This window comes from Astyanax mexicanus, chromosome 2 (genome assembly GCF_023375975.1).
Source record: "Astyanax mexicanus isolate ESR-SI-001 chromosome 2, AstMex3_surface, whole genome shotgun sequence".
Taxonomy (NCBI): Eukaryota; Metazoa; Chordata; class Actinopteri; order Characiformes; family Acestrorhamphidae; genus Astyanax; species Astyanax mexicanus.
Window position 1 is genome coordinate 50,107,768 of NC_064409.1, and position 72,089 is coordinate 50,179,856.

General features: G+C 36.5%; 1 protein-coding gene across 2 annotated transcripts; it reads right to left on the reverse strand.

Moving 5' to 3' along the window:
• Positions 1-33,662: 33,662 nt before the first annotated feature.
• coro2bb (coronin, actin binding protein, 2Bb) lies at positions 33,663-60,282 on the reverse strand. 2 transcript variants are annotated; one of them, XM_022672447.2, is made up of 13 exons: positions 60,110-60,280; positions 58,769-58,902; positions 56,945-57,145; positions 50,946-51,062; positions 50,606-50,755; positions 44,886-45,050; positions 43,481-43,597; positions 42,262-42,366; positions 41,943-42,039; positions 39,651-39,763; positions 39,364-39,454; positions 39,148-39,287; positions 33,663-34,360 (listed from the first exon to the last, which is right to left on the reverse strand). In XM_022672447.2, the coding sequence occupies exons 2-13, from the start codon at positions 58,781-58,783 to the stop codon at positions 34,235-34,237; spliced, it is 1,437 nt and encodes a 478-aa protein (XP_022528168.2). In that variant the 5' UTR covers positions 58,784-58,902; positions 60,110-60,280; the 3' UTR covers positions 33,663-34,234. The 2 variants fall into 2 exon arrangements, with proteins under 2 accessions (XP_022528168.2, XP_049330454.1); XM_049474497.1 differs by lacking the exon at positions 33,663-34,360 and adding an exon at positions 38,483-38,704 and having other exon boundaries at positions 60,110-60,282.
• Positions 60,283-72,089: the final 11,807 nt, after the last annotated feature.

Consider the following 72,089-nt stretch of genomic DNA (forward strand, 5'->3'; position numbering starts at 1 on the left):
ACTAGATTGTTGAAAGATGAGACTAGTAGTGAAAAGTTGTGTTTTTTTTACTTGAGGGGTAAAAAGGCAAAGGGTCATTGTGGAAAATGTCACTGGTGCCGTGTCACCATCTCACACGGAAGGCCTCCAGAGATTCAGCCTGCCAACTGAAGCGAAAACCACTTTATATTTTACTTTCTGTGACTGTCTCAATAAAATGATTATAGAGATGAATGTGTTTTAATAGGTGCTAAATATTAGAATCCACTGATAAATTGTCTGTATTTTAAATATAATGTAGGTACTGTGATGTAATATGAAGGACTGGCAGAAGTAGCTGTATTTTAACCAACACAATTAACTGTGTGTCGTGTTGCTATACTGCTGTCCGGAGAGATGATTTATATATTTTAAATATGGCAGATCAGATTGCCAGGGAGCGTGTCTGTTTTTTGCCTTAGTGAGCATGAGAGACAGCTCTGGTTGAGCCCAGGGGAAAGTAAACACCAAGTTTAGAGGATTTGGAACAGATTAAAATCTGGTTTAACTCTTAACTGGTTATCAGGCAGTTCATTATCAAACAAATACTGGGATTGAAAAAAAATGCAAGAAAGTGAGAGTGCAAAAAAATCAACACCTGACTCACTTCTAACCATCTAAACATTTTATATGCTTTTACCTTATATTATTTATATTTTTTTGAATTTATGTCATAATTAATTTAGAGAATTTTTTGTTGGTTTGATGTGTAAATGTCAGGGCAAGAAGGGGGCATGGAGAGCGGACGCAAATGAGAGTAGATTTATTGAATAATAAACAAATAAACAAACAACTGAAGCAAAACAAAACACAGGACTATGAAAACAAATAAACACGAGAACCTGACTGACGTAAAAACGCACAGACCAGTGAGACAGAAACGAAGGGAACTATTTATACACACAGAAAGAGAAAGGAAACAAGAAACACTTAATGACAGGTAACAAGGGGGCGGAGCTACAAGTGAACACAGAAAGAGCACATTAGACAGAGACAGGCAGGGAATGCAGAAAGGACATGACAGTAAAGTGATACAATGCAGATGAATTCAGAAATAGAGACATTATGGTTCACACTTAACAATGACTATTATCTTGTTTGATTGTTTGTTTATTAAATCTTATTATGCATACTTATTACGTCTTGTTACATGCGCTCTCTCATTCGTCACCAACAGTCACAACTTCAGACTAAGCAAAAAAAAAAAAACTTTCCAACTTAATCACTTTTTTTATTGTATTTTTTTTTCATGTGTCCATCCAGTACTGACAGGCTGCACACAGGGTGGACACAATGACAGCATGGACTATTTTTTACAAAAAATGGCATTTTATTAAAAAACGTGGTTGATCTACAATTGCACACTTGTTAAATTGGCTGTGTTGACCTTGTTCTGTGGAAAAGATACATTGATTGTCTGCAATTTTATTGAACATAAAACAGTATGAAAGGTGTGATGTCACTAATGTCAAAGGTTGCTTCCTTAAAGGGACATTTATCACAAGATGACAGGGTGGACATCTAGACGTATGGAGTTTAAATGCAGCATAAAAAGGCACTGTTTGCCACTATTGTCCTATTGATATTTTGTTTTTGAGAATCAGTACAGTATCACGAATGGGATTGAAAAAAAAAATGTCAGAAAGTGATTGTGTTACAAACAAACTAACGCCTGACTCACTTCTAACCATCTTAATAATTTATATGCATTTACTTTATATTATTTATATTTATATTTATTTATGTCATTTATTATTAATTCAAATCATTTCTATTGTTTTGATGTGTAAAGTGATACAACGCAGACGAATGATAAAGTAGTACCTTATGGTTCACAATAAAAAAAAAATAATAAAAAAAAAATATATATATATATATTATCTTGTAGATATTTAACAAATGTAATCTTTTAACTGTAAAAAAAAAAATAAAGATATATATATATATATATATATATATATATATATATATATATATATAATTTTGAGGGAAAATACCACAGTTAATTAGATATTTTCTTGCTTATTCAACTTTCAACTCAAACTGTATTGTTGCTCAGCCTTTTCTATTAAAGCTTTTTGATAATAAAAAAAACTTAAGTAAGTGGAATTCTTTTTATAATCTACCATTATTAATGGGAGAAAGTGAAAAGTGTGTGAACCAGTGTTTAAAATTGTAACCAGTGGGAACTCTGTTGTTGGCTATATCCCTTTGATTTGTCTTTCCTGGGTGGCCTGTTTCAGTTCACACAATATGATTCCAGTGGGAGGACATTAAGGAAAGAACCCTGACCTGAATTTTCTATAATAAGGAATTCCTTCAGCTTGAACCACAGCTATGTTTTCATGTTGACCCAGCCTCATTTGCATGTACAATACTCGTCCAACAAAAAGCTTATTTTTGTTTATAAGCAGTCATTATTATTATTCTTTCATTTCTCAATAGTGCAGTGGTGGATCCATAATGACAGATCTAATCGAGAGATGCCTGTTATTTGTGTTGCATTAAGGTTCTTTTAACTTCTTTAAGCTTTCTTTGGTGAGCCCAGACTCTTCACTCACAATTTGATAATCTTTAACATTATATCCTGAGATTTGCAGCACTGTGGTCTTTTACACTTTCACATTGGACACATTGAAATAACGTAATAGCTAATGGAGGTATAAAAAAAGAACATTTAAAAAATAGATTATTTTTAAAAACTGATATTTAACCACTTAAATTTTATTATTATTTTAGGAAAACTGTTACAGTATAAAAAGATTGAAAGAGCTATAATATGAAAATCTGCACATGCATTTCTTTTATTCAGAACAGTCCTATATATATATATATATATATATATATATATATATATATATATATATATATATATATATATATATATAGGACATGTCGGTTTTATTGAATTCATGGCTAATATGTATTTTTTGAATTTCTCTGATATAACAGCTCAATTCTAGGTTAAAGGTGCTTCCTCCTTTAAACAGCTATATCATGTATTTGTTTCAGGCTACAAACAGGGCTGCTTCATGAATTAATGCAATGCAACTCTGTCTTAAAAGTATTTGACACTGTTTTACTCTTATTCAGTGTGGGCATACCTTTTGCTAATATTACTTTTATATTTGTTACACTTACTTTTTAAGTTAACTGATCATTTATCAGTTTTAAAATCTGTTATTTCACTTGTTTTAGTGCTTTTTAAAACATGTTGATCCACAGCATAGAGGCTACAAAACTCAAACTATGCAGCCTTTCAACACACCTTTAAGCCAAATATCTAAAATAAAATGATGTAGCCTAAAATATACACTTGCTGCTCATCCAACACATCTCATTCTTCACCGTTTGCTGTTGTATATATATATATAATATTATGCTTTAATTTTACAGAATGAGCCCAAACTTGAGCTCTGTACACAAGCTGTTTAAACATGTTTAAAGCGGAATCATTTGCTGTATGATTTATTACAATAATAACCTTTTGCAAAAATGTATATATTTGTAATTCTTTTAAACATTTATCATATTTGTATAAGACTTATTTTATATCTTATTTTATATCACACCTCAGCCCTTGTCTGTCTTGTTTTTATCCTTTCTTTGTCCATCCTGTTTCTGTCTTGCTTTCCTGCCTGTCTGTTTCTGTCATTTCTACAGTCTGTCTGTATATAGATCCTCTTTGTTTCAGTGTTCTTAGTCTGGTCTTTTGTGTTCTGTGTGTTCTTGTCTCTCTGTGTGTGTTTGTTTGTGAGCTTTGCCGGGTTCTTTTGTTTACTTAGTAATGCTAAATCTGTCTTAATTTTCATAATTTTGTTATCTTTAATTTTGTCTTTGTAGTTTAGTTTTCTTAGTGTTGTTTATTTGGTTTTATGTTACCCTGCCCATGTTTGCTTTGTGTTTTGCTTTTGGATTACTCTAATTTGTTTGTTTGTTTAATAAATCTTATTACACGCCCTCTCATACCTCACCAGCCATGACAACTTCAGACTATGTAAAAACAAATCAGCTTAATCATTTTTTATTTTAATGTATTTTTTCCTGTGATGCATGTGTCCACCCTGTACTGGCAAGCTGCACACAGGGTAGACACAATGACCACATGGACTAGTTTTGCAAAAATTGACCTTTGATGAAATCGTGGTTGATTGAACGTGATTAGAATTGTACACTTATTGAACACGTGTGATAAGGGACAGGACATTCACATTGGACACATTTAAATAACCTAATAACAAGTCTTGTTTGTTAAAAAGTGGTTAAAGAATGTTATTTTTTAAATGTGTTATTTAACCATTTAAAATGAGGGCTGTGTATTGGTAAGAACCTAGCAATACAATATGCATCACAATATGACATAAAGTCAAACACGTCTGATGTTTACACAGGAGTGGGGGAGTCTACCAGACAGTGACAGAGTAAAAAAGTGACATCTTGACATCTGGAGTTTAAATGCAGCGCCACTGTTTGCCACAAATCACCCATCAATATTTCGTTTTTTGAGAATCAGCACAGTATCACATAAAATTGTGATATTTAAGTGTATGGATGTTTTTTTTACTCGCCTTACTAAAATATGTATTGTTATACTAATTATCGGAGTTTTTTGGCTTTATCGTTTGTTAATCGCCCTCTGATTTTTTTTTTCTTTTGATGCGACTCCTGTCTGTTTCTCCTCATATTTGTTTTTTGTGGCCCGCCGGTTAATATTTCCATCAAGTGCTGCAGCGCAAACACTTGACTCTCCCACCTCCTGCCTTCTTAAGGAATGGACGACCTGAGGTGCCAACCCACAGTAAATAGCCCACGGCCATAATATATGTTTTCTCACTGACATCACTTCCACCAGCTCTCCCTCACGTCCTTGGACTCAACTCACAGAACAGACGATATACTGCTCTCCTGCCAATAATTGGTTTTCCAAAGCCTAATTTCAGTGCTGTGACTGAGCATGTGAAGAAATGCTGCACAGCTCCATAATTTAGAGTGTGGACTCTTCTGCATTTTGCAATTTGTCTTTTACTATTGGACTAAGCAGATTCCAGACTTCTGATTTAATATGAATTACTAACCATTTTAAATATTTCACCATTCATTTTGGGCACAGTTTTGTTTTTTAAATTAAAAATGTATTTTATCAAAAAAGGGCATGTTTTACATGTATTCTTCCAGAAGGTTCATAAAAAATAGAAAATAATAATAATAATAATAATAATAATAATAATAATAATAATAATAATAATAATAATAATAATAATAACTTTTTTTAAATTTCAGAAAAAACACATTATTTCTATTAAGCAAAACTGAAATGTTCTTTATTTACATGTACATGTCTACCTTCATGAAGGCACTTCAAACAATACATAATGCAACATTATTTGTTGGGTTTGATTATGAAAGGCTTAAAATAAACAAATACTTTTTCAAAAACTGTTAATAAATAATATTTAAATACGGAATGCTGCTAATATAAATAAATAATGATTAAAATAAATCAAACACAAAACAAGGGGGGTTGAGGCTGCTTAAAACTTGTGGAATACTAGGCCTGTCCAAAAAATCCCAAACTAAAAAAACTGAGAACAAAAAAACAAAGCTCACAAAATCAGGAAACACACACACAAAAAAATCAAATGCTTATAAGAATTAGTCAATATTTTTTTTATAAGCAGCAGGTGTACTAATTCAGTCTAAATATGTTTTTTTATTTCTTGATTCATCCCTTCTTGAAAGCAATTGATATGTGTATCGTGTATTGTGAGATGTGTATTGAATTAATCCTGGATTTTTGAAAACAGTGTATGAATTTTTTTAATTAAAAATAATAGTAATCAGTAATGGTGTCTTCTGTTATCTTTTTGTGTTCAATTTTTTTTTAATTAATTCTTGTAAAATGAACTTAAATTAAGGGTAAAGAGTAAAGAAATCTACCCTCACTTATATACACTTATGTACACCTAAGATCATTTGATTTGAACTTCATTTGAGGACGGTTATTCTAAAAGTCCAAATTTGTGTAGGAAAATGAATCTGATTTTCACTCTGGTATGTAAATGTCCTCACAGTAGCATGATGCACATCCTGGAACATTTCTTCACAAGGATGAACCTCTGTTGGGGGTGGGGGTTGGGGTGATTGTGGGTTAATGCCCTGAGGTTCTTTAACTCCTGCCATTCTAACCTACATAATGGAAAAACCTACATGTGTACTGTCAAAATGTCTTGGTTGAAAGGTATTAAGTGTATAGCCCTCACATGATGTGAAGTGTTTCTTAATTACTTTTGCAGACAAGCTTCCAGTTTGGCAGAGAATTTTAGATGTTTCCACAGCCAGACAGAGCTGATGTGAAAACAGCACATCTTGAAGAATTCCAGATACAAGCACAGAGGAATACATGTGGCCAAAGCACTCTGCACTGTAAGTCTGGATAAACTGAATTAACTTAAATTAATTTAGATTATTTAAGGGGGCCGGTTGCCTTAAAGTTGTTAAATAAAGTTTACTAAAAACATGAGTTATTAAAAACTTTAGGTTAATTTAATGTATGTTTTTTGTTATATTAAGTTGCACATAAATTATTCTTCAAGTGTTATGGCCAGGTGAATAAAATAGATTCGATTTTTTTTTCATTTAAGTAAAATATTTATAAGATAATGTATAGAAATAAGATAATGTATGGAAATAAATATTTTTTTAATCATTTAATATTTTTTTTGTTTATTTATTACTTTTATTTTTTTATTTTGTATTTCATTTTAATGTTTTATATTTTCATTCTTGTTTTTAGTTCTATTATTCTTTTAATCACTTATCATTTTAACATTTTACTTTACTTTTACTATTATCTATTTACTTATTTTATATTTTATAATTTGTTTACTTTTTATATTTCAAATTTGTTTTTGTTTATGGTATTTTAGAATATTCTGTTCTACATATATATTTTTATTAAATGTTGATTTAAAATTAGACTTCTTTTGTTTTTTATTATTTTTTACTATTTTATTTCTTATTATTTCTAAATTATTAATAAATGTGTTCAATCCCTTTGATGTTATAAAGGCTCGGCAACACTGTAAATGAGGGTCACCCTCAATGTTTTAGGTGAAAATAAAGGTTGATTGATTGATTAAGGTTTGAACCCCCGCTCATGCAGCTTTGCCATCAAGCTGCCGGCGCTCAGAGGGAGCATAATTGGCCCTGCTCCCTCTGGGTGGGTAGATGGCGCTCTCCCCACATCACTCCTAGAGTGATGTCCGCAGCACAGGGCGTCTGTGAGCTGAAGCATTGGAACCATATCGCTGTGCTTTCCTCCAAGTGTGCTGGCTGCTCGGCAATGCTGCATCAGCAGCAGCTCGAAAAGAAGCGGTGGCTGTTAGTCTTCACCCTCCTGGTGTGTTGGGGCTTTACTAGTGGAGTCCTAATCAGTGGGCTGGGCAATTGGCTGTGTAAATTGGGGAGAAAATGGGAAAAATTAGAAGTAAAAATATTTAAAAAATACATAAAAAAAGTCAAAAATTAATTGAGCAGACAACGAGGTCTATGACAACAACTTTTACTTCAAATCAAATTACTTTTTTTCTGAAATTGTTTCTTAGCAAATTGTAATAATTTTGTTCTAAAATTAAATGTCTGTTTGTTTAAATGTTTGTATACCTGCTTCTGGTGTCTTCTGTTAGAACTCTTCACTAGGAACACCAATCAACCGGTTTCATCAAACAGACTCTAGAACACAGAGACTCTCTTTGTGGATTTGTCTTTCATATTTCACCATTTAACTAACAATACAGTCTGTCCTTATTCTGTCATTTCTACATATTTTTATTTCTATCTTAAAATCTGGATGGAAATACAAGGTGAGTCATCCTGCATACATTTATATACAGTTGTGGTCAAAAGTTTACATACACTTGTAAAAAAACATAATGTTATGGCTGTCTTGAGTTTTCAATAAGTTCTACAACTCTTATTTTTCTGTGATAGAGTGATCGGAACACATACATGTTTGTCACAAAAAACAGTCATAAAATTTGGTTCTTTCATAAATTTATTATGGGTCTGCTGAAAATGTCACCAAATCTGCTGGGTCAAAAATATACATACAGCAACAAAATTTGTCAATTTTGGTGATGTAGCGAGTTGTGTCAATCAAATTAGCTTCATGTCATGGCCTCTTCACTTCTTGTAAGTGATTCTGATTGACTACAGCTGTTGACTTCTCATGAGCCCATTTAAATAGGGCTCATTTGACCCAGTGATTAGACTCAGCTACAAAAGCTACAATGGGAAAGTCAAAGGAACTCAGTGTGGATCTGAAAAAGCGAATGATTGACTTGAACAAGTCAGGGAAGTCACTTGGAGCCATTTCAAAGCAGCTACAGGTCCCAAGAGCAACTGTGCAGACAATTATACGCAAGTATAAAGTGCATGGAACAGTTGTGTCACTGCCACGATCAGGAAGAAAACGCAAGCTATCACATGCTGCCGAGAGGAGATTGGTCAGGATGGTCAAGAGTCAACCAAGAATCACCAAGAAGCAGGTCTGCAAGGATTTGGAAGCTGATGGAACACAGGTGTCAGTCTCCACAGTCAAGCGTGTTTTACATCGCCATGGACTGAGAGGCTGCCGTGCAAGAAAGAAGCCCTTGCTCCAGAAAAGGCACCTTAAGACTCGGCTGAAGTTTGCTGCTGATCACATGGACAAAGATAAAACCTTCTGGAGGAAAGTTCTCTGGTCAGACGAAACAAAAATTGAGCTGTTTGGCCACAACACCCAGCAATATGTTTGGAGGAGAAAAGGTGAGGCCTTTAATCCCAGGAACACCATGCCTACTGTCAAGCATGGTGGTGGTAGTATTATGCTCTGGGGATGTTTTGCTGCCAGTGGAACTGGTTCTTTGCAGAAAGTAAATGGGATAATGAAGAAGGAGGATTACCTCCAAATTCTGCAGGAAAACTTAAAACCATCAGCCCGAAGGTTGGGTCTTGGGCGCAGTTGGGTGTTCCAACAAGACAATGACCCAAAACACACATCAAAAGTGGTAAAGGAATGGCTAAACCAGGCTAGAATTAAGGTTTTAGAATGGCCTTCCCAAAGTCCTGACTTAAACCCCATTGAGAACATGTGGACAGTGCTAAAGAAACGGGTTCATGCAAGAAAACCATCACATTTAGCTGAACTGCACCAATTCTGTCAAGAAGAGTGGTCAAACATTCGACCTGAAGCTTGCCAGGAGCTTGTGGATGGCTACCAAAAGCGCCTAGTTGCCGTGAAAATGGCCAAGGGACATGTAACCAAATACTAATGTTGCTGTATGTATATTTTTGACCCAGCAGATTTGGTGACATTTTCAGCAGACCCATAATAAATTTATGAAAGAACCAAATTTTATGACTGTTTTTTGTGACAAACATGTATGTGTTCCGATCACTCTATCACAGAAAAATAAGAGTTGTAGAACTTATTGAAAACTCAAGACAGCCATAACATTATGTTTTTTTACAAGTGTATGTAAACTTTTGACCACAACTGTATATTTTTTTTTATCTGTGTACTGCACACCATTGGACCATAGTATACAATATTGCTACAAAGAGAGAGACAGCCCCTACAAGCAGAGAAGGTGTGTAAGGCTACGTCTTATAAAGACATCTAGAAGCTGGTGATTGGTTAAGATTGGTCGAGTGATGTGCAAATAAGGTTCCTGGTAAAAGTAGCACTAAATCTTTTAGTTCTTAGCATAATGTAACAGTAGAATCCTGTAGAATACATAGGTATGGTTTTGCAAAAAAAAAAAAAATCAAATCAAATTAAATGGTTGTAATATTTTCTTCATGTTGCTACTGTAAAGCCAGGCGGACACTGTGCGATTTTAGCCCGATTTTAAGCCCGATCTGGTCGGATGCGACTGAATTTCATGATCGGGCCGAATTTTAGCTTGATCATGCGTCGTTTGTCGTGCAGTGTGAGAGGGGAAGCGATGTCCGATTAATTGCCCATACGAGCTGCGAATGAGCAGTCGGACGCGACCAGGGATTTCTGACATGCCAGAAATTTTGGTCGCTTGTCTCACAGTGTGAGCTATTTTGCGGGCCGATTTCTTAACGTCACGACCTGTTTTCCCAAAAATCTGCACAGTAACTATAAATAATTATTAGTCATATTTATTTCTGTCAGTTATAAGGATTTATATTTATGTTCGGTACACAGACTTATAGCTTAATATAGCAGCCACAGGCATTCTGCTGTTTAATAATTTCAACAGATGCTTATTCTCAGTCAATAGCTGGAGTTTTTGAAAAGATAAATTAAAAGAGAAAATAACTTTGACAAACATAAATTTATTTTATTTCACTTTGCTATTATATCTGAAAAATAAAGCACATTGTCAGCGTCTGGTGCTGCCCGTCAATTATATAAAACTTAAAACATGCACAGAAATATAAAGCTATATTTTATAATTCGTTTCTTTTCGCCAGGACAAATTTATTAAAATTATAAATATATTAATTTATTAATTAAAATCTCGTCCAGTGCTCCAGAATATTAGCCACGCAAAGCCAGCTTAGCGCAGCGCGTGGCATTGCGCGCGGCATTGCACACAGAATAACCTCTGTCTTCTAAAATAAACGTTTTAATAAATAAGGTCGGAGAAGTGTAGTAAAATTAATGCTATTAAACTTACTAAAGCTAATAAATGTACTGATAATTAATCAAGATAAATCGGACAAAATGCGCTGCGCCTCTCTCTCGCTCTCTTTCGCAGCGCGGAGCTGAATTCAGCGCGAGGCTACAGATAATATAAAACTCAGTTCAGTTGAATAAAAATAAGTAAGGGCCTGTAAGTACAAGCAAAGGACCTGTAAGTAAATATTGTCAAATATAAAGAATAGTTTGAGGTTTTGGTGAGCTGTTTTCATGATTTGAAACTGAAACTAACTGAAACTTTGATTATTCTGCAGAAAGCCTGGGTTATTTTAAACGAATTTTTAATGAGTTTATATTTTATATTTTTTATTTATTCATTTTAATTATTTTTCTTCTTTTATTAATCAAATCATTAAATATATATCTTCATAAGATATACATTTTTTACCTTATGTCAATTATTATGATCTTTTTAAAAGGTCCTATTTTTCCTTTTTTACGTATATATTTTATTCGTCTATAATAAATGTCAGTTTTTATTTCTTTTTTTTAATAATTTTTTTTAATCCCTTTTAAACTGTTAATGCTCAGCGGCACTGTAAATGAGGGTCCCTATCCAGTGTGAATAACCGATTGCTTGTTTAATATTCAGTGTTGCAAAACCAGTTTTTACATAAACAATAAACAGAATAAAAAATAAAATTATTTTATTTTATTTAAGCTGCTGGTGTTTCTTTCGCAGCCACAGTTTCGCAGTCATTTTTCTATGCACTCTCCTTCTGTAAAACGGACAACCCGTAGAGTCCACGTCGCCTCAGCCACCTGCGAGTCCATGTACGTCTCTTCCGTGGACTTTCAGCTCACAACAGGGCACAAATAAGCAAAGCTAAGCGCTTTCTTTTGCAAGGCGACATGTTGTGTTGAAGCGAGAGTTTGTACGCAAAGAAAGCTCCGCCTACGGGCTGCGTTTAGATGTGCAGTGTAAGCTCCCCCGTCGCAGCAGGTCAGTCGGACCGTACAGTGTGTGCAGATGAATCGCAGGCGTTGTTCATACACGACAAACGATTCAAACGTGCAGTGTGAGCTCTCCAGAACGCATCCGATTACAAAAATCGCACAGTGTCCGCCTGGCTTAACTGACATGGTTCCTCTTTATATGTGTTTTTTCAGGTATATGGAGATTAACTTATTTTACTAATTTAACAAGAATGGGAATTTTGCATTTCTCCCAGTAATAATATTCTGATTATTCAAGCTATTAAAACAGTGTTTGCCACAGTGTGTAATCAATGTGCTCTACTTATAGCTAAAATGTGAACAAATTGAGTCTTGCTATCTTGCTATTTGTATGTTATTAGATTAGCTGTTCTGCCAAATTAGAGTTTGTCACATATTTTGCATATGCTCATTAGAACTGATTACCTATTTTTTTTATTATTTTATAGCTCTATCTGCTGTTTGTAAAAGAGACAAAAGGTTGGGTCAGAGTGAATGCTTTACTCACAGATTGAGAGCATTAGCAGAAAAGGAAGAACAGAAACTGTGAGTCAGAAACAGGCACGCAGAAGGCCAATGTCAGCTTCGTTAGATGTGTGCACTCAAGTGTGTAGGTGGTGGGTATTAATGATGTGTTGAGAATTGTTTAAAGATGTCAAAAGTACTGTAGATTTTATTTCTAACATAGGAGGTTAATATTTGAAACAAAATTTCTGTTACGCTTGTATGATTGAATAGTTTTGTATTGAAAAAAGTTGTAGACTTAAGTAATAATACACTCGAGGTTTGTGCTATAACGTGTAATATTGGCACTGCTGTGATGCCATACACGGCCTGCGGTCTCATGCCTACGAGCGCAGCACAGCAGTGCCAATATTACACATTATAGCACGAACCTCAAGTGTATTATTGTGATTATATCACAGTTTCATGCTTGCTGTTTATTGAAAGATTTTGATCTAAAGAGGACGAGAAAATACGATCTGTTTGGTTAAAAAACACTCCACGAGTTGCTGCTCTGTTTGTAGCTGTGCTGTTTGGCTTGTAAGCGCTGCATCGTTACTAGGTCACCTGTATGTGGCGGAGTAATACATAGAGAGCTTCGGTTAACAGTGCATTACCGGCTGATAATGGCACTCAAAGAACACCTCTCAGCCACTTACATTGCAGGGTCGGAACTAACTGTGGTATAATATTAATTTTGAATGACTACAAAAAGTTTTAATGTTCTTTGACAGATGATAAACTCTATATAAGCAAACCAGCAAAAGAAGCACAGTTCTAAATCACGATTTTCACATTTAAGGCTGCTTAATTTTTAAAGAAAGCAGACAGTCTGATGGCTACATTAAAGAACTGTAGATATGGGGTGTTACTCTATAACTCGAATTCATTTTTCAGTTGTAAATAGGGGTATATTGCTCCCTGGAAAAGTTTTTTTTATTCCATTGTGAATTCATTTCAAATCATTTGGCATTTCTAAAGGTCCAGCTATCAATACATTCTGCAAACATAAATACCTGTCAGATGCACACCATGCCTGCAAGATCTTTTATATTCTTTTTTTAAACTACAATAACATGTACATGTAAGGACGTAAGTCCAAATATGTTCTGGGGCCACATTCAAATGCAGTGTTTTGCTAGTATTTATCATTTATCTACAATGATCTGAGCATCTGTGAAGAGTTACATTTTACGCAGATATATCATGCAGACAGTTTGGTGCAGACATGCTGCTAAACGAACAGAAAACCTGCTATTACACTGCATTCCCTCATTTAAAGTGGACCACTGTGGGGGAAAACCAGTAGAAAATCTGACTCACTGGCCTCACTGGCCTGTGTTACATCTTGCAATTAAAACGTACACTGTTGTGTAACCTTATGACTGACTTCGATCTGTTCCCATTTTGGACGTGAGGAATCAAAGCGGCATGAATTAAAGTAATGAGATGTCAGGAAAGTAATGAGATGTCAGAATGCTTCAGGTGATTATGCTGTTGAACTATATAAACAGCTGCTTCTTTACTCTCTGCGTCTTCAGTTCATTACGAAAACAGAGCCGCAGTCAGGTCTGTACTTGATAATGATGTTTGTTTCCAAGTGAGCTGTGATGTATGTACTCACACATTCAAATTAGCCTACGATTATTATTGATTGATTAACGAAACTATTGGGACTTTCACAGAACCTGACAACCACTTGGATGAATTATAATTCCTTGAAAACAGTCATAACGATGTCAGTATACGTAAAACATTACAGCTGATTTTGCTGGTGTAAATCTCTGAGGTTTAGAAAGTTGCAATACTTGGTATCACATTTTATTAATCTTGACATCTGTTTTATTGCAACATCAAATATCCAGTAGCACTGTGCTGTTCTCACATTTGTTTCTGCAAAACAGTTTTATAAGGATAACCTGATAAAATACAAAACTGATATCTGTGAACACTAGGTGAGCATACAGATGCATCAAATATACAACATATTTAGAGCTAACCCTTTAGACCCTGCATCCATTACAGTGCACATAATGCAATCTTATAATCTTGATTCTCAGAGTCTTTATTTGCACATTCACCAAATAAAGGTAGAATTAGAACTGAAAAGAGCTGACAAACTTAGAGAGTTAGAGTTAAAAAAGTTAATATCAAATGAAATATTAAACATACTCCAAATGCTATGGCCATTAAAAAAAACAATTACAAAATTTAGGTAATTAAATTTCTAATTTATATAGATTTCATATATAGTTCATATTATCAGAATATTAGACTCTTGTTTTGTGTGCATTGCAGACAGAAAATACCATTATTTTTCCAGCAATAATAATTCATGTCCGACAGGGTTAAATTACCACTTTGAGCTTTAACCACTTTTGAGATTTAACACTGCTGTATATGTTAGAACATTTACAGTTTACAGTTAATGTAGAATGAAATTAAGGATTCCTGCAGATCTATTAGAAATACATATAAGCACCAATTTAACATTTTTACCACATATAAATGTTTAGATTTAAACGTTGATCCCCTGGTTCTTGTTTTAACTGGTGTGTTTTTCTACAACTAATAATTTCAAATCAAACAATTGTTTTATGCAGAAATAAAAAGGGATTCCGCCTATTAAAAAGGTTAACAGATTTGTACATTCCTCAAGATTTTAAACGATAATTCTTAAATGAAGTATTTTCAATTATTTTACAAAAAGGAATCTACTCTAAGCTTAGTTCAATTTTAGGCATTTATATTTAGTAGAATCTGTACTGCTCCCAACCTGCTTACTCAAGTTGACTTTGCTGAGCCCTCTAGTAATTCTTGAGTCATAAATGAACAAAAATAAAAAATACATTTAAGGCAGATTGCAAGCTTTCACAGACAGTAAATGACTTGAATTGAATTGAATTGCAACTGCAATGTGAAGCATGTATTAAAGCCTCAGAAACAAATAGCAAAATAAATCAAGAAATGGCCTCTGAATTAAATCATCTGTATTATTAAAAATGGAGCTAATTTGAGGGCAATGCCTCTAGTTCTTCTGGTCATGACCAGCTGTACGGTTTATTTTTCCGTTAGACAAGCTGCTTTAATTTGGGCACTCTGGAACTGTCTCTGTAATTGATTTTTTTTTCTCTCTGTGGGTAAACCATTGTTTAAATAAAAGTTTAAACCATTTTTGGTTGTTTGGCTTAAACTAGCCAGGAACATGTATTTTTATATTATGCAAGAATGTCTTATCTTTAACAACAAAAAGCTTTTTTTTAAGAAAGACACATTTGATCTTTTATTTTGATCGTTCAAGTTTCCACTGCCTGTTCCCACCCATTATCTGCGTCTCCCAGCATTTGATGATTATATTTTAGATTTCTGTTTGTTTTTCATTGTAATCAATTGCATCAGTCTACCTGTAATGTAAATAGTAGCTTTTGTTTCTGCAATCTTTGCATTGTCTTCAAAAGGCCTAGTAAAAATCAAGATGCTGCTGCTGGAAAACACTGGCTCAAAGTTTATGTAGCAGCTTAGTGAAGCTGACATCCTCTCTTCGGAGACCCGTTAAATCTAATCTTGTTCAAGGCAACTGTGTAGCCTCTGTGTCAACATTCTGCAGCACAGACGCGGAATTTCCATCTTCATGTCAAAACACAACTAACATTAATAAAATGATCATTTATAATAAGTGGAGGCATACTGAGGTCCATTGCAAATTGTATTAAATGGTAAACTGAGCTTTTTGCTACTTACAGTGAGGAGCTGGATTTAAACTTTGCTTAAAAGAGTCTTACATCATATATAATTAATTATAATAAGTCCAGTGCAGCGCAGCTGTTCAGTAGTGCACATTGTGAGTTGTTACACAGTATCATACTACTCTAATAATTAACTATTAAATATGTTCTTACACATAATGAGTGTTAATCAGATAAATAAGATCATTTAAGGTTGATTTTGGGGGCACTGAGGACATTGTTCTACAAAGCTCATTAAGGAACATTTAAAAGTTATATAATAAGAGTATTGGTAACTAAAAAAGATAAAGATGGTGTTCTTAGCCACCAGTGTGCCTAAATTCAAAATATCAATGTACAATTTTGTATTATTTGAACAGTAAATATTATGTGGAAGAGCTTCCAGAGTACGCTAAAAACGTGATTCTCTGTATTTTGGTCATATTTAGGGTGTTTTACATCTGAATGTCGAGAGCAAAGTCTGAACCAAGAAAAAAACAACATAGATAATCCCTACTCGAGTCACTTTTTCTTGTTATTGGGGCTTTATGTTTATTAAGCAGGGCTGTGCAAAATTCAGAATTTCAGAATTTAATTCTATTCAATGAATTAATTTGAATTTGAACTGGATCTTGAATTGAATTTGACTTGCAATTACAGAAAGTGGAATTGAACTCATTCTTATCACATATCAGTAAGAATGGGATAGTTTTAAAATAATTATTTTTTCAAATGGAAGTACAGACATTAACATTAAGCATATATTCCCTTACTGTATAATGATTATCAATATCTATCAATATCAATATCTTTAAAGTAATCAAATAATATTTTGGTAAATGCAATTATCATTTATGAAAGTTCTTAACAGGGTAACGTTGTTGCATCTAATGGTCAACAGTCCTTCAAATGTCCTAAAAAAGGTATTCTGGGAAATTAAATGCTGTCCTATCATTTTTTGCAATTTGAAAATTATTATAATTTTAATAATTTCTATTGTTAATTTATGGTCCATACAATAATATTTTTATGAAATTCATGTTGTAATAATGTATAATAATATAATGTAAAGCTTTGTTGTTAAATACACCTTTATTATGTATTATGAATTTCTTTGAATTACTTTTAATTTTACTCAAATTTGATTTGCAATTCTGCTTCCTGTTTGCGATTTCGATTCAAATAAAAAATCAAGAATTTAAATGGAATTTAGGGGTCATTCTTAATTCAATTATAAATTTTGTACAACCCTGCTATTAAAGACTAAACTCTATTTATTGTTCTAGCTGTACTTTCTAAGAAAAATGAAATTAAAATAATTATATCTGTAAGAAAAATTAGTCTTTGAACCAATGGTCATCAGTCTGCCTATAAACAGGAAGTTGAGAAGCTGGTGCCCTGCTGGAGCAACCACTGCCTGCTTCTGACAACACAAGTAACCATAGAGATGATAGTGAACAGATGCACACACACACCTCCCAAATACCCGCCACCATCACTACCACCACCACCACCATCAATATCTTTGTGTTTTCCATTGTGGAGTCAATCAAATTCCTAATGGCACCAAATTCAAGGACCTAAAGTGGCAGAATATGATGGCTTTTATAGCGCAGAGAGCACAGCAGGGGTCGTTCTTCTTTAATCTGCTTCAGGCCCTGAAGATCCAGTTCTGCACAGCAGTCCTTGCATCATCTTTATCCATCTGGTTTGGGTTGTTCAACTCAAAAGGAGGAGCCAAAATCTGGTGCATAACCAGGACACTGGGGTTCCCTGCCAAGGCTTCAGGACATTTACAACAGCAGGGTAATAAAGAGTCTAAGAAAGATTAAATCTGACCTCTTTTCACCTCCATCACCTCCTCAACACTTCCCCCTGGTAACAGACTGAGAGCTCTCAAAGCCAGCAAAACTAGACGTGCTGATAGATTCCCCCCCAGAAATATGGAACAGATCAACTGCAGTGGACACTGCAGAATTTTACAACCACCTTTTCTGTGGCCCAGAATTTATGGATAATAAATGCATGTTTTCATTGCTGCAAAATTTTTTTAATTTATCATCCAGTAACAATATTTTAATTCCCCAATAAAAAAATGTGCATACAATGTAAAGAAATGTAAATATAAAAATATCAAAACAGTATAAAACCCATATCAGATGTTAAAAGTAGCCCATGGCTGCTTGTTTATGCAGTCCTGCCTGAGGGCCTGAAGATCCCCAGCATCAAATATTGACTGGGGGCCCTGCCCCTTGCTCAGAGAGATTCCTCTGGATTTTCTGAATCTTTTGATTATATTATGTGCTTTAGATGGTTTGTTGCCCTGTTAATTTTTTAAAGTTAAATGAGTTAAATGTTTTTTTTTTATTTAATGGTAAAATGTCTCATTTGATGTGTGTTGTTTGTTCTTTTGTGCTTAACATATGGATTTTTGAGATTTGCTTGGCATTTACATTTTATTCTGAATTATTTACATTTCACACAGTCTCCTTACTTTGTTTGAATAGGTGTTCTTCGATCTGCATTTGTATATATTCACACATTCTATTTTAATATCTTCCACTCTTTTTGTTTATTACATTGTTCATTTTGTTATATGGCATGTGCAAACCTATCAAGACAAATCCCTCTTTTGTGCTGCATTCTTGACGAAAAGTGATCCTGATTTTTCTTATTTTGAAAATGAATAAATAAATAAATGGGTAACAAGTTTGAAAAATGGTAACAAAAATAATAATAATAAATAATAAGGACCGAGACATTAGTTTTATTTTTAATTGTTGTAATGATTATTAATGTCTGAATTAGTGTAAATTAATAATTTGCATCATTGTAGATTCAACAAGTAAAATGAATTAGTAATGGTTGTAACATGACATAATGCTAATTCCACAACTCACTGCATATCTCAGACATTCCTCATGAATGAAATACAATGTGGATGTAGATTTCTCATCAGATATAGTGATCGTAATTAAAGAAACACATTCTAAATCAGCACTCTGTTCACACTAATTAGATTTATTTTTGTTGGTCTCTATTTCAGCTTATTCTGCTCTTTTTTTCATCATATTTCCTCTTCCGGTGATTTCATCTAATAGCCAACACAATATCAGAATATTTGTACATATATGACTAAAAATGTAGTCTGAGAAATGTGTACATATATAGACAAATATAGACCTAAGAAATATGGCTCTGCCTTTCAGAGCATGTAGAATGTGAAGGAGAAAAAAACAGCATCTTGAAGTTTAGGTTTAGGTTAAGGTGTAGTTTAAGTTTAGGTTGAGATGTAGGTTTGTAGATGTAGTTTTGATATTAGTTTGAGGTGTTGGTCATGTTTAGGTGTAGGTTAAGTTTAGGTGTAGGTCGAGGTTAATGTTCAGTTTAGGTTTAGATTGAAATGTAGTTACATTTACATTTAGATTAAGGCGTAGATTAAAGTTAAATTGTGCTTCAGAATAAGATGTAGATTAATATTTGTTTGTTTAGATTGAGGTGTAGATTAAAGTTAAGTTTAGGTTTAGATTGAGGTGTAGATTTAGGTTAAAATCTGCTTCAAATTAAGATGTAGATTATAAGTTTACTTTAGGTTTAGATTGAGGTTTAGATTAATGTTACATTTTGGTTTAGATTGAGACTTAGATTAAAGTTTAATTTAGGTTAAGACTGAGGTTTGGATTAAAGTTAAATTTAGGTTTAGATTGAGGTTTAGATTAATGTTACATTTTGGTTTAGATTGAGGTTTAGATTAAAGTTAAATTTACATGTGGTTTAAGGTGTAGATTAAAGTTAAATTTTGATTTAGATTAAAGTTAAATTTAGGTTTAGATTGAGCTTTAGATTAAAGATAAATTTAGATGTGGTTTGAGGTGAAGATTAAAGTAAAAATTAAGTTTAGATTGAGGTGTAGATTAAAGTTAAATTTTGATTTAGATTGAGGTATAAATTAAAGTTAAATTTAGATTTAGATTAAGGTTTAGATTAAAGGTAAATTTAGGTTTAGATTGAGGTGTAGATTAAAGTTAAATTTAGGTTTAGTTTGAGGTGTAGATTAAAGTTAGTTTAGATTGAGGTGTAGATTAAAGTTAGTTTAGATTGAGGTGTAGATTAAAGTTAGTTTAGATTGAGGTGTAGATTAAAGTTAGTTTAGATTGAGTTGTAGATTAAAGTTTACTTTAGGTTTAGATTGAGGTTTAGATTAAAGTTTAATTTAGGTTAAGATTGAGGTTTAGATTAAGGTTTAATTTAGGTTAAGATTGAGGTTTGGATTAATGTTACATTTTGGTTTAGATTGAGGTTTAGATTAAAGTTAAATTTAGATGTGGTTTAAGGTGTAGATTAAAGTTAAATTTTGTTTTAGATTAAAGTTAAATTTAGGTTTAGATTGAGGTGTAGATTCAAGTTAAATTTAGGTTTAGATTGAGCTTTAGATTAAAGATAAATTTAGATGTGGTTTGAGGTGTAGATTAAAGTTAAATTTAGGTTTAGATTGAGGTGTAGATTAAAGTTAAATTTAGATTTAGATTGAGGTTTAGATTAAAGTTAAATTTAGATTTAGATTGAGGTTTAGATTAAAGTTAAATTTAGATTTAGATTGAGGTTTAGATTAAAGTTAAATTTAGATTTAGATTGAGGTTTAGATTAAAGGTAAATTTAGGTTTAGATTGAGGTTTAGACTAAAGTTAAATTTAGGTTTAGATTGAGGTGTAGATTAAAGTTAAATTTAGGTTTAGATTGAGGTGTAGATTAAAGTTAGTTTAGATTGAGGTGTAGATTAAAGTTAGTTTAGATTGAGGTGTAGATTAAAGTTAGTTGAGATTGAGGTGTAGATTAAAGTTAGTTTAGATTGAGCTGTAGATTAAAGTTAGTTTAGATTGAGGTGTAGATTAAAGTTAGTTTAGATTGAGGTGTAGATTAAAGTTAGTTTAGATTGAGGTGTAGATTAAAGTTAGTTTAGATTGAGCTGTAGATTAAAGTTAGTTGAGATTGAGGTGTAGATTAAAGTTAGTTGAGATTGAGGTGTAGATTAAAGTTAGTTTAGATTGAGCTGTAGATTAAAGTTAGTTGAGATTGAGGTGTAGATTAAAGTTAGTTTAGATTGAGCTGTAGATTAAAGTTAGTTGAGATTGAGGTGTAGATTAAAGTTAGTTTAGATTGAGGTTTAGATTAAAGTTAGTTGTAGTTTGAGGTGTCGGTGAAGGTTGACTGTTATTGATCTGGATTGGGTCAGTCATTTGTGCACATGCATGAGGGTTGGACTATTTTTAGGACAAGTTGTAGTCGTTTATTGAAGACAGTAAAGGATTGCCCTTTTGCATGCTGTGCATCTCTTCTTTAAATCGATATAGGGGTTTTTGTCATGCGTGAGTTGTTGTATTTGTAGCTGTTGTAACGGATGAACATTCAAAATTCTTATGGATTTTTTTTGCTCATCTCTTTCACTGTGGTCACGTGCATTTAGTGTCTGCAGAAGATGCTATAGGTTTTCCTTACAGGCAACATCTATCAAATCCTTATTTTCTCCATATTTTCTCTTACAAAGTTGAGAAAAAGATGTTCGTATATAAAATAGGCAGTATTGTTTTCTAGTGAGATAGATGACATTTCAACGCTTCAATTTGTTGCAGTAGCAGACTTGCTTACATTACAGCCAAATGTTCTGTTATTAATGTTGTCTAATCACCTCAGGCATTAGTAATATAATACGTCTTACAGTAATACAGTGATCTCTTATTGTTTTAAATAAAGCTATTTACATCAGCTTTCACTAGATGTGAAAGGGGTCATTTTTTTATATAAATATCTTCCCATTTGTTAAATCCCTAATCAGCCATTAATCTGCCAAGAACTGGCCTTGGTGTTGTTCCAGCGTGAGCTAAATGAGGTGAAAGATCTATAGGTCTGGTAGTTTTTAACATGCCAGACTGCTGCTCTGTCATTAGCAGTAAATGTCCAGCCATTACTGGCTCTCCAAAGTAGACACACTCAACTACTTATCCCACCCTATCTCTGGCCTGTTGCGTAAGAGATGGATACCTGGATATCTACCAAGGACATCAGGCTGCAGTCCTCTGGTCCAAAGCACAGTGTGTTTTTGTAATTACGCGGCTGTTTCTTGAAGTAAACTGACCTGCTCTGTTTCAATAAATGCTGGCTGAAATAAAGCTTGCATTGCACGTTAATATTCATAAGCAGAAATGACAATTCTGAGTGAGAGTGTTCATTTACGACTTTGAAGAGAACTGTCTCCCGTCTCGGCTGTAATGGGTACAGCACGGCCTGAGCCACGCACATCACCATCAGCCTCCTAATCAATGCATGCTACAAAATGAAGTCGATAAATCTTTTCAGCAGTGAAGGCCTCTCTCTGAACCCCTCTCTTCTGAGGATAATGAGAGTCACGGTTAGCATTATCTCTAGAGCTTAATGCGAAATGTAGCCATTCAATGAGCAGTTCTAAAAAAGTCATATCAATTTCCAAACGCTGAGTTGAAGCTGTATTTAACAACTAAATTGCCTCGGCAGTTACCAGTACAGGTATTGTGTGAGAGAAAAAGAAACTTTATAAGTAATATTGCAGTATGAGATACGGACACTATGTAGAGAATGTTTTAATATTATTTTTTTAGTGAAACTGTGTCTACAAAATTAAGGTTTTATTAAGGTATGAGATAAAAATGGCTGTCCAATATGGGTTTCATTAAGCTCCGTCCACACGAATCTGGATATTTTCAAAAACAAAAGTTTTTTGTCTCCGTTTTGGCCTTCCGTGACTTTTTTTTCTAATTTATTTCAAATTATTCCCATTTTCTCCCAATTGACATGGCCAATTACCCACTCATTAGGACTCCCCCTATCACTAGTGATGCTCCAACACACCAGAAGGGTGAAGACTAGCACATGTCTCCTCCGATACATGTGAAGTCAGCCACCACCTTTTTTTGAGCTGCTGTTGATGCAGCTTTGCAGAGTAGCATCACAGTGCGTTTGGAGGAAATCGCAGCGACTCGGTTCAGATACATCAGCTCACAGACGCCCTGTGCTGCGGACATCACCCTAAGAGTGATGTGGGGAGAGAGCACCAATTGTGCTTCCTCTGAGCACCGGCAGCTTGATGGTAAAGCTGCATGAGCGGGGGTTCAAACCACTTATAGTGGCAGTGCTTTAGACAGCTGGACCACTCAGCACCCCCAAGGTGGTGATTTTTGAAAACTCTGCTACCAACCGAGCCGTGTGGACGGGGAAAACAAAGCTTTCTGAAACCACTGACGACATCCAGCGAGTCTGCGCATGTCCTGCTTTTTGTTTGCATTAGCTTAGCCTGTTCAGAATGAGCCTGAAACATGGACAGCACCTGGATTAGTTCTGTTCTCTCTGCAATTTGCAGATTAATAACATGTTTACAGCCTAATTTAATTCAACTCTCACATTACCAAACACAGCAGATGCTCCAAAATGTGAGTGCAGTTTTTTCTGATCCTCCTGTCTGGAGGTACAAACCTTACAACAAACAGAGATTTTAGACCAGGCCTGGATGAACAAACACCTGGTGGTACCATTTAAAAAAATTAAGTAGTTGTTTTATTTCCGGATTCCTGTCAATGGGGCCTTAATCTCCAATCACTGTTTGTTTTATTTGCATGTGAGATGTGTGGAGACATGTGATCATACTCAACTTTTTGAGTCGTCCTATCTTTACACACCCAACAGGGGGGAGAGAAAAACATTCACAAACAAGTTGAAACCATTATTAATAATGGAAGCACGCATTCAGGTCAACACAGTCATGCGCATCATGACTCCGAGCACGGTTCAATTCCTAAGTGCACCAGAAAGCAACAGGCAGTATTATAACAGTACTACAGCAGATCACATGTACATAATGTGCTTGTTCCATTAAAAAACATGTATGACCTTTTTTGTCGATTTTTAGTTTACTACATAATGTGAACAAACTGTCCCTTACATTGTGCCAAAAATGTTAGATGAACGAACCAAAAGAAATACCTCAAAATTACCTAAAATTAACTCTTTTTACATTGACGTCCGTTGAAAGTTTAGAAGGTTTTTTCTCTTAAGGTTTTTTCATGCTCAAATTTTGCTAAACAAACATATGCTAGGACTAAGTCACCACAGCTGACATTGTTATCCTAACCCTGTACAAATCACATTTGTCACCTGGAAAACATCCAGTTTATAAACAGAGGTAAACAAAGCTGATACTGATACTGTGCAAGAAAAAATGCACTTTACACCCAGCTCCATGTCATTAACAAGATGACAATCCTGTTCATAGAAACTACATTTTGGTTGAAATTAAAAATGGAAAGGCATTTTTTTTTACTTTCACTATCAACCAAAATGAAACGCGGATTAAAAAAAACAGCACATTTTTTATTCATTTTAGTTTAAATTTATTTTTATATCACTTTTTACAACAAAAGCAGCTTTACAGAGAAAACACACAGAGATGCCAATAATTGTGGTGACAACAGTGGCATAGAAAAGCTACTATAAGCGGAAGAAACCCTGGGAGGAACCAAGACATTACATGTTAATGATATGGTGCTGGGTGGGATTATTTTAATGAATATGAAAAAAGAACTTGGTGTTAGTCAGCTCTCACTGGTGGCATTCTATAAATAGCAGATCTCGGACACACATGTTACGCTATTGATGTTCATCTGCCAGTAGGGGGTTGAAGGTGGATGTGAGGCGACTTGTTGCTGAATAAAAACATAAAGAATAGACTGAATATTCTATAAAAAAATGTCTTAGACCTTCTGCTCTGGTAACAAAAGTAAACATGCGAATATGTAACTGCAAAAGAGTGGCCTTTAAGATGTTCACCTTTTTATTTTCATTTTAAGTGACAGGGTATTGTGGATATGTTCAGCTGGCTGTAGCCCAAGTACAGATGGTGAGAGAGTTTTAAATCCTCTCCAGATGCAGCAGTACGTGGCCTCAGTGTTTTGACCCGGATTCTGAGAACTCCACACGACCGAGCGTCCCTTCAGACTGGCTTGACTTTTAGAGATATTATTGCGCATGCATATATTATCTGCATATTTGAGCTAAACCAGGGTCACAGCTTTAATTGACCCCAGAGTGTTTTCTGAATAGAGCCTGTGACAGACGTAATTGAGTTCCTCACACTCCGGCTGCTTTCAACAATTTTCACGATTTAAAAAATAGCAGAACATTATTAATATTCATTCAATTGTCTGATTTTAACATGTGGAGAACATACTGTGTTTTCTTTGCATTACATTGTTACGTTAAGCTTTCTAAGAATGGCCGTCTAAACCCTCGTAAAGGAGCTCATTTAGCACTCAATCTGTTTTCTACAAGAGTTTATCTGAACTGTAAATCTTGTGTCTTAAATGTTTATACTCCAGAAATACTTCTAAAGTGTGTTTCTGTTTAAAAAAGAAAACAGGGAATTTACTTTCCATTGGACCTGAAACAAGATTAATTCCAGCTCTGTAAAAATCTGCCAGATGATTTTGGAAATGTTATACTTTTATGCTTTGCATATGGATAATGAAGCATTTTTACAGTGACATCGGCTGGTTTTATATGTGGATAGTACTGAAAATGAACCATTTAAAAAGGGGCATCGCTAGCCCTTTTTTAGGCAGATGTATCAAGTATTTAAGTACAAATACTTTGTTACCTTACTTAAGTTAAAATGCTTATTTATACTTATACTGGAGTAATTATTTTTAGACAAATTTAGCCTTGTTACTCCTATTTCATCTTAGCCTCTTTTCATTCTGGCTTTTCATTGTTCCAAAAAAAAAAAAAAAAACCCACATCCAAATAAATCGCTCCATCTGGATAGAGTGATTTTGATTGTGATGTTCTGACACCTTATTGGTTTATACACAAAATGCATTCATTTTCAATGGGCAGATATCTGACTGAAACTGGGAGACTAGTGCATCCCAAATTGATCAACATTAGCATTTTAATATAACATTATACTCATTATGGCTTTTAGAAAATTGTGTTTTGAGGAAGGTGGGTATTGCACCATAGGCTCCTGTTGTGTGGCCTAAGCTTTTGTCCTTAATGGCAGTTTTCCCCATTATATTACTTTTACTTTTATATTTTAAGTAGTTTTAAAACCAATACTTTAACACTTTTACTTGAGTAAAAAGTTTGAATTCATACTTCAACTTCTACAGAAGTGTTTTAAAACCCCAGTATCTATACTTGGTTTAATAAATACTTCTGACCCCTTTGTTTTAAGAAGAGCTTAAGCACCTTAAAGTGAAAGCAGAAAGTTATGTTTTTTTTTTTATTGAAGTGTGTCTCTGATAAGATAAAACTGTTAATAATAAAGTATATAATCATACAAAATTTTAATAACATGCGAAAAAAAATACAGATTTTTCAATGTGCAATTGCGCGCTGGACACACACACGCATTCTTATAAATGCATTCACACACGCACATTCAAACAGCACTGTTTATGATGTTATTGCCTGATGCCTTTTTTTTATTTAGTAAGCTCATAAAGCTCATATTATCTGCAGGCTGATAACCAGCCACTGTTAAAGATAATTAAGGTACAGAATAAAGGAACATAAGATGAGACATAAGGTGATGTCCCTCTCCTGATTTGTCCTAATGTTATTTGTTAATTTTGTATACATCCATTCCTAAATTTTAGACTTGCAGCACATTCCAAAAAATGTTGGGACAGTAATGAAATGTTGCCAATTTAGGGGTAAAAATTGTGAATTATTTAACATGGGCAATGCTATGCCCCTATCACTAGCATTGTAGGCCTGTTGGGAGCATCAGCTAAAAGTGCTGTATTTTGGAATGCTGGGGTAAGCGGAGGTGGGCTACTGGACAAAAGTTTGAACTCGTTTTCATGTTTCACTAAACCTCAAGTCCATTTTACACCAGATTTCTCATTTAACATCTCATTTCGGTAGTTTTCATGTTATGGCTAAGTGTCTCAGTGTACAATAAAAGAGAATACAATTGAACACACAGTGGTGTAAAACTCAACAGAAGAGTTTTCCATAATGAAAACCTTGTTATTTATAGTTGCATCAGACCTAGTGCCACCACAAACTATTGGAAAACTGCAGACTTAAAATAAAGATTGCCAAACTTTTGTATATTTAATAGTTCTAATGCTCTAGAATAGTAAAGACAAACAATTCTAAAGTTTAAGTTTCTAACTCAAGTCTCTGTCTTTACTGGACACAGTACAAATGGCGCTGTCTTGTCTAGGCTTGGATGCCCCAAGACCTCTGAGGCTGTATGAAGAGAACTCCACTTCTTTATTGGAATTTCTTGTGGTTTTCTCCTGTAAGTACCTTCAATTCAACCAATAAACAATTAGACTGAGACCAAGATACTTTCATCACTTGTGTTAAGAAGTCCAGAGCCCTAGCAAGACTGCATGGATTGTTAACTTTTGTTTATTGTTCAAACTGAAACGTTTTGTGTGAAGATGTTCAACCTTATTAAGATATGACTTTTAAACTGGTCATTCTTAAACAGTTCTCTTAAAGATTTTGGCATCATCAGGAATACAAGCAATTGCTGGGCAGCAACTAAATTTTCGGAGAAATGTCCTAGGCTGAACCTTGAAGCACATATTTATAATAGATGGTACATCCTTCCATGCATTCTTTGACTCAAGATGAGTACAATTAGCGACAATTCGAGGAAATGGATATTTTTCGGCTTGCCCATCCTGTCCATGTAAATTCTTCAGGTTAGGTAAGCCTTGCAATATTTCCTCCATTGTTATTCAAGACGATTTTGTCTTTATAAATTTCCCAGAAAGGGCTTTGGTGACATGTGGTTTAATACTCACTTTTTAAGCCAAGACAATGCAAAGGCATTACTTAAGAATCCTGCCACCATGTGAGATAACATAGATTTGACAGCATGGGGAATAACTTTGCCTTAGTACAACCAGAATGCAATGTAGAATAGAACTACAAATAATGAGTGGATGATATTAAATCTACGCTAATAGCCATGCAAATAACTTTTTTGTAATTCACTTATTGTCTTACAGTATATATATATATATATATATATATATATATATATATATATATATATATATATATATATATATATATATATATATATAAGATATGCATGCTATTTGATCTACCTTTTTTGCTATTATGTGCTTTAGTCCACTAATACACCTACAACCCACTAATAAGTATCCTCAGAAATACTGCCTGATTCTTCATTTTCAATTCACAAATATTTTCAAACCAATATTATCTAATTGTCTGACTCTAGCTATACCTCAGTGATTAATCAGTCTACTCATGCTTTAGCAGAGTGCATTAACAATGACATTTATAACTGATCAGCACAGTGATTTATCAGTCTACTCATGCTTTAGCAGAGTGCATTAACAATGACATTTATAACTGATCAGCACAGTGATTTATCAGTCTACTCATGCTTTAGCAGAGTTCACTAACAATGACATTAATTAGATTAGATGCCCTCAGCCAGCATGTGTACATGTTCAGTTCCATCAGCAGCTCACCTGATTTAACATCAGTAAGCTCTGATTTACCAAACCAGGTGTTGATATGATAAGAACTAGAAGTAACTCTATTAAACTCAGATGAGGAGAGATTAGGAGATGTTTTAAGGAAAACAGGGCTGTAAAAGTGCTGCTTTTTGTACAATTGCTGTTTGTATTTATTGTAATGCTAGTGTTTTACTGAGCTAATAAACACTTACTTCACAGATAAGAAGCTTTTTCTTTGCTGAAATCCCCACAGGTGCCTAAAACATTTGCACAGTACTGTATATCTCTGACACATTTACATAAATTCCCACACAAGGAAGCACTGATAAGGCTTATATAACATGTCAGTTATTATTTACATTAGACAAAGCAAATGACTTCCTGGTACAAAAAAATGTGTCTCTGAAATAATTTGACCACACATGCACAGTCTCAAGAGAGGAAATCAAAAATATAAACAGGATAAAAATATAGCAGCTCTCCTTTTAGATCTTTACAATACGTTTTGCTTTCAAATAAAGCTGCAGTGTATACATTACATTAGTGACAGGAAGATTATGAATATATTGTTTTGACCTAAACTTATTTTTGGCTTTTGCTGCTGGTACTGTATATAAACACTTATTTGACATAATATTAATGCATGAAAGAGTGTAGGGTTTTCCTTAAAGATATAGCTTTCTATATTTCTATTGGTCCATTTCTTAAGCCATACCATTATGTAAAATATCAGACAAACAATACATAATTACATGCAATCATACATTATTACATAGTACATTTGTGGTCCAATTAGGTTAATATTTATTTGCCCATCAGTGATTAAATCTCTTAAATCTTAAATATTTAGTTTAATACTAATGGAACAACTGAATTGAGATGAAAGAAATAGAGGCACACACGTTTAAAAAAATGATATTACTTTAAATCAGTGGTTATATGTGGATCAATAAATCTGTTGTGGGAAAATCTGAAATTGAAATAATGGTTTTATGGTTGTATTTGCTTTTAGTTAACCTTATATTTCTTTATATTTCTTACAAATATACATATACATATATAGCACCAGTCAAAGGGTAGGACACACCTATAAAGGAACACATAAGGAATCATGTAGCAACTTAAAAGTGTAACACAAAACAAAATACTTGTGTGGGATTTTTTTGGGGTGCTGTTATCTTGTGGTTTCTGAGGCTGGTAACTCTGATGAATTTATCCTGCAACAGAGGTAACTCTTGGTCTTCCTTTCCTGGAGCAGTCCTGATGAGAGCCAGTTTCACCAATCTCCTATCTGTGGCGTTAAAACAAGGCTAATGTTTTATTTCTGTATAGTATGTTTAGTGCTTCATTTGACCCTAGTAGGAACCTAATTCCTTAGAAATGAAGCAGTACTGAGTGCTGTTTTGGAAGGATTTCACCCAAAATCATTATTCGTTTTGTTTGTTTGAGATAATAAACCTTCTCTAAATGATAGTTTAATAGTATACTAACTCTAGCCAGTGGATAACAAGTTTATTTATGAATATTAAAGCCAACAGCTTTATTGTGCCATATTATTCTGACACTTGAGCAGTGGTGGACTTAGCAATTTGGGGGCTCAAGGCGAATTTAGCTTGGGGGCCCATCAATAAAAAAAAAATATTGATCAATAAAATACTAAAAATATTGAAAATGAATAAAAAATAATTAATATAAAATAAAAACTCATTTAAAACACAATCAAAAGCTATCTAACAGTGCGCAGAATAATATCAGTTTTAGTTAGTTTCCGTTTCAAATAATTGAAACAGCTCCCTAAAACCTCAACCTATCCTTTATATTTGACAATATTTTATTAACTTTACAGGTCCTCACTCATCTTAATTTATTTAACTAAACTGAGTTTTCAAATTATTTCTAGCCTCGCGCTGAATTCAGCTCCGCGCTGCGGGAGAGAGAGAGAGAGAGAGAGAGAGAGAGAGAGAGAGAGCGCAGCTCAGTGCGGCGTGGTGCATTTTGCCTGATTTCTCTTGTTTAAATATCAATAAATATGTGAATTCAATATTTTTTACTACCATATATTTTACTTCACTTAAGAGGACCTTATTTATTAAAACTTTTTTTTAAAATGCAATGCCACGTGCGCTTTCCTTGTGACTGACGCTAAACTGTTTGATGCAGCTGTTATATTATATTATGTTATATCAATACCATTTTAAAGTTTTTCGTTTCTATGTTTTAAAATTCATTAGATTATATTTTTGTCAACATTTTTGGTTTATTTTCGTTTGTTATTTTTCTAATAATAATAATAGAATTTACATAATTTAACGTAAGTCAATTACTTTTACTAGTTACATTTATAGTGCGGTAACTCCTTAATAACTAGCAAATATAACTGATTACTTTTTCAAAGTAAGGTGCCCAACACTGGTTGACAATGAGCAAGTTTCCTGATGCACAAGAGCAGGCTTATTCTATTTGCCTGAATAACATGAAATGTTTAAAATTAATACAGACATGTAGAAAAAAATGAAGACGAGCTGTAACCTAGATATAAATAATAATATCTTAATAATAATAGAATAATAATAAATAATATAATAATATGCCAATTAGGCATATTTATAGCAGTAGGGTATTTTAATTTTCATCCCTGACTCTAATTCATTTAAGTTATATACCTGATTTGATATTTTTCCATACAATCCCTGCTAAAGTTTTAGGTGAAGGAGACCCAAAGAAGGTAAGTGCATGTTTCTGGAAAAAAAAAAAGTGGGCGTGGCATCGCAATGGTTACCATCCATCGCGATGTTGGGTCATAAATGACGATATGGCACCTCCTCGTCCTCCTCCTCCACCAAAACATTCGCGTCCGGTGGTGCTGACACACTAAAAAAGCTTATCAGTTTTGGAAGAGCATCTGTTTTTAGTTTAGCCTCTTCCTTCTTTTTTCGCTCACATCCCACTTGTACACTTAATTTCACCTTAATTCCGTCTTTCACAAGCAGCGCGTGTGCGTTCATGGCATGGCCACAAGGCATGGATGGAATATTCCATTTTAACGCGAAAGAGAGGGTGTGGACGGAATCTGTATTTCTTTGTAATTTATTGTGTTGTCTTTGTTTCCATTTTAAACATACAAGAATCACCATTTATGAACTCACTATCTGTGAATTACTGTCCAAAGGTCCCCAATTACCAACTGTAGGCCTATGGGAAGTTTGCAGCTAGTCATGGGGCCCCTACAGTGGGCTGCAGTGGGAGGGGCCCAAGGCAGTTGCCTAGCAATGCCTCTATGCAAAGACCGCCTCTGCACTTGAGGGTGTTGGAGATTTCATGTGAAAAAAAGGCTCCAGCATTTTCCAATGCTGAATTTAGGCATTGGGAAATTTATATCATAATTTCTTCATCATAACTGTCAGAAATGTTGGTTGCATGGAGTTTAATACTTGATTGACTCATCTCACAATTCAGAATTACACTCTTCACTGTATGCACTTGTGTTTATCACAAGAAGTTTAGTTGTATTAGATGTATTTATATAGTTTTGTATTGTATGTGACTTTATGTGCTTGCCATTGTGTTTTCTAATGATTTGTTGTATTACCAAACCTTAATACAGAAACTTAGTGTCATTTGTTACTCTCCTTTTTTCCCCGTAAGGCTTTTTGGCATCCGGCACATTTGGTGATATTAGTGTTATTCATCTTCTTATATTGAATTGTATGATCAGAGACCCATCTGGTGGCCACATTAACTCTAAACCTAGAAGAAACAATTCTCAGCTATTTAAGCTGTTTAAAAAAGCACATTCAAGAACACCAAAGTGAGGAGGAATAGAAATATTTCACAGTCATTTTTTTGTTTTTGAAGTTTTGTATTGCACATCTGTTTGAAGGTGATACTGAAGAACAGTATTGTAGTTATCAGTGCTGACACTCCCGACTGAAAGAACTGCCTCGTGCATATGATTAAATAGACAGCTTTCATATTGCTTTTTTCCCCATCTCTTACTGAGAAACACAGGGGGGGTAGAGAGGTAGTGTGTGTGTGTGTGTGTGTGTGTGTTTCTGAGAAAGGAGAAAGAGAGATTGTGCGTAGACGGGAGAGAGAAAGAGTGTGTGAAAGAGAGAGCAAAAAAGTGAGAGAGATAGTGTTTGTGTAAAAGAGAGTGAGAGAGATTGTGTATGTATGTGAGAGTGAAATAGAGTGTGTGAGTGAGTGTGAAAGAAAGAGAGAAAAAGAGATTGTGTACGTATGTGAGAGTGAGAGAGTGTAAGTGAGTGTGAAAGAAAGAGAGAAAGAGAGAGATTGTGTGTGTATGTGAGTGAGAGAGAGAGAAAGAGAAAGAGTGTGTTGGAGAGCGTGAGTGTGTGTGTGAGAGAAATAAAAGTTTTGTGTATGTGGGAGAGAAAAAGAGCATGTTTTTGTGAAAGAGAACGAGAGAGAGATACTGTTTGTGAAAAAGAGAGTGAGAAAGTGTGAGAGAGAGATTGTGTATGTATGTGAGAGTGTTTGAAAAAGAGAGATTGTGTGTGTGTGTGTGTTAGTGAGAGAGTGAGTCCATGGGTTCATTCAGGGTTGCCACATATAGACAACAGGTAATCACTGAGCTTCAGTAAGGTTGCTAACCATAGCTAACCATAGGTGACGCTACCACAATCGCTTGTCGCTTTTTTACCAGAGTGTGTGAATGAGTGTTTAGTGTAAAATTACTTTTATGTAGAATGTGACTGTAAAGCATCCTCTGGTGTCTAGAAAAGCACTATACAAGTGTAACAATAAAATCAATAAAAAAGCCACTTTTTATATACTACTTTTATTTTGTATCTTACAGTACTTGACACATCTTTTAAACAACATAAAACATATAGAATATACTGTATAAAAAAACTCTTTAACCTTTTAAGCTCTGAGCTGACATTAAAAGATTATTCAAGTAATTTTACATTTGTGGTGCATACAGTGGAGAAGAAACATGTTATTTTTCTATCTATGTAATTAAACAGCATGTATTTATTCAAAATAAACCAGTCTCAACAACAAAAAACATATATATTCACTATATGTTTACAACACAGAAATATTAAATTACCTAATTAAAACAATTTAAAATGTTTTATTGTAATAGAAAAACTAGAATTACAACACAATTAAATGACAAAAGCTGAAATGAACTGTGTTTGGAAATGTGTTGACAGGAAAAATCCAACTATTATAGGACACAAGTGAAGAAACAGTTCATTTACTTACTTTTACTTTTATTCAATGATTTTTTTCTTTTTGGACAGTCAATGACTTGTTGTAACTACTTAGTGGTGTAGCCTCACTGCCATCTGTTGGTGGATCAGGAGCATACTGGGTCATGGCAGTGTGTCAGGACTTTCTGTCGGAGGTCTGAACTGGAGGCCAGCTTTAACGTGGCTTTTCTCCTGCTGTTTCATCTCAAGATCAAGATGTCTTTTCATAAACAGAAGCAGACATATGCTTTCTAAGCTGCATGTTGTATTGATTGTTATGTTCTTTACAATGAAGGTCAATACAGCAGCAGTATAAGCGGATATTTTTAAATAAAACATTTTTTAAAATTATTTTAACTAATGAGTGAATTAATTAGGGCTCAGAATCATATTGTTAGACCTCATACAGATATTTTCAAAATACTGTTTTCCACATAAATATCCTTCAGTCTAATGTTCATCTGGAAATAAAATGAAATTAGAATTTATTAAGCTGTAATTTTCAGCTTTCATATGTTGCAAACAGCAGCCTTTGCAGTTCATTTAAAGACTACTTTGCATTTGTGTGAAAGAGGGTTAATAAGTCACATTCTTCAAGTTGTGAAGTTCTAGTTCCAGCTGTTTAATTCTTTCATCTTTATCGCTGAGTTCTTTCTGTAGTCGTTTAATTTCATCCTGCTGCCTGTAGAACATCTTCAGGAACTACAGGAACATACAAAAACACTCACAGATCACATATAAAGAAAAAATGCAATCATACATTTAGGTATCATAAATAAATGACATACTTAAACTACACTCTAAATAAGCATAAAGATACAAACATAAAACTAAAGGTGGAAAAATAGTTTTACCCAGGTAGAAGTCTGCTTTAACACAGGAAGGCATGATTTACAATAAAAAAGTCATTAAAGTGGCCGGATATCCACTAGCTATATTATTATACAGAAGAAAAATGATGCTGATGTTTGGTGGAAGCAGAACAAATTCTAGTGATATTAAAAAAATCTGCCCTGCACAGACCTTCAGCCTGAGGCTTTCATTTTTTCTTTGCCTATATTACACTATACCTGGTCTAATTTATCATTCAAGTTTCCCAAAGGCATCTTAGCACAACAATGATTATTAAATGCTACTGTAGATGCAAGCAGTATGAAAGCTGCATACTGAACACTTTCTCTACCAGTCAAACCATTATAACAGTGAGCCTTTATACAGGTGTTCTACAGGAAACACCCATACCTTTAAAAGAACCTTTAAAAGTCTCTTTTAGGAAATAAAGGCCTTCTTTGTTAACCCTTGTGTGGTGTTCATATTTTTGTTATTCGTTTACTTTGTTACTTGTATTTAATTCAGCAAAATTAAGCAATTTTACATTAAAATGCTTTACACATGCTTGCTTCACCTAAATTTCAAGCAATATAAACAGCTTACATGGTTAATATGGTTGCCCTTTACCTTTCTTATGTTACATTTCAAAAAGTGCTACTCTTTTTTTTATTAGTTTTTTAATAAAATGTAAAAGAAAATGAATTTAACTCAAGATATGAGTAGAAAATTTGTTTAGTTTCAAACTTACAAATGAAGCAATGTTTATTAGCCCTTGGCCAAACATACAGTAATATAAATGGTTGGGGGTGGGGGGGGGGGGGGTGGGGGGGGGTTGGGGGGTGTACAGTGTGTGTTTATCGAAAATGTGTTTTGATATATGTTTTTCACAAAAAATGAGAGAGTTTGAGTTAGAAAAAAAACATTTTTTTAGTATCATTTGATGAAAAATGAAAACGGGTCCCACAGACCCGAACACCACACAAGGGTTAAAAGAGTGTGGTACATAATAAGATTATGGCAGATATGTAGAATGTAAACACCATAAATCAAAAATTCTGATAAACAGGGCTGAATTTTATGCCAGTAATCAAATGTATCAGTCCCTGTATGCATTTCTCAGCCTGCACATGCATGAAAATACATCACAGTACAGAAAAAAATCAAGTAGCATTTAACATAGCAACCATGAGTGACAAAACACTTCTAGATTGGCACTGAACTTGAAGTATTTAAAGGGACAGTGCGTATGTTTTGGGGATTCTGGGATTTAGAGACCCCTCTGGTGAGAATGTGTAACTGCAGGCTAATGTAATTAAATAGCTGGATGTGAAGTTCTGTGTTCTTTAGTTTATTATTTTATTCACTTTGTTCATTTATGAAATATTGTCAAAATGCAAAGAGCAATTACATCTAACAAACCTATCAGTCCACTCTATATATTTTTAATATTGCATGGATGGTCATGCCAGAACACTGATACCAATATTAATTAGAACAGTGAACCCCTTGCCAACTTAGGAATACTACTACTCTTAATTTATCATGAAAAATCTTAGGCACTGCTGCTTTTATAAGCTTTATCTTCTAGCTGATGTAGAGTACCAGTCAAACGTTTGGACATACTTCTTCTCATACTATTTTATGATTTAGATTTTTTTTTACATTGTTACAATTTTTATTGAAGACATCAAAGCTACACAAAACAAGTGGAATTATTTTGTAAACAAAAAGTGCTAAACAAATCAAAATGTGTTTTATACTTGAGTCACCTGGAATAGTTTTCTCAGCGTCTTGCGTGGGTTTGTGGGGGACAAACACTTTTTTTTGTTAACTACGTAATTCCATATAATATGTGTCCCGTAATTGTTTTAATGTGTTTAATATTAATCTACAATGTAGTAAATACAATAACATTATATTTAAAAATTAAGAAAAAACGTTGAATGAGGAGCTGTTTCCAAACTATTGACTTGTACAGTATGTTTGTAATGCATCACAATGTGTTAAAAAACTGTGTAAAGTTGGGGTTTTACATAATGTTCATGCATAATGTTCTAATGTGGTGAAATTGTTGGCTGGATGCAAAGCAAACATATTATTATTGCCTTTTCATTCTCTGATGTTTAGCAGGAATCCATTAATGAAGAGAATGTAAGCACACTCAGAGTATATTACCACACACACACACACACCCAAGATGGCGGCGCGTTAACACGCAGCGGCCGCTCCGGGTCCGTTAAATGGTGCTTTTGTGTTACTATTTGTCGTTTTTTCCGTTTATTTCCTGCAAATATGTGCATCGGAACACCCGTGCACATGTTCTACCACCGCCAGACCCTGCTACAGTGGAGAAATCAGCCAGAAAACACGCTACCGGACGAGGTTCTGCAGACGCTACTTGAGCTTAGCCTGCTAAGAGACCCAGGCCGCCAGCCCGCGGCGTTTCCTGACGCCGGAGCCCAGCGGAAGTGCCATCGCAAGCGGTGCGAGCGTAAGCGGAAGCGCGGAAAGAGAGCCGGGATCCGCGCGAGGCTAAAGGCTAGACCTAGCCGGCCGGCTATACCATCGCTCTTTCTGGCAAACGTCTGTTCCCTTGACAATAAACTGGACTACATCCGACTCCAGCAAACAACCCAGCGTGAGTTCAGAGACTGCTGTGCTTTGGTTTTTGTGGAATCGTGGCAGAACGACAACATTCCGGACAGCGCCATTCAGCTAGCCGGGCTAACCGCGTTCAGAGCGGATAGGAGCGCGGCTCTATCCGGGAAGACCCGCGGTGGAGGCGTGTGTGTTTACATCAACACGGAATGGTGTAACAACGCTGTGACTGTCGCCAAACACTGCTCTCCGCTGGTGGAGTTCCTGATAGTCAAGTGCAGACCTTTTTATTTAGTACGGGAGTTCTCCGCCGTGCTAATAGCTGCTGTCTACATCCCACCCAGCGCTAGCATTGGTGCTAATGCTAAAGAGGCTCTGTGTGAACTCTATCGGTCTATCAGCGATCTGCAGAACAAACACCCAGACGGACTGTTTATTATCGCCGGAGATTTCAACCACGCAAATCTCAAGTCAGTGCTCCCTAAATTCCATCAACATGTGGACTTTGCAACGAGAGGAGCGAGCGCGCTGGATCTTGTTTACACAAACATCCCCAGCGCGTACCGGGCGGAGCCCCGCCTCCACCTCGCTTTCTCGGACCACATGTGTGTTTGGCTGACTCCAACATACACACCACTCATCAGACGCTCCAGACCAGTTCAGAAGCAGGTGAAAACCTGGCCGGCAGGCTCCATCTCTGCCCTTCAGGACTGTTTTGAGTGCACTGCATGGGACATGTTTAGGGAGGCTGCTACTGAAGGCGATTCTGTTGATTTGGAGGAGTATGCAGCATCAGTCACTGGCTACATCAGCAAGTGTATTGATGATGTCACTGTCTCCAAGACCATCACTACACGCCCAAACCAGAAGCCTTGGATGACTGCTGAGGTACGTGCGCTGCTGAGGACCCGCGACTCCGCCTTCAGAGTGGGTGACAAGGTGGCCCTGAGGAAAGCGAGAGCCGACCTGTCAAGAGCCATCAGAGAGGCAAAGCGCGCACACGCCCAGAGAATCCACAGCCACTTCAAGGACACGGGTGACGCGCGGCGTATGTGGCAGGGCATCCAGGCAATCACCAACTACAGGACAATGCCACCGTCCTGTGAACGTGATGCCTCCCTCCCTGATGCCCTGAACAACTTTTATGCACGGTTTGAGGCACAAAACAACACAATGGTGAGAAAGACCATGCCCAAGCCGGACGAGCAGGTGTTGTGCCTGACTGCAGTGGATGTGAGGAACACTCTGCGCAGAGTCAACCCACGAAAAGCTGCAGGACCAGACAACATCCCCGGCAGAGTGCTCAGGGAGTGCGCAGACCAGCTGACAGATGTTCTCACGGACATCTTCAACATCTCCCTGTGCAGCGCCACTGTCCCAACGTGCCTCAAGTCCACCACCATCATTCCCGTGCCGAAGAAGTCCACAGTGTCCTGCCTCAATGACTACCGTCCCGTTGCACTTACACCCATCATCATGAAGTGCTTCGAGAGGCTAGTCATGAGGAACATCAAGACACGACTGCCCTCTTCACTGGACCCCCTGCAGTTTGCGTATCGTCCCAATAGCTCCACGGACGATGCCATCACCACCACCCTTCATCTCTCCCTCACCCACCTGGAGAAGAAGGACACTTACGTCAGAATGCTGTTTATAGACTTCAGTTCAGCATTCAACACCATCATCCCACAGAACCTCATCAGGAAGCTAAGCTCGCTCGGCCTCAACACCCAAGAAAGCCCAGCAGCGCCTCTACTTCCTCCGGAAGCTGAGAAAGGCCCGTCTCCCTCCACCCATCCTCACACTCTTCTATAGAGGGACCATTGAGAGCATCCTGAGCAGCTGCATCACTGCCTGGTTTGGGACCTGCACCGTCTCTGACCGCAAGACCCTCCAGCGTATTGTGAGGACAGCTGAGAGGATCATCGGCGTCTCTCTCCCCTCCATCACGGACATTTACACCACCCGTTTCACTGTGTACTCTGTATATAGCTGAAATGACAATAAAAACCACTTTGACTTTGACTTTGACACACGCACACATACAAACATATACACACCTCATTGTCTGTCTTGGGAGAGACATTCTCTATAAGGTCAAGCCCTTTCATTGCCATTGCTCTCCTCTCTCTCTTAGCAGCTTTAGGACCAGCTGGGTTGGGTCTCTTATACGTCTCCTTCAGAGATATCAGGACTGGTCCTATGGAACAGACAGATGGTCATGTATAAGGGAGTCAACATCATATGAAATTCATAAAGAATGATTGACAGTTTACCTCTGTTAATTCCACTGAGCCACTCCTCAGCAGTTAGAGCCGGCTCTGCTCCTGCGGTCATTGGGTAGATATCCTCCTGAAACGTCTCCGCCTGCACCAGCAATTCAATATATTCTTAATATATACTGTACATATATGACATAATCCGTTCAGTTATATTAATGTCTGAATTCAGCTCCACTGGAGCACATGACTTCCTGTATCAGTGTTATTAGCAGAGGAAAACCTGAAAAGCCTGAGGCAGAACACAGAACCCAACCAATTAAACCTGGCATGAACTCACTCACTCTGCGTGGTACTATCATTGAGATGGGCTCCACCAGACCTTTCAGAGTCACCAGCTTGTAGAAACGAAACACCTCACATTCGCCCACATCCAAACCCCGCTTTGGCATCACACCTGTAAAGTTATAAAGACTGTTCTATTCAAAACAAAAATGCCCATTATTAGTGCACTGTGAATGTAAGATGATGTAGCTTATTTACAGAATAATTGCTCATGATGTTATACAAATACTAAATTAAAACTTTCCCTCTTATTTCAAGATGTTTCCTACTCTTACTGTATCTTATTATGATATTTTTAAGGTAGAATCAATAAATAAGTGTTTGTCATAAAACAAGTCTGTATTTTCCAGTTAAGATTACTGTTTGATCTTTTTTTTTTAAAGCATTGCTAGTATTATCATATAATCGCAAATCAGGTCCGATCATGTATATGTATTTCAAAGGATCGGAATCAGGTTGAAATGATCTAGATCACTAATTTATCAAAAATGTAATGTTACGTAGTCCATACATCCATGCGGTAAACACTACACCTTTTCTGGGAAGCAGAGAGTAGGCCGACAGAAATAAACAGCAGACTAGAACTAGTCTGCGCTAAAGCTCTGTGTCGTATATTAATACAACAGGTAGTGATGAGGCTTCTATGAGTGGCGTATTGTTAAGGCAGCATGTGCAGGGTGGAAAAATAGCCAGGTTTGAGGCTGAGGAAGAAATTCTCCTACTGATCAGCTCTATACAGTACAATTAGCAACAACACTGCTAACACACTTCTCTTCCTCCGTGTATGTGTGTGTGTGTGTCACCCTAAATTTGTTCCTCCTCATTAGTCAGTACGTAGAATCTAATATCAGAGTTATAATATTGCGCTACTTACGCATTATTTTAACAGATTTACAAGGAATATGCATCACCTCACGTTTTAAACTTAATTTTAAACATCATTTAAAACATGGTTTAAACTTATTTTTAACTAAACTAAAAAAAAAAAGTTTTTACTGCATTGCCAAAGTATCAGATCAGGACTCAGTATCAGTATTAAATGATTTAAAAAAAAGTGATCAGGGCAAAAAAAAGTAATCAGGACATCTGTAATTGTTACTCCTTTTTTTGCTAATATAATAACCTGCACTTGAGTGGTGCAGGGGGGTGAACTCAGTTTTATAACTTTGGGCAAGGGTTTTTAGTGGCTTGAGGTGGGTTCTCAAGCCTATCTGCTCTGCAGCTAAGATGAGTAATGAAGACAAAGAGGTGAAGGGGTGGTGGCGGGTGCAAAGTTGTTATGAACACTGGAAAGGTGGAACTGAAAGGTTCCATAGGGCTAGGGAGGAGGACTTCAGGTAATTGAGGCATGATCTATCTCACAAAATGCTGTTATTTCTTAAAAACACTTTGATATTGTTACACTGGAAACATAACTGACAAAAGAAATGTTGCTTAACCCTATAACATCCTTACCAAGAAAAAAATAATAATATTGAATTTTTATTTTTTTCTTATTTTTTGAAGAAAAGGTGATTTGACAACAAGGTTTTGAATACAACTTAACCTGTTTGTGCCATTACAACCATTCAACAGAGTTGTATTAGGCTATAAATAGTTTTCATATGTAAAACACTCCACACGTCTTGGAATTTTTAAAGGTGAGCATATAATCTTCAGCATATTGTAGTTTTGTTATGATGAATGGAATATTATATCATATATTATATACAATATATGAATACTTTAAATTGTTTTCTGCCTGGTAGATGTTAAATTATAGATGTTGTGATTTGATTTTTTAAAAATATCATAGTGAAGTTTTGAAAAAAAATAAATAAATAAATAAAGATGGCCCATGCTCTTGACCCCTCCTGCTCAGCCCTATATAAACTCTCAATCTTATTTCACCTTTATGTTGAATAACAATTTCACGACCTCTACCTCCCCATCTGCCCCTGTTCTCCTTTATCACTCCTCGTGAGGGGTCTGCAAAACTGTCCTAAACTCCAGACTATCAACCTCTGAAATGTTCCTCTTAGCTTCATGCTTTAAGGGTGTAGTCCTAACATAGTATGTCCTGACATACTATCAAAACAATTTTTTGTAGAGGCCCAAAATGCATTCAGAATCGTTTTCAGTACTACGTACAATCTTTTTTTGCCTGGAGTGTAGTTAATGCAAAACACAAAATAACAGTTCCTGTTAACAAGCAGCTCATATGCACGGCACTCAAATTTGTGTTATTCTTGAAACACTGAAATATGAAAAGGAGAGGCTATATGAACTGTTACGTGTAGAGCTTAACTTACCAAGTCCTTTCTGTGGTGCAGGAGAGCTGAACTCCATTAGATACTGCAGGTAGGGCTTCTCTAGACTGACCTCATAATATCTGATATTACCATCACCCTGTGAACCAAACAGACCAACACAGACCAACACTCATCACTCTTATCTGCATTTCCAGATTATTAACACAGAAACCTTCTGCACAGGGGAGATAAACTCCAGCTGATTAATATACACAGATATCACTTTGTACCTTAGTGCTTTAGTTACTATCACACATAATTACATAGCACATCTGGATTTTGTGATTCTTTTGTAGTATATATACAAAGCAGTGCTTGCCTTGCCTGCCAGATATAGCATGTGTGTGTCTGCATCGTAAAAAGGGAAAAGAAGTCCAGACAGCCCGTCTATCTCCTCCTCAATGATCGGCACAGACAGGTCCTCCTATGGAGCAGCAAACCTCAAATGTCATCACGATCATGATTTAATTATTATGATACAATTCAGAATGAATCAATATGCAAATATTGAATTATTTACACCATACGATAGACAATTTAAAGGGTACTTTAAGGTGTGGAATTTTACATTTGCCAGATCATTTTATTTCAGGCAGAATAAATTATGCATACTTTATCAAATAATATTTTCATGGAATTTAATTATGTCCGTCATAATAAATATATTATTATGTTATTGTACAATATATGCATATGACCTCAATCATTTTTACTGACTCTGATATTCAACATTATGTTTTTCTCTGCAAGGAGAGCCTATTAACCCTTTATGGTATGAATAATATATGTGGAGGAAAAAAATCATGCTGCCATTTGGGACTTTTTTCTTTGGGAGTTTTTTTGAAAACATTGTTTTTTATTTTGAATAGCCACTGCTTTATCATGATCTACAAAATGTTGCTCAAAGGCAACAAATGAAAAACAAATATTTTAGACAACAAGAATGTAAGAATATAAACAGGATGCAGATATGCATTGTAACAGTATATTAAAAATAAAATAAATTAATAAATAAAAACAACGTATAGTGGTATGGTATTAAATAGTGTAATAACCTAAAGATGGTTTGTTGCCAGAGGGGAACAAACATGCCATAGAGAGTTAATGTTGATATAAAGCCAGTATGTTGACTATCCTGGCTTTATAGTATTTGCTTATTTGATTAATTATTTAGGCTACTCAAAAATATTTATGTTACAATTACAATATCTGAATGTTCTTAATAATAATAATAATAAAAAAAAGTATACAACTATGCATTATTATGCTATTGTAATATCATTGTATCAGTGGTGTAAAATTGTTAAATGGGTCTAAATGACAGGTTAAATATTATTTATTATAATGACTTTTAAACAGTATATTTTCCAAATTGCCACTTTGCCAATTTGCCTAATTATGATTAATAATAACCTTTAAAAAATCAGTGCAATTAAACCCCCATCTTAAAACTAACAGACCACATCCTTGCTAGTTTGCTCATTTTAGAAATATGAAACAGGATATTAATTGTGTTTAATGGTGTTGTTGTTGCTCACCTGATCCCACAGTGCTACTTGCCGGGTGTTCCACTGTGACACGCCGGTTGTGAGCACACGCTTCATGTTGCCTAGAAACACCACCCTGCCGACTCTGTGCCTCTTACAGTCTGCTTCCTGTACACAGAGAAAGAGAGTAAGAGGTATAGTAGATAAACATTTACGAACATTTAAGGATGAACAACAGCTGTGACTGAAATGGATCCCTAATCCCTCATAAGTGTTGTGTTATACAGGGAGAGATTATTTAGTTTAGTAAAAAAAGTAGAAAAAAACACTGCCTTATCATACACACACATACAGTACCAGATAAAAGTGTTTTTATTATTTTATTTTTTCTCCTACCTTGTAAATTAATACTGAAGTCATCCAGACTATGGTGGAACACATGAGGAATCATGTAGTAACTTAAAAGTGCTAAACAAACCAAAATACTCTGTAAAGCAATTAGGTACTTTTATCTGTGTAATCCTGTGTCCTGTATAACAAAGCACAAAAAAACTTTCTTTCCTTGGGCGGCCCTGATGAGAGCCAGTTTCATCATTATGTTTTTGATGGTCTTTTGGACTGTACTTGAGGATACTCTTGAAATATTTCAGATTTACTGACCTTTATTTTTTAAAGCATTTTCTCTTTACTTAGGTAAAGAAATTCAAGTAATTAATTCCTGACAGGTTCAGCACAGCTGTTAACTTAAAGCCAATCCAGGTGACTCTACCTCATGCCTCATAAAGGTGAGATAAATACATGAATGCTAAGGTGTGCGAAGCTGTTATCTAAGCAAGAGTTGCCTGTTTTGAAAAGTCTAAAATATAAAACATATTCTGGTTTGTTTAAGACTTTTTTGTTTACTAACTACTTCCATATGTTTTTTCTTTGTTTCTTTGGATTATTATTATTATTATTATTATTATTATTATTATTATTATTATTTTATTATTTAAAAATAATTTTAAAAAGCACTGAATTTAAGGTGTCCCCAATCTTTTAACTATATTTGTACATTATCTCAGCGTTTCTCAACCCTGTTCCAGGAGGCACATTCTGTATACTGTATTTTAATCTTCCCCCTGCTCCCAACACACCTTAGCATCAGATTATATTGATAGAATTATCCTTGTCTTATTACATATGTATAACCACATAAGCAAGCAGATGATTGTTATTGAGACACACTTGTGTAATTACATGAGTCAAAACTAAAATTGATATGCACGTTGTACTTATACAAGGTATACAGTTGTAATGTGTACAGTGAATACATCACCAGTAGTTATATTGTTATTGCATTAATGAGTGTTCATGTATTCTTACATATTTAATAAAATAAGACACTTCAAATAAAGAAGGATTGGCCTTCTCGTGTACTTTGGCTTTTTATTATTCCTCGTATATTGACAGTCACCTGTAGGAGCCTCCCAGTGCGTGCATCCATAATTCTCAGCTTTTTGTCTTTACAGCTGGTTGCCAGAAGACTTCCATCTGTGTTGAAAGACATGCAGAGGACCACGTCCGAATGGCTGTCAATCATCCTCACAGCCTTGCCCTCCTCCAAGTTCCATAAAATGATCTTTAAAAGTATGACAGTGGAAATCAAATGAAATAGCCGCAGGAGGGAAATAATGGTAGACAAGTAATTATAGATACATACATGTCCAAATATTTTAAGCTGCTGGAATAGATACAGCTACTTAAAAAAGGAATAGTAAAAAGTGTTCGATTAAACAGTTCTATAATTAATTTACGCTGCATTTTCATTTACCTCTGGTCAGAGCTTGTGGACGACATTTCAATGAAACACTTAGATTTAGTTACATTATTTCCAAAAAACTAAACACTTATCACAACTCATTTGAATTGTTTTATGGTAAATCGAATAAAAAAAATGTCCCGAATTAGCAGTGTAATGGGTTGGGGAGCAGTAGCTCTCCAGCCCAGAAGGTTGTAGGAACCAAGTGCAGAGCAGCAGATCTCAAAGCAGGTAAACCCAAGAAAAAGGGGAAAATAATAATAATAATAATAATAATAATAATAATCAATATATATATATATATATATATATATATATATATATATATATATATATATATATATTAATAGGATATATAATAATATTATAGATATAATTATTATTATTAAACCCCGCTCCACGCGGGGATTTTGAACCCAGGCTGTCGCGGTCGCAGCCCAATGCTCTAACCGCTGAACCAGCGAGTGAATTGGGACGCGGCCGCTTTAATCGCCCTTTAGAGCCTCCGCCGAAAGGGGCGGAGCAACGAAAACGGGCGGAGAGGGAAAACAGGCGGAAAACAAAATTCACGCCGAGCGTGAGTGAGAGAAAGGGGGAGAATTGTAAACAAGACTCGCCGTGGAAGCTACGGCTACCTCTTATGGCGCGAGGTAAAAACAAAAGAGCTTCCAAACTAAACAAAGAAGTGAATTGGGGTGCTTTTGGATTAAACGCTGCTCCACCAGAGAGAAGAGGAACAGCGAGGGGAGAGAAGAGGTGAGCACACCGCGTGCCTCGCAGTGGCTACCACACACACAAACACAGACACACAGACCCGAGAGAAAGGGGGGTTAGCCGCGGAGCACACCGCTCAACACGACTACACCACACTCGAGATTATAAAGGGACAGAGGAAGCTACTTATGCGGGAGGAGTATGCCAGCGGTGCTGGATCATACTCTCTCCAAAGGGATAGCAGGAAGAGAAGGGAAAAAGAGCCGAGGCTCGCTCGAAAAACGGGCATAGATTCGCTCTCACGAGCTTCAAAGATCCAGCGCCGAGTGGTTGGTTGGCGTTGCTTTTAAAGAGCTCAAAGCAGGTGTTGGTAATAGACCTCTTTCACGCAAGGAGGAGGGGTCAAGTTCCGGGCGAGGTGATGTGTAAGCGTATTTCCGGTTTGCAGCACCGCTAGGAAAATGGATGGCTTTTATTATTCCTCGTCTTTGGCTGAACTTCCCCGCTTTAGGCAGGATGATGTGACCAGAACTGTCGAGGAGCTGTCGAGGACCAAACGAGCCAAACTCGATAAAGGATACAAGTTCTTTTTCGAGCAATTTATTTTTGATTATGAAGGTAAATGGATGCAGTTCTGTAGTTTAGGTTAGCCAAGTTAACTAGCCTGCCTAGCTAGCTTCTTAGCTCGGTGCTCACTTAACATTCTATCATTTAAGCCTTTATCAAACTGTTTGTTAATTCTATTGTTAAATAAAGCATATAGTGTACTGTTATAAGTGCCTGTCTTATGATATTGTGTGTTTAGTGTCCAATGTTGTAGAGAAGGAGATCCGTGTTAGGGCTCGGTGCTACCGGTCCTTAAAGAAAAGCTTAAAGAAAAGCGAGGAACCACACAAGCTAGAGGTCCAAGCTCACGGTTCAGCTATCTCACGGTTCAGCTATCTCACGGTTCAGCTATCTCACGGTTACAGCACTGCAGTTCGCTAAACCATCTTAACTTCCCCAAATAGATTTACTAGTTATTATTAGAGTCTGATACCCTGTTGAGTTTTATGGACTCTGCCATGTTAATTATGAAAAAGAAATGTTAAGAATGATACATGAAGGGAGGTAAATTATGCTATAAAATGGATGAAATATTTATATAAAGAAAAAAAACATTTGTAATTATATTATTAAAATGTAGCTAGTTACGTAAGGCAAATAATGCTATAAATGAAGAAATAAAGTGGCCAAGAAATAATGTAAACAAATAAAAAAACGTAGCCATCTAATGTAAATTAGGTTATAAGAGTAAGAAAAAAGGGAATATCTTAATATTAAGAGAAAAAGGTGAGGAAAACATTGCACTTTAAACAAGATAAACTAAAGAAGTACAGTGTTATCAGGAAAAAACATGCATGTAAAGTCTGATTCAGCTAGCTTGATAACAGCTGTTCTATATAAAATGGACCGTAGCTAGCTAGCTACAAGCTTCTGTCTATTTTAGACAGAACAGCTGTTATCATGCTAGCTGAATCAGACTTGTAAGAGAACGGTATTCCGTACACATTTTCGGTATTTTCCGCGTTTGAGTGGATATTACGAAAATACCCGAGTTCAAATAGGCTGCAGTGATTGGCTAAACTATGGAATATCTGCCTAGCAACCAAAATAAATTTTGATTGGTTACTTTTGGACCAATAGTTTTAAAGAAAACCCCAAAAACTGACCTCAGTCCTGTCACCAGTGTGCATCAGTATTCCGTACACCTGCAAACAAACAGGCAACGGTGCTCCGTACACCTCAGATTTCCGCTCGTGGTGGCTGTATTTTGCAAAACTTCACCACCTTTAACATATGATCTTAGACTGACATAGATGCTTAGTAAAGTGTTTGTCAAATGGATTTGATAAGTTGTCTATGAATTGAAAATAAATTGTGCTGAAGCTGCAGCACAAAATCTCAGCTGTCTATGAGTGGTGAAGTGGAGCTGGAGTAAGCTCGTTTTTAAAGTAAGTTATAAACAATGATTATTAATTCCTCAATCAAATATTACAACAAATGCTGTTAGTTGGATGCTTAACGTTGCATTTTGGGTGAAATGCAATGTTAAAAGTGGGTAAAACCTTACGTGAACTAGTCGATAAAGTTTTCCCCACCCCTTAGCCTCAGCGTTGTTAACCCTTCCCCACCCACCCGTTTTCGGCGACGCGGGCGGTTCCTCCCTACCTAGCGGAATTTCAAGAGAAAACACAACGTGGATGGTCACTGACCTGTTTTAATGGAAAGAGGAAGGATTGACAATGACCCCAGACATTATTTCAAATATAACAATAGTTTATTATTAAGTATTTTATTGTTTAAATGCTCAACTGTACGGAATACTGAAGTGTACGATATACCGTTCTCTTACGTTACATGCATGTTTTTTTTCCTGATAACACTGTACTTCTTTAGTTTATCTTGTTTAAAGTACAATGTTTTATAGAGCAGTGTTACTAGCTTGCTAGCTAGGTAGTTAGCTACTCACCGGGAGTCGGCCGAGTCACGTAGTCGTGGTCCCGCACAGCCGCGCTCCCGTCTCCCTCTTCTTCCAGCACACCGACAGCCTGCTCCCCTATCGCGCCCTCCTCGTCCAAACGAGCAGAATCTCCGAGACGGGAATTCACTCTGCTGTACACAGACTGCCTGGCTGGCCGAGTCCAGCTAAAACGACGCGGTATCGCACCTTTCTTCAGCCACGTCTTGCCCTTTGGTGTAACGTAGATGTCCTGCGGCTCAAAATGAGCGCTACACACATGCGTGCTGTTCCTAAGAATTTTGAAATTCGGCCCCTCACTCCTTCTAATGGCTATCACCCACTTCTTTCTGAGTTCCTCCTCAGCTGGAAATGAGTGGAAACTCAAATAAGGCTGTTTTTGCTTGGAATTAGAGCACAGTGGTACGCTGCAAAAACACTTACTACTCACTTGCGCCATGGCGGAAGAACGAACGCTCCAAACGGAACTGAGTTTACACAGAAATGTCTAGACCGGAAATGTCGACCCCGGAAGCGAGAGAAAGGCCACCCTCGGTGCTGGGCTGGCGCGCCCTCCGATGCCCTGGAGGATGCCTCGATCTGGCACCAGCCCTTACAAGCAGTTTATGATAATATATAGAATATTAAATATTAAACACTATGGAAATAGTGATCTTCTATCCACTAGTAGAAGTTAAACTTGAAGTTAAAGTACTATGCGTAATAACTAATTTAATGACAAATTTAATAATCTATAATATGTCTGCCTCAAGTACTTTGATTTGCAGTAAGTGTAGGAAAACTGAATTTTGGGGGCATTCCAGTTGAAATTGCCAATATCTGAGTTTAAATGGAACACACTCTTTCAGATACGCACAGAGAATTTCCATTAAAATTACAAACCATTAAATTAAAGTAAAGCTGAGTTTTAATTTTTAGGTGCAGGGTCAAAGGTCATTTCTGAAGCGGTTTCTCTAATTAAGCACAACTTTATAGTAAAGTGACAATAATTTTATAGTTAATATTCACTTCTTAAATCACTTTATGTGTGCTACTTTTTCAACTGTTTAAAAGTTTCTATAGCGAGTTCAGACAAACAAGTAAAAAATCTCATTAACTTTAGTTTGAAACTAATTTAAATATTTATAACTTGATGTACAATAACATCTCTAACTTTATAATATGGCATGCATTTTTTACAAATAAAATAACAAATGTATATAAAAAAAACGAATCTCCCCATATGAGGACATTGTTTTGCCAAAAATGGCTTCATGTATAAAGACAAAGTTTAGTTTTTAAACTTGTTATCTTATCTTATTAATCCCAAGTAACTAGGAGAAATTAAAAACACACCAAGCAAAAGTCGGTGTGTTTTTTATATTATGGTATATTGTGATAATCTGTGTTCAGAACTGTTTTCAAATTGCCGTATATTAACCTGTGCATAAAATGTCAATTTATCTCAAAAGATAAATTCATTTTATATATAACTGCGATGTCAACACACATCCTCCAATTTGTTTTCAACCCTGTCACACCATTTAATTTATTTCCTATAAAATGTATAATCAGTTTCTGTGACATCATCATTAAGGACATCATACAGCACACTGAAGAACAAACTGCAAATTGACCATTTCTTTACCTAAATTCCATGTTTTAATATTGTTGTAATATTGGAAGGCTTAACATGTAAAGTGTATTGAAATAAGGATTGTCCCTTCAACTCTGTAATATTTTCAACGCTGTCATGCTGATTTCAACTCTAACATTTGATCATTATTTATAATCATTTTGATGATAAAAAGAAACATGAGACAAATGTTTACTTGACTGTATGTAAAATTGACAGAACTGTCAGAAAAATATAAAAGCCTGATGAAATCTTAATGTTATGCATAATTTTGGATAATATATATAAGAGCAAAAAAATGGAAAATATTATCATAAACTCCTTGACAGTGAAATTGTTATTATATCTAAAATGTGTTTTCTCAAATTCTTTCCCAAAAGGAAATACCTTTCGACTATCAGATGAAATAATAAAAAATATGATTGAAAGAGAATCAGAGTGATTTATATTTTAATATAATATTTTAATATAAATCACTCTGACAGGCTTATAATTAAAGACGTTCTGGTTGCTTTAATTGCTTACCTTGCCATCATATCCAGCACTGTAGAGAATCCCACTGCACGTGGGGTGCCACTCTATAAGCCCCACCCTCCTGCTGTGACCAGTCAGAACCATCAGAGCCTCTGTCATGTTGCGTCTAATGCCACCGTCAGGAATCTCCCAGATCCTCACCTGACGTCACCATCATGATCATGGTCATCATCACCCATACTGCCATAATTTTATATATTTTAGCTGTATAAATCATGTCATCAGTATAAAATACTATACAAAGTGTAACATATACTTCAGTGCCGTATCACCAATCTTAGCACCATGTAGCACCATGTATCGTCTATCTGTATACCAAACATGAACTCACTGTGCAGTCTTCTGAACAAGAAGCCAGGATATTGTCTCTGAACGGACTCCATTTGATGTCTAGAACGCTGCCCTGGTGACCACAGACTTTGGGGTGATGAGGGTCTATTCTGCCAGTCTGCAACAGTAAAATGTATTGGTTTATAGGCAGGATATTAATAATTTTAGACCAGTTATGTTCCATGTCTGTAATGCACTCCAATTGCCTCCACTGATTGCAGTGTAATCATTTGTTTAACATTGTTATTTTAATTTTTGGAACTTTTTTTTATTTCAAAAATCATCCCTATACAGTATTTTTTTTTTTTGTCCAATGCCGTAGGCAGGGATAAGCTGCTGTTTGATTGGCTGATAATGTTAATACTGTTAGACAATAGGCTTCAGTTTGTGTTAAATGCAAGAATACACAAGAAATAAGGAAACAGATATTGTCCATTGAAATGGACGCAGGGTCTGAAAGGGTTCAATATGAAAAATGTTGCACTGCCCATCTCTTTCCACAAGGTGATGCTGTTTCATGCTTATTTGAGTGATATCAGCCTTACTTACCAAGATGATTGTTTTTAAAATCATTGCATCTGCCTTTCCACTCGGGGTGCAGATACATATGAGGGTCATTATCAGAATACTGTGCCTGATTTTGGCTCTCATAACACAACAAATTCTGCCTTTAGAATAAACTCATTAACTAGACCATCAAATAGACTCTGGAGCACAGTTACAGTAACCCTATTCTAGAAGTTGATCTATTAACTCTAACATTCTAACATTCTTAATAAATCAAACAAGAAGTACATATTTACTATTGACTCCTGGAAACATTTATTAGCAGAGATATTGTATAGTAATAAAGTAAAACTAACTCACTACTGTACTTAATTAAGCACTAAAATGCTGTATCTGTATTGTTAAGAAATATTAAATATTAATAATAAATGTATTCTTTCAGATAATCATGCATAAAGATGTTTAACTCAAAAACCTTATTATGATTAAGAGAGTGAAGTGTCATGTGAGTAATCTTGTTTGTGCTGACCCGAGTGTCTGAAACTAGTGAGTTGTTTCTGGATATTTGAACTGAACTGTGTATGTGGGTGGGTGTTTAGAGGACAGTTAGGCTGACACCTCAAAACTGAATGTCCAGTTTGTAATAGTAGTTTGTAATGCAGAAGTCAGCGCCTAAGCAGCTGAGATAAGGCCAGTTGGTAGGCAACAGGTAGAGAACAGTAGTAATCAATAGATAATGTGTTAACTCAATCAGTTAGAAACAGTTTTTAGGAACCGCTTCACTGACCTTCACTGACCTCTGGAAATTATATGCGTTCAGGTAAATTTCTGGCATTTTTCTATCTTGGCGGTGGAAAAAAGCTTTGCGCGATTGATCACCCTGCGCTCCAAAATACCCCATACCATCACTACTTTATCACAGAAAAATAAAGCTCACCCAGAGCCTTCAGCAATCAACTATAAAAATAAAATATACTTAAAAATCTGCACAGTAACTATAAATTATTATTAGTTATATTTATTTCTGTCAGTTATAAGGATTTATATTTATGTTTAGTACACAGACTAAATAACTGTAACTTAATCTCACTCAAATGCTGGAGTTTTTGAAATGGAAAATTAAAAGAGAAAAGAACTTTGACTGAAAATAAATTTATTTTATTTAACTTTGCTATTATTTAACTGAATTTCACTTTTATATCTGAAAAATAAAGCACATTGTCACCCTGGCGTGTGGTGCTGCCCGTCAAAAATATAAAACCTAAAACATTTGAAACACACAGAAATATAAAGCTATATGTTAGCATTTGTTTCTTATCACCAGGGCAAATTTATTAAAATATTAGATATATTAATTCATTAATTAAAATCTCGTCCAGCGCTCTAAAATGTCATTTAATAAATAAGGTCAGACAAGTGTAGTAAAATTCATGATATTAAACTCACTAAAGCCTAAATGTACTCACTAAATTTACTGATAATTAATCAAAAGAAATCAGACAAAATGCGCTGCGCCTCTCTCTCTCTCTCTTTTGCAGCGCGGAGCTGAATTCAGCGCGAGGCTATAAATAATATACAACTTAGTTCAGTTAAATAAAAATAAGTAATGACCTGTAAGTCAATCAAATATTGTCAAATATAAAGGATAGGTTGAGGTTTTGGTGAGCTGTTTTAATGATTCACTGAAAGTAACCGAAACTTTTATTATTCTGCGCAGAAAGCCTGTGATTGTTTTAAATGATTTTTTTAATGGATTGTTGTTTTTGTCCATTCTTTTGTTTTGTTTATATATACATTTTTCCTTTGAGTGTGGTTTGGTTTGTTTAATTTTTATCCCCAGACGCGAATTTGTTTTTTTTTTTCAGTATTACAAGTCTTATTAATTTTATTTGGTCCTATGGAGTTTTTCATTTCTTTTTTTTTTTTATTTGTTAGATTATATTTTTGTCAACATCACTTATTTTCTTTTGTTCTATTGCGAAGTAACGCAATAGTTACTTTTACTGGTAACTAATTACTTTTATAGTGAAGTAACTCTGTTAGTTACTCAGTTACTTTTTTGCAGAAGTAACTGAGTAACTATAACTAATTACTTGTTCAAAGTAACGTGCTCAACACTGCTAAAGCTAGAGCGGTAGATTCTCAGCACTATCACCAGGTGTAATTAAGATGCTCATCTTTAAGTGAATCTGACTTCTTGTTATTGTTAATAAACTACTTCTACTCAAATCCCCTTCTTTTTTATAGAGCACTTGTACTTTTACTCAAGTCTGGGTCTGTAGTACTTTATTTATGTCTGTTCATTAGCATAATAATCGTTTCTCTCTACACCCAACTCACCATCAGAGCTATCTTTTCCTGGGTGCTCAGTTAATATTTAAAAAAAAAAAGCAACAATTGCCAGTAGGTATTTCTTTATACACAATACCTTTTTTTAATCACTATAATCAATTTACATATCTCCACTGCTAATGGCTAAATGATCACTACTTTTTATTCCGTTGTCCGTAGAACAGATCAGAAACAGAACGGTCTTCAGGAAGTGGGTGTGTGTTTGTCAGACAATACTGTCTCCAGAAAACAGAGGCTACAATGCAAAATGCAACCCACTGAAATATAATGGTCAGATTACAGTTTTAAACAAGTACTTAAAACACCCGGCAGAATTCTGGGAAGAGGCAGATAACGGTATTGGGATATAAACTAAATTAATCAGTAATAAATTGCTGTTTTATAAAATCTTTATCTTCAGTTATTTTTTTTAGATTAAAACTGCTGTAGTTTAGCTCTCAGTGTTCTTAAAAAAAGACTTGCAGACACAGATCAGCCTGTGTGTATGTCACCAGTATACACCAGTATACATCCGTGAGAGGGAGGCTGCTGAACTAACTGGATGAAAGTCACATGGGTGATTCAGTACCAGTCACATACATCTCTATTCTTCACTCAGCATCCAGGGAATAGAAACAGTTCATCTGGAGCTCAGAGAGTTAAGAGTAGGGATGCAACGAATATTCAGCAACCAAAATAATTTGTCTGAAATTGGGGAAAATGTACAGTTGTGGTCAAAAGTTTACATACACTTGTAAAAAAACATAATGTTATGGCTGTCTTGAGTTTTCAATAAGTTCTACAACTATTATTTTTCTGTGATAGAGTGATCGGAACACATACATGTTTGTCACAAAAAACAGTCATAAAATTTGGTTCTTTCATAAATTTATTATGGGTCTGCTGAAAATGTCACCAAATCTGCTGGGTCAAAAATATACATACAGCAACATTAGTATTTGGTTACATGTCCCTTGGCCATTTTCACGGCAACTAGGCGCTTTTGGTAGCCATCCACAAGCTCCTGGCAAGCTTCAGGTCGAATGTTTGACCACTCTTCTTGACAGAATTGGTGCAGTTCAGCTAAATGTGATGGTTTTCTTGCATGAACCCGTTTCTTTAGCACTGTCCACATGTTCTCAATGGGGTTTAAGTCAGGACTTTGGGAAGGCCATTCTAAAACCTTAATTCTAGCCTGGTTTAGCCATTCCTTTACCACTTTTGATGTGTGTTTTGGGTCATTGTCTTGTTGGAACACCCAACTGCGCCCAAGACCCAACCTTCGGGCTGATGGTTTTAAGTTTTCCTGCAGAATTTGGAGGTAATCCTCCTTCTTCATTATCCCATTTACTTTCTGCAAAGAACCAGTTCCACTGGCAGCAAAACATCCCCAGAGCATAATACTACCACCACCATGCTTGACAGTAGGCATGGTGTTCCTGGGATTAAAGGCCTCACCTTTTCTCCTCCAAACATATTGCTGGGTGTTGTGGCCAAACAGCTCAATTTTTGTTTCGTCTGACCAGAGAACTTTCCTCCAGAAGGTTTTATCTTTGTCCATGTGATCAGCAGCAAACTTCAGCCGAGTCTTAAGGTGCCTTTTCTGGAGCAAGGGCTTCTTTCTTGCACGGCAGCCTCTCAGTCCATGGCGATGTAAAACACGCTTGACTGTGGAGACTGACACCTGTGTTCCATCAGCTTCCAAATCCTTGCAGACCTGCTTCTTGGTGATTCTTGGTTGACTCTTGACCATCCTGACCAATCTCCTCTCGGCAGCATGTGATAGCTTGCGTTTTCTTCCTGATCGTGGCAGTGACACAACTGTTCCATGCACTTTATACTTGCGTATAATTGTCTGCACAGTTGCTCTTGGGACCTGTAGCTGCTTTGAAATGGCTCCAAGTGACTTCCCTGACTTGTTCAAGTCAATAATTCGCTTTTTCAGATCCACACTGAGTTCCTTTGACTTTCCCATTGTAGCTTTTGTAGCTGAGTCTAATCACTGGGTCAAATGAGCCCTATTTAAATGGGCTCATGAGAAGTCAACAGCTGTAGTCAATCAGAATCACTTACAAGAAGTGAAGAGGCCATGACATGAAGCTAATTTGATTGACACAACTCGCTACATCACCAAAATTGACAAATTTTGTTGCTGTATGTATATTTTTGACCCAGCAGATTTGGTGACATTTTCAGCAGACCCATAATAAATTTATGAAAGAACCAAATTTTATGACTGTTTTTTGTGACAAACATGTATGTGTTCCGATCACTCTATCACAGAAAAATAATAGTTGTAGAACTTATTGAAAACTCAAGACAGCCATAACATTATGTTTTTTTACAAGTGTATGTAAACTTTTGACCACAACTGTATGTACACCAAACAATGATTACTATATGACTTTAAGTATTTCTTTGTGCTTTCCTGGTAAATTTGCTGGGATGGTAAGTGTTATAAATATTATAAAGTGTTATAAAGTGTTGTAAATATTTTAAACAGCAGTCTTTAATTGCTTTTTCTTTCAAAAGCAGGACAAAAATATGTTTAGTCTGTTCTTTTATGCAGTAAAGGGAGCAAAATTTTCACCTTGTTTGGTTTCCAACAACAACAAAAAAATCTGTTCATTCCTAGTTAAAGGCCTTGCTCAATTGCTCAACAGCGACAGATTCTATACACCACTAGAGTCGTGCGTCATTCTGTAGTCCTCGTATGGCTTCTGTGTCTAAGCGGTTTTCCCCTATGAGGAAAATGAATGGGCTTCTCAAAAACTGGCCTCTGTCACATTCTGTATGTATAAATAAATATGTTCAGAACCCTGTAGGGGTTTTATTCTGTGAACATTTTCCTCCTAAACATCACTGGATCCTCTGAATTTCGAGATTGTTTAAGAGTCGTAATGAGAAAAATGCTAGCTTTAAGCTAATGCTGTGTAGAAAAATGTACATAGAATAGCGTGATAGAGGCGAGTTTTTGAAAAGCCTATTCATTTTTTCCATTGACATGGAACCCAAAATATGGGAATAAACAACATGGTGCCGACTTCAAAATGAAGTCATGACATGACTTCAGTGGTCTTTGCCCCCCTATTGCTTAAATATCTATAACATATTTTTGAATATGTAGAGGGGCAGGCAAATAAACAGATCATCAAAGTGTACCTTGTAAACTGGTATAACCAGAAAAGATCCTCCTCCTGAACTTTCTGTGATGATAGCAAGGAATTTAGGGTTTGCAGCACAGAAGTGGTTATCATGGACATTTCTGGTGATGGGAACACCTTCATAACACTCCTCTCGTCCAGCAGCTTTACCAAACACGTTACGAAACTTTGAGCTTCTGTATGTTGACCGCCATGACATCTGAAAACACAATAAACACAATTGTTCAGTAAAATTTCTTTTACAGGTTTTCTCAGTCATTTTAATGCATAAAAATTAGCATCAAGTTCTGTGAAAAGGTGAATCCATATAGCATGTGATTTAGAACCCGATTTACTCCAGCTACAGCGTGTTCATACTATTCTCTGAATGATAATTAAAGGGAGAAAAACAAGGGTTTATTTTTGAATACAGAGCACAAAGGGATTTTGACAGCATCCTGCACCCACGTGTTCATCGTGTCTTACATCAAGCGATGCAGCGTAGGCTACATGACCTATTTTTCGGCTGGTGACGAACATGCTGATAGGATTTGGAGGAGGAACATGCAGATGATGTTTCTCCAGTATAAGCAGCTTTTTATTCGTATCAGGTTGTTATCATGGTCAATAGGAGTCAGAGTATTACCACACTCTTTTATTCAGCATTAAAAAATGTTTGGCAAAGCCCGTCTTTCTGTTACAGAAAAATAGATACAGCTCTGGAAAACAATAAGAGACCACTTAAAAATTATGAGTTTTTTTTATTTTATCAAATTGAAAACCTCTGGAATATAATCAAGAGGACAATTTATGATCACAAGCCATCAAACCAAGCTGAACTGAATTTTTGCACCAGGAGTGAGTAGCATAAAGTTATCCAAAAGCAGTGTGTAAGACTGGTGGAGCAGAACATGCCAACATGCATGAAAACTGCGATTAAAAAACAGGGTTATTCCACCAAATATTGATTTCTGAACTCTTAAAACTTTATGAATATGAACTTGTTTTCTTTGCGTCATTTGAGGTAAGAAAGCTCTGCATCTTTTTTGTTATTTCAGCCATTTCTCATTTTCTGCAAATAAATGCTCTAAATGACAATATTTTTATTAGGAATTTGGGAGAAATGTTGTCCAAAGTTTAAAGAATACAACAACACAGTTGAAACATATTCCTATAAATAGAAAAATCAGAGAAACAAATTTAGAAATTCAAGTGGCCTCTTAATTTTTTTCCAGAGCTATAGATAGATAAATAGATAGATAGATAGATAGATAGATAGATAGATAGATAGATAGATAGATAGATAGATAGATAGATAGAATAATTTAACAGCAATTATTATCAGTTATAAAACACACACTGTACTCTCTGGATCACTATGAGGGATAGTGGATTGTACAGCTGCTCCTCGGCTATTGTTTCTGCTTATTTCCTGGTTTGACTTCATGCGTTTCCTTCTCTTTGTCTCAGACAACTCCCAGAACCTACTCACACACAAAGTCCGTTATCCACCAGGGATTTAAACATAATGGGAATCCATTCACTCTTTCTGCTCAACCCAGACAAAAAGGAAACTAAGAGATATAAATAGTTATGTGCATCAGATCGGTCTGCAAAATGATACAGCATGAAAGGTTTAAATGTGGAGAACATCATAAATTACTATAAAGGTTAGCAGCTAATTCTATGCACAAATTAATCAGCATTGCATGTATAGCCAGCACTTTACCCACTCTAAAGTAAAACACATCCTTACAACAAAAACATCAACTATTATTATAAGTAATAGTAGTTATAGTAGTAGTAGTGGTAGAAGTGTTTAGATCCAGCATCTTCATCTTACCTTTACTGTTGGCATGGATACGGTGCTCAGTGGCTCTGAATGAGTAAACCTCTCAATCCTTAAATTAATGATGTCAAATCCTGCGCATCTGTGCAGACAGCCAGTGGCTGTCACTGCTTCTGAGGTTTTGTGGCCTGTTGTGATGTAGCGTGCGTGCTCACACACACACACACACACACACACACACACACACACACACACACACACACACACACACACACACACACACACTCTCAGGATCAGCATGAACTCCTCCCATCTTGTTCTAATTTTTGCATACAATATATGTACACGTGTAGGTGCTATAATGACATAGAAGTTTTTGTTTCTATTATTCTTTATGTGCATTTTACACATACTGGCGGATTATCTCCTCACTCAATACAGAGTAAACATGCTGCCATGCATTAACAACTTAACCAAGAAAAACATAAAAACTAAGACATTAAAAACAAACAGACCTTAATAAAGACAGTTAGAAGACAAGTAATAAAAGTTATCACAACACAAGTAATTAGATTAATTAGAATATTGATAACATTAAATTAATTAATGAATATAATAAAACAAATAAATAACAATAAAGTAAATATTAATTGCAGTAATACAGTTAAAGGCAGAATAGAGGTGGTTAGAAATAAAAAGTTTTAAATGATGAAACTGAGATTGAAAACAGTAATGCCAGTAATACACTGATTAAATTAATTAAGTAATAAAATGAAAACGTAATGGTGAAGGTCCATTGCATAAAGAAATATGCAATATGTCTAAAACGTAAAATGCATATTTATTAACTCCAATAGATCCAATAAATTTAATCTCCATGGCCATGTAATCTAATTACAGGTTAATAATAACTTAAGTCACTCTCTGCACTTTTAAACCATCCCAAACAAATGAATAAAGAACTCAGTAACAGTAAATTTGCTGAGATATGAATCCATGTCTGCTTCATACACATTTCATGAAGCTCTAAGTTATATGCTCTATTGTTCTTGAGCTTTATACTATATAAACTGTATATATACTAATATTAAGGCCACATAATGTTTAGAGGTCTGTAGTGATTGCAGAAAGTTGGTAACTGCACACTATTTTACAATCCCCAGATCACAGTGACAGCGTCTTAGTCCACTGGACTATTTTTTTTTAATTAATATACTTATTATATATATTCAAATAAAAGTATTTTTATTTCTATTTTTGTCAGAGCAAAACAGTCAAGGACCCCATAAATAATTAAAATGATAAAGGTTTTGCCCAGCAGGGTAGCTTATGTCCACATAAGGACAGAGAGCTTCAGAGTTTTTCCTACAGTAGTGGACCCTAAACTTACTGTACCTCCTCTTTATTGTCTTAGCCCCTTCCTCCAGGCCAATTCAACTGAATGAGCTTAAAAAAACTGAATTATCAACCATACAAATGAACTTTAAGGCTTTAAATCCAAATAATAAAACACTGAAGCATAGGATAACCACTTAAACAAACATAAACAAATAAACGTTCCTGTGAAGTTGGGGAAACCCCCTTCCTCAACTTCACGAATGGTATCTTCCACCCCAAAAGGCGGGAAACTCCCCTATAACTGGGCTGAATGGTACAGTTTCTGCTGCTAATAAGTATTTTATGCTTGGCTTGGAAGTTAGAACTGAGTGAAAGTAGCTTCTGATGTTTTTCTTTCTTTCTTTTTAAAAAAAAAAAAGATGCTTAAAAGGTGAAGGCTTTAGAGCTTTTTGTTTTGTAAGGAAACAAACGAACAAATCCAGGCCTTGCACACGGGGATTAAGTAAAAAAGTAAAACCTAGAGTAAGTAAACAAAACGGCAGTTTACTAGGTTAGTTTATCACATACATATTGTTTTTTTTACTTATATTATTCATTCATAAAATTGATTGGTTTTACACCAGATAATAGTAGTAGTGGTTGGTACACAATGCTGTCAGATGTGTCCAGTACCTTTCTCGAAATTGTGGTTATCTAAACCTTTTCTGTTTTTTTTTTTCTCAGATGATTTTTAACTTCTATTGCTTAAATTTTACCACAATTATCTGTATTTTCTACTCCTTTTTTATAAATAGTTTTATAAATAGCCTCGTTTCTCCTTTTTCATTTCAGCTTGTTTTTATTCCGGCTTGTCATAAGTCAAAACCAAAAAAAATGGAGTGAGATTGACTGTAGTTGAATGAGAAGTTAAAAAACATATACCATCCCGACACCCTATTGGTTTATACATTATCCATCACACCTGCACACGTCACACTCCAGCAAGAACATAGTAGACGTATGTAGCCTAGTATGAAGACGATCTGTAAAAGAGGCTCAAGAAAACTTGAGCAAAAATGTCCCAACTAAGCTTTTTTCATACTTTTGCATTGAACTAAAATACATACATTTTCAATAGGTATGTATGTGGCTAAAACAGGGAGTGTAGTGCAACCCAGATTTTTCTACATTTACATTCTAAAAATGTGTTTTGGAGAGGGGGATAGTGCACGAAAAAAATATGATGCATAAAAAAATGCTGTGATAATTTGCTGTTGAAATTTGAACACTGCAAAACCTTTGTACAAGGCCATCTAATTAAAATATGCAAGCAATTCTACAAATACGCTTATTTAGAGTTGATTAACTCATTCATTGTTATTTCTGAAAAAAAGGGGATTAAAAAAAGCTGCTTGCTATTCTGCAGATAGTCCTGTTCTATAGCAAGTACCTCACTACAGAGATTACACAAGCTGTGTGTGTACACTTACATATCTCTGTTAGCAATAGGTGCAACTTAAAGTGGCTGAGTGAATCCATTAGAAAATGAGTCCACAAACATTTGGACACACAATGTGTCTCCCTGATTTAGTGCTGCCCTCTTGTGGATAAGAGCGGAAAAAGTCACTTAATGGTTGAATCAAAACAGAATCTGGATGGAAATAGTTTAGTAAATCTTCTGTGCATAATTTAGAGCACAGTATAAACAGAAATGATCAGAAAACAATCCGATATTTGTTTTTGGGTCTGAAGATGATTAGAATGGAATGATAACATGTGCAGAAAACACAAGTGCAGTGTTTATTGCCATTAAGATATTTTGTGCTTTTTTGCAAGATTTATAAAACAAGAATGCAGCCACACAGTCTCTTACTTTTCTCCTCTTTTCCTGAGCGGAGAGTTCTTTATGTGTTTGTTCAGGATGTACTCTGAACGTTGCATGCTTTGGCGCACGCTGTGTGTTTACGTGTGCCAGCGCATGTGTGTGTATTCAGTCTCAGTGTGCTCTGTCTGTCTGTCTGAGTTGCCTGAGCTCCCATCCCTCGCTCTCATTCCTATCGTCCTTAATTCTCAGTGTGTTGACGTTGGATTAAGACAGATTCACTTGTAACTCAAATAAATGGAGAATGTAGCTTTGGAGTTGGCAACTTGGCTTATGACCATGGGCCATGGAAGCAATAAACTACACCGTGAAGAGTCAAACACATGGATACCAGGACTAAGAGGCTTTAAACTGGAGAGATTTCTCAGGCTCTGAGGGCTGTTCGGTTCTGAAGGCTATTAGGGCTGTAATGAATTTGTGTTTCGATGCTCCTTTTAACACTGAAATGAATTGAAAAAAAAATTGTGAAACTGATTTCAACTAATAAACACAAGCAAATAGTATATTTGTGCATGTCAAAAAATATTGAATATCATTGAAAAGTTACTTTATTTCAGTAATTCAATTTAAAAAGTGAAACTCATATATTATATAGATTTGTTACACACAGAGTAAGCTATTTTTAGTGTTTATTGCCAAGTCCTGCTGAAAAGCATTTTTAAAGAATCACTTCACACTTCATTAAAGAATCACTTAAAACTTCATTTCACTGCTGCCGAATAAAAAATATGTATCTCCCAAAACAGCAACTCTACAAGAGACAGATAAAACCTTACCTTTCAAGTCCTGCTGAAAAATGAAATCTGCATCTCCATAAAAGTTGTCAGCATGACACTACACTGACTTTGGACTTGATATAACACAGTGGACCAAAACCAGCAGATTACATGGTTCTCCAATCCATCAATGACCGTCAGTAAATTTTGCATTTCATTTGGAAATCAAGGGACATCAAGTCTGGAGCAAGAGTGGAGAGCCCAGAGCCCAAGCTGCTTGAGGTCTAGTGTGAAGTTTCCACAATCAGTGATGGTTTAAAGAGACATGTCGTCTGCTAGTGTTGGTCCACTGTGTTTTATTATCAAGTCCAGAATATATCATATCAAGTGCAGTGTCATGCTTCCCTCTACTGACAACTTTTATGGAGATGCAGATTTCATTTTCCAGCAGGACTTTGCAATAAAGGGAAAAAATGTACTAGTCCAGAACACAGGATCTTCCTTTGTTCTAGACTAGTACATCTTTTTCTGCATTTTTTAATGTAGAGCAGAGATAGTAGTCTGTAATAATTGTCTGGGTAATATTTCAGGTTAAACTACACAATTTAACCATTTCACTTAAATCTAAACAGTCCCTACACCTGACAGTTCACTTGGATTGAGTTCAGATCAAGTTCACACCATAAACAAACTTTTGTTTGTTTTTGTTTGTTTGGGACCAGATCAAGACCACCTCCTCTCACAAGTCTTAGTGCTGTTGTTTTATTGCACATTTAGGTGTGATTACTTTTTTACATCTGCTCAAACAATTCACATCAACTGAACATGAAAACAAATGAACAATGGTCCAATTTAACCAGACTTAAAACTGCAGGTATGAAAATGTTAGGAGCTATACCTCAGAGTGTGTTTACCTCAGATAATCATTTGTGGTTCCGTACACAGTTCTATAGTACTTCTATAGTGGCAGGAGCTAGCATGTTGCATTTTACAGTATGTACTGTATTAAAGCATGGGTTGTTTTTTTACATGGCATACCACACCATGTCCAGTCTGTAAAAGGTGCGTGACAGCCCCCAATGTCAGCCCCCATCCCAGCTTCCACACCTGGCCTTGATCATCTTTGGACTTCTGCTTGAGTAAGTCCAGTCCAGTTCTGACAGTGCTTGAAGATAACTCTCTCTTAACTAAGACAGCACAGACCTGTGCTGGCAAACAACGGAGGCCTTAAATCTCCCAGTACTGGGAGCGGCTCAATCTGAAAAACAGCGTGCTACTGCAGCCCAGGTCAGCCCACCAGCTGTTCGTCTCCTCAGAGCAGCGTCTGCATTAGCAGCACAAACCAGCTCAATTTTCACTCCATTTGGTTCAGTTTAATGCTGCTGCCACTCTGTTTTTCTGAGAGGAAATGAAGGATGGTTTATGCCTGTCTCTGTGAAATGGCTTTGATGTCACTTGATGTCATGCATTTGAGAAAATATGTGACATATTGTGGCAAATATGACATAAGCCTATTCAGATATGTTGTTAAATGTGTCTTGCACTTGGCTGTGAGTACCATGAGCTCACTTGGCTATATTAAGAATTTAATGCCATCTAGGTTTTTTTGTGTGTTTTGTGAGTAAGAAACAAGTGGTGTGCCTGGCGTGAGCTGTGAATTTGTTACAAAAAAGATTTTTATGTGGTAAGTAAGCATTTTTAAAGAATCACTTCACACTTCATTAAATAATCACTTCACAGTTCATTTCATTGCTGCCCAATGAAAAATATGTATCTCCCAAAACAGCAACTCTACAAGAGAGTGATAAAACCCCACCTTTTAACCCACCCATCCACAGACGCAAAGCTCACTCGGGTTGCCAAGATATACCTACATGAACAAGTGCAAGATGAGTTCAATGAGTTCAACTTCTACCATGGCAATCAACATTATAAACCAGCTCCACTGTTTTTCTGAAAGGAAATGAAGGATGGTAATATTGGTCCAATATTTTACCATGACAATATTACCAGAAACAACTTGTATGCTAAAAGCAACATTATATAGCATTTGTAACTTAAAATATAATATATATATAATATATATAATTTTAAATAATCATTTTGATGCTCCCCTGACCTCCAGTATGAAAATAGTGCCTGTCATTGCTACCCTGGGTTCGACGCCCTGCCAGGGGCGGATCTAGCCATTTTGGGGCCCTAGGCAAAATATAAACAAGGGGTCCTCATTCTTGAAACACACATATAAACCAAATAACTAGAGATGGAACGATCGATCGGCAGTGTATCGGTATCGGCTGATTTTGAGCCAAAATACGGTATCGCGATCGGCAGATATTCTTCTGATTTTAGCCGACCTGATTCAGGAGTTTAGGGTGAAGCAGTTAATCAGAGCTGTGTGTGGATGGAACTGGTGAAACTGCTTGCTTACAGGAAGCTGCAGTTCCCCATCCAACCACTAGTCGGAGCTGTCTTTACTCAGTCAGAGCTACAGCCCAGCCACGGGCTACAGGGCTCAGCTGAGCCAGTCTGGAGCGTTTTTTTTTTTTTTTTACAGTTTTCTAAAGTTCATAAAAGGAAATAAAGGTTTTAACCCCACTAACCGGACAATACAGCTCTCTACAGTTCATCTTTCAGCCCAAGCAGCTTATAGCAGCAGTTTAAAGCAGCGTCACGGAGTCACTGCTCGGATTACATTATAAACAGGTAAGTTAGCGCGCTGCTCACCTCAGGATGTTTATAACTACGGAGTTTAGTGGACACACCACGGCTGCAAGGTTAGACTGTTGAAGACTACTGAAGACTATTAAAGTCTATTGGAGGTTATTGAAAGGGTTATTGGGGGAAGAAATCAGTAAAGGCTGGTTAGATAAGTGATTCATGTCCTCTTCCCTCGCTGCGGTGAAACTGCGACTAGCGCTGTTACAGTGATGTTTATTAACGTCATTAAAACAGATTTTGTCAGGTATTGTCTTATACATATTTACACACAACTTATATCTCTCCTAAAAAGTGTTTATTTTGGTCAGTGTTAATTTACTAGCAGTGTAAATTACTAGTGTTTGCTTTGGCGGATGTAATTAGAGGAAACACCTCGTGTGGCACGTTGCTACGTCATCATATTATGGACTAGTTCAATGCAAGCAATGGAGGGGGGTGTGTGTGTTTGGAAAGTTAGTATTTAGACATTAATTCGGTATTCTACTGATATTTCTGTTGTTTTTTAATAGAAATATGTTATTTCTTTGCTTTACATCAGTAACAAATTAACATTGTTTTTGGTGTATTTACTGTAGCTGGGATGGTCAGATTTGGGGGCCCCTATGGAGGACAGATTTGGTCGAAGGCCCTAGGCAAATGCCTAGGTTTGCCTAATTAAAGAACCGCCTCTGCGCCCTGCTAATCGTACCATATAACATTGGTAAAGCGGACAAGACAACAGTTGAAATAAGGGTATAATGCTGCTTTACCTTAGTCACATTTATGGAAAATCATGTAATTTTACACCTTCCACCACATGCATCTTTGATGGGTCTCCTTTTCTCAGCTTTCTCAGCTCAGTCCAAAAACACATGTGAGCATGTCTTTCTAAAGAGATGGCTCAAAGCTTGATTTGCACTTTCCAAATGTAGGATGAGCATAAGAGCAGTAATACCAAATCTTGCATAATACTGCTTTAAATTGTTGTTTCTCTGGTTCAAGGGCTTATTTGCCTATGTATGGCTCTATATAGATACTTCAGTACCAAAAAATCTCTTCACATTGTGACAACAATGAGCCATTCTCTTCTAAAAAATTGTTTAAATATTAATAGAAGCTGTTAACTAGTAAGCAATGTACCACAGCATGTTTTCTGATTAGTACATTTCTTGTTTAATGCTTATTCTGACTCAATAACTTGACTGTAAGTGTGAGGCTATGAAACTGTCCCTGAAGTTTGAATTCACGCCAGTACTCACATCAAGAAATCTGCCAGACAGTGTTCAACTCAACTGAAGAAGCGTAGGTAAGATTCTAGATGCTTTAATCCACAAAAATCTTGTAAATACTTCGTACAGCAGGTGAAAAAAGATGATGATTTGCAGAGAGCTGAACAGACTCAAAATGGAGAATCAATTAAACTGAAGAAGAAGGGAGGTGCTAATAAGAAGAGGGGAGGAGCTACTAAGAAGGGGTACAGGGAGATAGAAAGGACAAACTACCAAAGGCAACACAGTAACAAAGATGCATATCAGAAAATAAAACAGTGTAACATGACACTCCCCATCTGAAATCTTTAGATTTCACAACAATCATCAAATATTAAATTGCACTGTTCTACAACATGGAAAACAAGAAAATAAACATGCACAATAAACAACAATGTTAACAACCAAGTCAAAACTTGACTGAAAGTCTAGAGGTTATAGTCCACAACTTGAACTGGTAAACTATAGTTAAGTTACAATCAACCCATCTTTGTATTGGGGAAGCGGTGACATGCCATCTCGTTCTCCAATCCACCAATGACATGGTTGTAGTTTACGGAGGTAAGCTCCCCACCATGAGCTGTGAAGGGTGTCCATGTCTTACGTCATGTGGCTTCTTCTCTTGGAAGAAGAAGCACCAGCTCGTTGATTGGACGGAAGAAAACTCGCGTTGAGCCTCCTTTGGTCACCTTGACCTGCACTTTCCGAATCTTCCCATCATCACTAGGGACAACTGAAGTGATGAGACCCATAGGCCATTCATTCCGATGGGCTTCTTTATCCTTTAGAAAGACGAGGTCCCCAACCTGGAGATTAGGTTTTGGAGTCTGCCATTTGTGACGACTCTGAAGCATGTGGAGGTATTCTGTCTTCCAGCGGTGCCAGAACACATTGGACAGATGTTGAACCTGTTTCCATTGGCGTCTGTATATGGTACTGTGGTCAAAGGTACCTGGAGGGGTAGCAGCAGTTCCGATTTTTTGGGTAAGGAGAGTTGCTGGGGTTAGGATGACTGGAGAATCAGGGTCGGAAGATACTGGGACAATTGGCCTTGCATTAATTATAGCAGACACTTCAGTAAGAAAGGTGACCAATGTCTCATGGGTGAGCATTGGTGACTTGTGGTCCATCAACATAGAGTCCAGGATTCTGCGTGCAATCCCAATCATGCGTTCCCAGGAACCTCCCATGTGGGATGAATGTGGAGGGTTAAACACCCAAGTGCATCCATTGTTGGCCAAGAACTTGTCAAGTTGCAGTTCCCTGCAGGCTCCGATGAAGTTGGTGCCGCAGTCGGACCTCAATTGCTTGGCAGGTCCACGAATGGAGAAGAATCGTCGGAGCGCGTTGATAAAGCATGATGAATCCATAGATTCAATAACTTCAATGTGTACTGCCCTGATGCTGAGACAGGTGAACAGCACAGCCCAACGTTTGCTGTTTGCAGCTCCACCACGGGTTTTACGAGTAACAACTGACCACGGGCCAAAGACATCCACCCCAACATAAGTAAAAGGTGGATCAGTACTTAGACGGTCTGAAGGAAGGTTTGCCATTTGCTGCTGTTGGTGTCTTCCTCTTAACTTGTGACACTTGACACATTTATGGAGCACAGAGGATATGCATCTCTTCATTCCAATGATCCATAAACCAGCTGACCTGATAGCACCTTCAGTGAACTGTCTGCCTTGGTGCTGTACTTTCTCGTGATGATGTCGGATCAGCAGAGTAGCAATATGATGTCTACCTGGAATGATGACAGGGTTCTGCTCCTTGTTGCACAAGTCAGATTTCTGTATGCGGCCACCCACTCTCAGTAATTTGTCCTGACCGATTACTGGGTTTAGTTTGTAAAGTGCACTGTTCTTGGACAGATTGGTGTCCTTTGAGATGCTGTCTAACTCCTGTAGATACACCTCTTCTTGGATGCAACGGATGATAAGTCGCTCAGCATGTTCAATATCCGCAGCTGTAGGGTGTTCCTTACACATATGCCAGCCTTGACACGCTGTCGATTTGTCCTTTGCAAAGCACTGCGCGATGTGGAAAAGTCGGGCAACAGCTCGTACAACAGAAGACCAAGAGGAAAAACGCTCAAAGCTATCTGATTTCAGCTTTGCCTTTGAGGTTGCAGAGGTGTAGAGTGTGGAAGTCTTCTGTCTGATTTCCTTGTCAGACTCGGGATCCACTAGATCATAGACAGCATCAGTAGAAGTCAAGGTGGGATCTTCATACAGGAACGCTGGAGGTGACGACCACATGTGGTCTAGAAGGTGTGCCGTTGGTGCAGGCCTTGTACCACAGTCTGCTGGGTTATGTTCACTAGGGATGTAATTCCACTGATTAGGAGTAGAGAAGCTTCGTATACGTTCTACACGGTTGCTGACGTACACATAGAATTGTTTTGTCTGGTTATAAATATAACCAAGCACAACTCTGCTATCAGTGTAGAATGTAAATGAATCAATGGCAATGTCCATTTCATCCCTTAGTACTTCTGCAATTTCGACTGCTAGCACAGCTGCACAAAGTTCAAGCCTAGGAACGGAGTGTGCAGGTTTTGGGGTTAGTTTGGCCTTACCCAGAATGAATCCACAGTGTTGCTTATTGTTGGCTCCCAATATCTTCAGGTAGGCCACTGCAGCTATAGCTTCCACTGAAGCATCAGAGAAGATGTGTATTTCTTTCCTGACAGCAGCTGAAAGGGAGCTGGGGATGTAACAACGTGGAACCTGGAGTTGCTCTAATACTTCCAGAGACCTTCTCCATTTTTCCCACCTTTGTTCCTTCTCAGCAGGCAGTGGGGTGTCCCAATCCATGTTCTCAGTGGTAAGCTGTCTTAGCAGTAGCTTGCCTTGAATGGTAATGGGGGCGATGAAACCAAGAGGATCATAAATGCTGTTGACAACAGATAAAACTCCTCGCTTGGTAAAGGGTTTGTCACAGCCTGACACCTGAAATGTAAATGTGTCTTCTTTGATGTTCCACAGCAATCCTAGGCTGCGTTGCATAGGAGGAACATCAGAACTGAGATCAAGATTCTTCAAGTTCACAGCATGATCATCAGATGGAAAGGCTTTCATTACCTCCTGACTATTGGAGATGATCTTGTGAAGTCTGAGGTTTGCTACAGACAACATTTCTTTTGTTCTGGTTAGGAGATCAATCACCTCTTCACTTGTAGGTAATGACTTAAGCGCATCATCTACGTAGAAATGCCTCTCAACAAATTGACAAGCATCAGACCCATACTCCATCTCTCCTTCATGAGCTGTCCTTCTCAGCCCATAGATCGCTACAGCGGGAGACGGGCTATTGCCAAAGACATGCACCTTCATCCGGTAATCTATGACCTGGTTGTTGACATCGTTGTCCTTGTGCCATAGAAACCTGAGATAGTTTCTGTCATCTTCCCTAACGATGAAGCAATGGAACATTTGCTCGATGTCGGCCATCACTGCAACAGGTTCTTGTCTGAAGCGAATTAGGACTCCTATGAGGCTGTTGTTTAGGTTAGGACCAGTGAGGAGCAGGTTGTTGAGAGATACTCCTTCGTACTGAGCGCTAGAATCGAACACAACCCTGATTTGGTCAGGTTTGCGAGGGTGATACACGCCAAATGATGGAAGGTACCAGCACTCTTCTCCTTCCTTTAGTGGTGGTGCAGGTTCTGCATGATCTCTTTCAAATATCTTCTGCATGAAACCTACGAAGTGCTTCTCCATCTCCGGTTTCCTCTTCAGAGTACGTGTTAGAGAGGAAAATCTACCAGTTGCTTGCTGCAGATTGTTTGGTAGTTTTGTTTTCGGTGAGCGGAAGGGTAAAGGCGCTACCCAGCTGTTGGAATCATCTTGAATGAATTCCTTGTCCATGAGTTTGAGAAACTCTTTATCTTCTCTTGCAGGTGCCAGCTTGTTGTCATCACTGGTTGTATTAAACACTGTTAATCCAAGAGTGTCATCACTGGGCAGGAAAGTGTTTGCGATATCTTGGTGGTTAGGCAGCCACTTACTGTTGCTTAGCTTCTCTTTCACTCTGTAGTGATGTGGACATGGCTGAAAATAAGTGCTGCGACCATTTGGCAAGATGTGTGTCTTAAATGATGAAACTTTGGTAGGCCTTTTCATCCTGTCTATACAGACGTTGCCTATGATAACCCATCCCAAATCAAGGCACTGCGCAAATGGTGCGTCATGCGGTCCATTAATTTGCTGGCGTATCTTGTGTACTCTGAGAATGTCTCTACCCAGCAGAAGAAGAATCTTTGCGTTTTTGTCAAGGGCTGGTATTTCATTGGCTATAGCCCTTAGATGAGGGTGATGGAAGGCTGCTTCTGGTGTGGGTATCTCGTCTCTGTTGGATGGTATCTGGTTGCACTCAACAAGTGTGGGCAAAGGTATCTCCAGATTGCCCTTGAGAGAAGCGACTATGAGTCCACTAGCTCTTCTTCCAGAAACCTCTGATATGCCACTACATGTGCCCAAGGTATATGGATAGGCATCCCCATTTAGGTTAAACAGATCAAAGAGTTCTGACCTTGCAAGTGATCGGTTGCTCTGGTCGTCCAAGATGGTGTATACCTTCACAGTCTTTTCTGGCTGACCCTTGGGGTATACATTGACTAGGCAAATTCTTGCACAGGACTTGTCACAAAGGTCTTCTCCACATACTTCTGTACATGAAGAAGATACTGCAGTAGTATTTGTGCTTTGATCTGTGTTCTCCCCGCCTTGCCTTGTTGGGGAAGAGGAACCCTTAGGTGGCATAGCACTAGGTTGGGATGGATGAAGAGCTTGTATGTGGTCCTCACTGTCACACTCTATGCACTTAGTAGTGATTTTACAGTCTTTAGCGACATGTTCTGTAGAAGCGCAACATTTGAAACACACCCCAAATCTCTTCAGAAGTTCCTTGCGTTCTTGGAGTGGTTTCTTCCTGAAGCCGATGCACTTCTTGAGAGGATGTGGCTTCTTGTGAATAGGACACATGCGATTAGGGTTTTCAATCTTTTCACCTTGGTTGTTCTTGCAGCTGCTTTCTCCTGGAACTGACATAGGTGGAGGATGAATGCCAGTCTTTTTTACTGACACTGGACCTCTGCGGTCTCTGTAGTTAGACTGTGGGCTGTCATACTTAGTAGAGAGCAAACCAGGACTGCTGTGTTCACCATAGGAGAAGCTTGGGTCATTCTTGGATTCTGCAATGTTCCTGATAAACTCACAGAAGTAAGAAAATGGAGGAAAAGAGACTTGATTCTCTCTTTTGTATTTTGATCCAACTGTAGTCCACTTTTCCTGAATATTGTATGGCAGCTTGGAAACTATTGGGTTAATCCCCCGAGAAGTGTCCAGGTAACTGAGGCCAGGTAGGTGAGTGTCGGATTTCGCCAGCTGGAGCTCCAAGAGCAGATCACTGAGTTCTTGGAATTTCTGATTGTCTTTAGCTGATATTTTCGGAAAACCTTGCAACCGTTTGAACAGAGCATTCTCTAT

Excerpts from the sequence above, each read along its gene's own strand:
- coro2bb (XM_022672447.2), bottom strand. Across the intron at positions 42,367-43,480 it reads AAGTAGCACTGTGGGATCAG|GAGGACCTGTCTGTGCCGAT; the intron begins GTGAGCAACAAC and ends GCTGCTCCATAG. Across the intron at positions 39,288-39,363 it reads GCTCAGTGGAATTAACAGAG|GACCAGTCCTGATATCTCTG; the intron begins GTAAACTGTCAA and ends TCTGTTCCATAG.